The sequence below is a fragment of the Schistocerca americana genome, chromosome 4 (assembly GCF_021461395.2).
Source record: "Schistocerca americana isolate TAMUIC-IGC-003095 chromosome 4, iqSchAmer2.1, whole genome shotgun sequence".
NCBI classification, from domain to species: Eukaryota; Metazoa; Arthropoda; class Insecta; order Orthoptera; family Acrididae; genus Schistocerca; species Schistocerca americana.
This window is the reverse complement of record NC_060122.1, coordinates 655,670,868-655,742,956: the sequence shown is the minus strand read 5'-3', so window position 1 is coordinate 655,742,956 and position 72,089 is coordinate 655,670,868.

Here is a 72,089-nt window from a genome sequence, read left to right as displayed (position 1 = left end):
TCTCTTGGCATAACTTCTGCATTACGGCATCTGAGATATAGGAAGGTGCGCTATCATGAAGTTGACGTACCGTTTCACAAAGCTGGTTTTCGAGAGACATGCTGTTCCACACACATTCTTCATTCTCCGAAGGATATGTACCGGTGTCTGTCCTTCGGCAGCCAAGATGAACAACAACACATTGGTCCTATTTGGACGCATTTGGTAATAACGTCGCCATAGTTCACGTTTCGGCACTTATAGCTCAGACGTAGTAAAGACACGTTGCCTACATGTCGGTAGTTATATACCAACATGGGAATCGCCATAAGTTTCATATACGCTGTAGCAACGTCCTCAAACGAAAGCTTTTTGATCGCCACTTATATTATTTTGCATTGGCACTACGTTATTTTGCATAACCATTGAGGTTAGGTTCAAGGTCCGTTTTCCACCTCGGTTTTTGTCTGAAATGTACGAGGGTAATACCAAAAGTGAAGTCTCCTACTTTTTATAAGTAGAGAACTCTGTGTGGCAGTTGGTCACACTGTTATGAAGAGTGCTTCACGCGCTGTGTGTAAACATGCGCACGCCGCGCTGAGGCGCTCAGTCTTGGCTTGGCAGCCGTTGTGAATGGAGCTTTCGTTAAATGTTACCACTAAGCGCGAATTGCACGCAGTTACTTGGTTTGTGAGCGCAAAGGGCACTGCACCGATTGAAATCCATCGCTATTTGACGGAAGTATATGGTGAGTCGTGCACAGAAATCAAAAATATTCGTAAGTGGTGTAGAGAGTTTGCAGCTGATCGGACCGAAATTCACGACGAACAAAGGAGCGGGAGACCGTCAATTTCTGATGAGACAGTGTTGAAGGTTGAAGGTTGAGCAAGGCATGCGTGAAAATCAACGTATCACCCTGGATGATCTCTGCACGTTGGTTCCTGTGGTTTCCCGAAGCACCGCTCACAGGATTTTAACGGGAACATTGAACTACCAGAAGGCGTGCGCAAGATGGATGCCACGCATCTACAGCGTCTACAAAAATGCATCGACAGAAATGATGATTATGTCGAAAAATAGCTAAATGTTCAAGCTGTAATCTGATGTAAATCATTGTAGAAATAAACAGTTTTATGTACTTATAAAAAAATAGGAGACATTACATTTGGGATTACCCTCGTATGCTCACGGTTTGTCATCCCAAAAATTTTGGAGATGTTTAACACATGTGACAATCTATCCTGGAAGAATGCTTCGTAGTTTATCGTTTATTTTAGGTAAAGATACTGGTAAGTCACTCACGTGGGCAAGTAGTAAGTGGGCAGTTTCAGCGCCTAAGGCATTATTTAATGATGAAACGCACTCCACCTGCTGAAATAAATATAAATATTAAATCAACCAAAAATTACTCACATAATGAACTTCAGAACGTGAAATTCGATATAATTATGTTTAGTTCTCTTCATTCCTTCATATTTTAGTTTGATATTACCATCTTTAAAAAGCTGAATGCCCATGATAGTTATCATTTTATTAAACCTATGTGGGAAAATCATTTTAAATTTACTGTCAAGCGCCCTACGAATTTTCTCTCCATATCTAGTTTTTAAATATTCACATCCTGTAATGTGATACATTTCATTTACTTTTAGTTCACTAATATTTTTTAAACAAAGTAGAACTGCTTGCATTACTAAGAATTCATTTATATAGAATAAAAAATAGTAATATTAAGAATATTCACTCAAAATTCTATAGTGAGGATCATATGCAAATTTTTTATTACCAGACCTGACTATGTAAGCAGTTTTATCTTTCAGAATGGTATCACTAAAAATGACAACTAATTTCATTGCAGTTTTCTGCTTGGGTAATACATTTATCCTTCTAGACATATTTATGACAAAAATAGGATAATTTGAATAAAACTGAAGAGGTTTACAATGACATCTTTATTCAATCGAACACCTCTCTTAAAACGAAAGAAAGCAGATTTGCTTTCAGATAATTACTTGATGGATCTAGATTCCACATTTCTTGAAGAAAAACTTCGTTATTTCATTCTTTATATAGATATTCTGTAACTTAACATTATTGAATAAAGAAGACTCAATTAGCTTATTATTTTTTCGATTATTTTGAAACACAACAAAAATAAAATAAGTCATATCAAACTCTGAATAACGATCATAATTAGTGATATCTAGTTCAATACTTCTTTTTACATCTAATCTGGCTATTTCAACTGTTTGTGACTCAAAGAAAGAAACTGGAATTTTTGATTCTTTAGTCTTTATTCTTCTGGATCTAGTGAATATTCACGTTGATATTTTATGACAGCAACACGAATTTCCATAAATCCCACTACAATTTTACCTTCTTTTGGAAGTGTATCTCTTCTTTATAGCCTCTTAAAAATCCACCAAACAAATCTGGTGGAAAAAGTACTTTATTTTTCTTGCTTTTTATCTTACCATTATGAAGAATATGACCTCACATGGTTAACTTACAAGCTATAGTAGAAGTCAATCACATAAGAACATATCAGGAAATGAATAAATGTTCCATTTGAGACAAAATCATGTTTCCTTTTATTATAGTTTTGACCTTGGAATGCTTTGCCACATAGTTATCAATTAATTTTTTATTGGTTTTCCAGTATATGACGGAAAATCATGAGCATCTGCTCCAATAATACTTAAGCTCATGTACAACTGAGTATATTAGGATGAACTCAACCACCTCCAATATTTATGCTAATCTTTGTGTTTTTGTTGCAGAGATTTAGATTATTTTCAGTCTTGTGATTCACTGAGAATGAGTAGAACTGGTAAGTCTCGATTTTATTCATTATTTAATAAGAATAAAATTTATTAAGACATTTCTGAAATTACTGTTACATAAACGCCATTAAAGTCAATCAAATTATGATTTTCATCAGTTAAAGTAATTTCTAAATCCTGAATAGGTTCAAAACTTGGAATATATGTAGGATAATTTGGTTCATGAATTAGTGGTACACCAAATTCTGCATTAGGCTTGAATAAAGAAATAATATTAGTTTTTCTATGATAATGATCAGTACGCTTTACAAACATCCCATCAGTTACATTAAAATTTATATTAATTAATTCGAATGGAATAATTTTAGGAACATCATTAGCAACAATTTTCTCATTTGTATTAATAATTTGATTATTAAATCCTAGTACACTCAGAATATTATCTTCTTTTATATCCTTACGCACTTTTACATGAGTTTCAATACTAATTCTATTTAGAATTACATCTGCTGTGATGTGAATATGTATTTTTTGAATGAATAAATTTTTCTAAATTTTTAAAATGTGGTAATCAACAGGAATTACTATAGCTTCTCTGTCGCAATATAGTTCATTATTTTTCCTGTAATATTTGGAGTTTTGAAAAGGAGATAGGTTGAATATAACATCGAAAACCCCAAAATGTTTTATCCAGTTTCTACAGAATGTAAAGCATCAGCTAATACTTGTGAATCAGTTCAAGATATGTGTAATAAAAGCAGAGATATAATAACATCCAATGAGACTATCGATATAGCAGATACCTAATTTAATATTGAGATGATAGCGATTCCTAGAGGCAGAGGTGGTAGAGGTAAAATCTAATAACTTTAGCTGAAGACAAAAATAATAAGGGATGTAACACAAGAATTAATAAAAACGATAATGTGTTATGTTCTAGAGCTGTAGTAGTGGCATTAACATACTGTACACATAATATTTTAGGTAGAGAACTAAACTACAAATGAGATTAAGAAAATTATGAAGGAGATAAATACAAATTACAAGAAAAGTTAACTGACATATTTTGTAAACAATTAGGTGAATACAATGTTAAAGAGTTCATTTTAGATGACAACATATTGATGAATTCTTGATAATTCAAATAAATGTTGTATGTGCAGAGAATTTCAATTTAGTTATGTATAGTGGCCTTCAGAAAGAAATAAAGACATATCTCATTAAAAATGAAAACAATTTTGTTGTAATTAACAGTATGAAAGCTTTCTTGGGTTCTTGATACTTCTCTGTTAAATTTAACAAACCACATGACAACAGTATAAACATAACTGCAAAATAGAAAAATAAATCTTTATACTAGACACTAGAAAACAAGATATGCTCTGAAAACTGAAATAGATACTGTTATATGTTCAATGAACTGTAGACAAAGTCTGACCAACAAGCATTACATGCATTCATCAAAAATGCTAGTGCACTGAATATGGCTAGTCTCTAGCTGAAATCTAGATCTGCCAATAAAATTTAAAAAGGAAGACTGATAGCTGAAATCTATTATTTACAAGATAGAGAAGTGTTTCCCAAAAGGCATAGCTCCAGAGAAAAAGAAAATTATGTGCTCAATATGAAGAAATAAATTAATGAGTACCGAAAATCTGGTGTACATATATTTAGAAGAGGTTGTTTGGAATTAAGAAAAAAAATTCTAGAGATAGCTTATATTGACCCATTTCTTTATTTAAGAATTGCAAGTGGTTGTATGGCTATTTACAGATAGAAATATTCACAGGAAAATACAACTACTGAATTGAATAATGAACAAAAATAAAATTATAGTAAAGAATCTGTAGGCTGGTTAAACAGTTTAAACAATAATTATATCTCACATGTTCTTAATGGTGGAGGAGTAAAAATAGCCATTGCAAAAATACATGTATTTGATAAAGAAACGAATACTCTTCATCAGTACCACAACTGGTTTTGGTATGGTTGTAAAAATGTTTTAACAGTGAGATGACTAACAATAAAAGTAAAGAAACAATGGTCAACCTTTATCAAAACACTTTAAAAAGAAGGGCAGAAATACAGAATGTGGGATGTAAGTTAGTGGTGATGTGGAATGTGATTGGCTTAACTCTCCAGAGTATAAGATGCTTAAAAAATTAAAACAGTTAAAGAAGTTGTCAAACCATTGAATTCAAGAAATTCTTTTCGGGAACATCAAACAAATGTAATAAAATTAAGAGCTGAAGCAGGTGGTGTTAGCACATAAATGAAATACAATGACATATGGAGTCTTTAGCCCACTGTGCCAATTCCAAAAATTGGTATGGTTTAATAAAATGTGAAGTAGTGCGCCCCAAAGGATTGTATCAACCTGTCATACCAGTAGGAATAAATGAAAAACTGTTGTTTCCCTTGTGTCAGATGTGCTCAAGGAAAAATTGATAAATGAGAACACAACGATGATGAAAGAAGTTTTATTGGAATGTGGACGAGTGACAAAGTGGAGAAAGCTGTACAAAAAGGATATAAAATTTTTGATGCCTCTGAAGTGTGAGGATTTAGAAATAAAAGCAACATGCTGTTTAAAACTCATGTGGAAAATTGTATGAAAATAAAATTAGAAAGCAGTCCATATGATTTTGCCACTAATTAAGAGTGCATCAAAACAGTTGGCTATTGACTTAGATCCTAATACAATAACTAAAAATCCAGTAAAACGAACCATTGCTAAGATATATCTCAATTTATTATGGGGAAAATATGGGCAAAGGCAAAGCATTAGCCAAACAGAATATGTAACAAATTTTCAATGACTTTATGAGATACTATTGGATGATCGATTAGATAACATAGATGTATACTGTATTGAGAGAATATGAATCAGATGTAGTTCAGTTTTAAGTATTATTATGTGGAAAATAATACAGATACAAAATTTTTTACAGCTGCATTCACTACATCAAATGAAAGGGTTTGATTGTATAATATGTTAAATAAACTAGGAGAATTTGTTATATATTTTGATACAGATAGTATAGTTGGTATTGATAGGGGTGAAAATGTTGTGGAAACCGCTTGTACAATAAGTGAATGGATTAATGCATTAGGAAATAACTGGATTACACATTGGGCTTCAGCTGACCCAGAAAGTTGTCAGTTATGAGGAAAATGATAAAACTACAGATGTGAATGTAAATGGATTCAGGTTAAATTATAAGAATATTCAAAAGCTGAATGGCACATTGATTATAGGATTAATCGGAAGTGAAGTGAAGTAAAGGATACAATTAGAATAGTGTCAGATCACTGGAGATGTTGATACTAAAAATCTAGTCAACAAACAGGCTAAGAAAGATTTCTCATTTCAGTATGATAAAAGAGTAGTTCTAGAAAATTATGATGCAATGCTTTATGCGTATTAAAATTATTAATTATTTAATAAATTTAATAAGATTGAAATAATTTTGATTGATTTAATTTTTGTATTTATTGTTGTTGGTGGGTTGGTTTGGTCATTAAATTATCTCCTAGTGCAGTTAACCTCTTAATCCTGAGGAGGCTGTAGGTTTAAATTTTTAAATATAGTTTTATTGATTGAATTTGTATATTTATTGTCATGAGTGTGTTGGTTTGATCGTTAAGTAATCCCTTAGTGCGCTCGACTTGCCCACTTATTACTTGTACTGTACTAAGAAAGGAAAAAAAGAAAGGATTGTCAGGTAATAAACCTGTGGCTCATTATTCCCAGTTGCTTATAATAGGTTTTGTCAAGTAACCAGAGACTAAATACATGAAATCTGGTAGATGCAGCAGTGATTAAAAAACAATAAAATAAGAAAATAATGTGAGGAACGCAATAGGTACAAAACACAGAGATGAAGTTAAGTTGAGCAGTGAATATTTTATTTGGAACAACAATGCAAAAGGAAATGTGATGGTCTTAGAAGAAATTATTAATTGCTTGTCGGTTTCCACCTTGAGATACAGAACTGAAATCGTAGGTAAGTGTAGTTAAGGTTGCATGAAATCACCAATAATATTGGGCAGATTGCCCAATTAAATTAGTTAGTTCGAAAGGAAGAATAATCACATCTCCTGGCCATACTTTAGCGTAGAAGTACATCAGAGATTCTGCTCTGCAGTCTGATAAAGTCCATCAAGAAGTAAACTAACGATCGCATCATGTTAAAGAGTATACCACTGGAAATGAAAAAGTAATTGTCTAAGTCAGCACGCATTGCTCAGATACTATCTCCAATAAAATTTGAAACAGTGTCGCTCAGAAACTAAATTCATCTCTCGCCGACAACTCAATTTCGAAACTTCCTGGCAGATTAATACTGTGTACCGGACCGACACCCGAACTCGGGACCTTTGCCTTTCCTGCGCTAGTTATCTACCAACTGAGCTACCCAAGATTGACTCACGCCCCCTCCTCACAGCTTTACTTCTGCCAGTACCACGTCTCCTACCTTCCAAACTTTACAGAAGCTCTCCTGCGAACCTTGCAGAACTAGCACTCCTGAAAGAAAGGATATTGCGGAGACATGGATTACCCATAGCCTGGGGGATGTTTTCCAGAATGAGATTTTCACTCTGCAGCGAAGTCTGCGCTGATACGAAACTTTCTTGCAGGTCAAAACTGTGTACTGGGCCGAGACTCGAACTCGGGACCTTTGCCTTTTGTGGGCAAGTGCTCTTCCAACTGAACTACCCAAGCACGACTCACGCCCCCTCCTCACAGCTTTACTTCTGTCAGTATCTCTTCTCTTACCTTCCAAACTTTACAGAAGCTCTCCTGCGAACCTTGCAGAACTAGCACTCCTGAAAGAAAGGATATTGTGGAGATATGGCTTAGCCACAGCACTTGCTCGCAAAAGGCAATAGTCCCGAGTCCTAGTCTCGGTCCGGTACACAGTTTTAATGTGGCAGGAAGTTTCATATCAGCGCACACTCCGCTGGAGAGTGAAAATCTCATCCTGGAAAACATCCCCCAGGCTGTGGCTAAGCCATGTCTCCGCAATATCCTTTCTTTCAAGAGTGCTAGTTCTGCAAGGTTCGCATGACAGCTTCTGTAAAGTTTGGAAGGTAGGACACGAGGTACTGGCTGAAGTAAAGCTGTGAGGGCGGGGCATGAGTCGTGCTTGGGTAGCTCAGTTGGTAGAGCACTTGCCCACAAAAGGTCTGGCACACAGTTTTAGTCTGCAGGAAGTTTAATATCAGTGCACACTCCGCTGCAGAGTGAAAATATCATTCTGAAAGACACAATTTCCTTTCATGAATTATTTTACACACACAGTCATAAAAATGTATTAGAGCAACATATTTTCTTTCACAATGAAAACAGAACTGCATAGAATGCAACTTTAAAACACTGATAACTTTGAAAATATCTCTGTGAAACACTTTTTTCTTTTTCTGATTACCTTTTCTTGTGATTTCTTTCGTTATCGCTTCTAGTCCTAGCCTCTGTCTGTACAGACATAACCACGTAAGTTTATGGGGATGATAAGAATTACCAAAAAGAGATATAGTGCAACGTATCTTTTCATTTTCCTGAACCTAATGCTACAAGTGTACACACATTTTTAACAGCCCATCCCTTGGACGTGTTGGTGAGTTTGCTTCATGATCAGAATTGGCCAGCTTTGACTTGATCTGCTCAGTAGCCAATGCCGCTGTCTCACTGACGTAACTACTAACTGTAGTAATTATGTAGAACCTGCTTGTTTTTATAGCCACAAAGTCTAGCTTACCAGCCTGAACAAAATTTCTGCACCTGAGATATTTAAAGTTCACGGTCATAGAATAATTAAACAAGCCAGCTATAATATTCCATCATTTGTTTCCTCTTAGCATGTGATCTGGGCCATCAGTGCAACATTTAGTTACAAAATGGGTGTATATCCTGCCCATAACTGCCTGAAGACCACATGGAAAAGACCAAGTTTCTGACACTTCAGTAACCAGACTGTCCTAGATACATTCATAACTTATTACGAAATTACATTAAAATGACTGTAGTTGGAAATATATTTTCTTCGTTACAACTAAAGACACTGAAATGACCATCTCCCCACACTGGTCACTTTCCGACTTTACAAAATATTCTAATATATATATATATATATATATATATATATATATATATATATCGTACATCACTAAAAACACGGTATGATTCCGCCATGTACAAATTTCACAACAAGAAAGTACAAGTAAACATTTTGATATAATCCTGTGTGTCTTGAAATAGAACCTAGTATCCTGTTTGCTTATGAGGTGTAGTTGATTTTTATGTAGGCTGCATCAAATGTGAATTAGGGATCATTTAATTGGTGGTCTGTCTTAATAAAGCTGCCTCCTACTTGCGTAGAAACAAACACTTTTAGGTCAGTCATAAAGGTATAGTGTAACACATGCTGACGCCATGGTATGTATGATTGTCGAGTTCATTTAGTTCTAGTCAATTGCCTAGTGTAGAGATTCTCATTACTCTGGATTCAGTAATGTACCAGAATGAAATTTTGTAGTATTTGTTCACTGTATGGTTCGGCACCAGTTTCACACACTGTTAATGAACGTGCATTAGTGGTGTATCAATAGTGTTGTTGAAACCTTCCCGTCTCCTCTATATGTCTCTTTTGTTACGCAACCTTTCTTTTACAATAACCTATGAAACCTTCCCTTCGGATTTCTAGCTCTTGCTTAATAACAACAAATGAAATCTTCCCTTTGAAATTAATTCTCTTTCTCACTCATCGCATACAAATTTAAATGCTGTTTATTGAAAGTTATTTTCTGATTATTTCGACGAAACATAGAATGTGTCGTCGTCGTGGCCCTCATTCGTTACCTGCAATAACCCAAAACTGTTTCTTACTTTTTTTACTCTTACTGGATCACCATCTGACAGCTACATCGAACTGTGACATGAATATACTTACTCTGTTTTACTATTAGCTGCTGGTGGGCTGTCATAAAAAGTGGCTGTATTTATTACCAAAGCTGACGTTATTCTTTAATAGCAAAGCTGACGTTATTCTTTAATTAATTTAACTGAAGTTATGTAATTCATAGTTAAACTTTTTCTTGACAACAATAAAATTTTACGAAGATTTACGTTGATGGTTTTTGAGATGGATTATAATCAGTAATGCAATATTGCTGGCAGGAATTAATTATATTCTGAATGAAATGATTTTACAAACGTTCAAATGGGACTTACTTTTTACAATAATCTCATAACTAGCAATGCGCAAACATACCTTCAGTAGTCTTGAGTTCCTCAAAAAATTAATTCAATAATATTAGTTACTCTTATGATAATAGTTACCTGATATCTCTGTACATTCGTTTATAATCTCTTGTAAATCATAGTTAGTGGCTGGCAGGCACGCCGCTCCTCTCAACCTCTCACTTCAGACCTGCTACCGACTTGCTTCACATCTCGCTTACTACTGATTTCCTACGAACGCTAAAGTGCGGTCTCTCCTGCCAACAATATTTTCTGGTGCAGGCAATCCATGCTACCATTACAAAATGTATAATGCGCGGTCTTTCCCGCTCTTTTCTTAAAATGTATCCATACGCTGTCTCTCCCGCCCTTTTTAAAATTATATCAATGTGCGGTCTCTCTTGCCAACAATACTTTGGTGCAGGCATTCCCTGCTAACACAACTACTTCCAACATGACAAATATTAATTATTTCTACTTAATCCTATTAACAAAATATAAAAATCTTTCATAAATTGTGGTTTGACAATTTACAATAGAAATTTACACGTCTTACACTATTTAAAGTGTTTTTGTGTTCATTGTTTATAAAAATCGGTGTCTGTGTACCAGAAGGTTTCGTACAGCATCGTGCTATGCCACATTCAACTCATAAGAGGAGACATGTGATTCCATATCCTCATTTATTACTTCGGTCCATTAGCCTCAATTTTAGAATATCTGTGTTTAATATTCCATAGCTGCAGAGTCACACTTCGTTGACCAAGGATTTGGAACCACCGTGAGCTCCAGAACTAATTAGGAAAATTCCATGCCTTATCTGTGGCCGGCCCGCTTTTGTGCTCAGTGCTGACCACACTAAGGGGTCCTAGTATACTGGAATGCTACAGCAGACCTGCTGGAAGAGAGGCCAGACACAATGCATGGGAAGCAGTAAAGGCTCCTACACTTGACACTTACTTAAGTGTGTCACCTCTCCTAGGAGAGGTGGCACCGTGATGTACTTTTGGAAAGCCTGGTAGAGCAGCAGTGTTGCCAGTGGAGCATTTGGCGACTTATGGTCGGTACCACATCAGGACTCCAGCAGAGCTGCCAAGAACTACTTGCTGTTCACCTATACATAGTTTTTTAGCCCTTATGAACACTGTAGACAGTTTTGACATCGAATATTTGACCTGTGAGAGTTTGTTGAGATCATCAATTTGGTAAATTTCATCTCAAGGCTACTCAAAGTGTGAACTGAAAAAAAAGTTGGGAATTATGAGGATCGTTAGTGAAGTGCAGTTAGTCACATTCACACTACTTATAATAATGCCTTTCTGGACACTGGCAGACTAAAGAATGTGGAAGTTACAGATCAATTCCTCAAAGTCTGTTCCTGTAATCCCACTACAATCACAAGAACCACACAACACTATCAGGGATATAGGAGTTCTCTTCATAATCTACTTCCAAACTGAAATAGAGCAGCTACCTCTCCTGCTGCAGCAAGTGATGTTAAGGACCTAAGATTAGGTCATGGTAGGATTATTGTGAAAAATGAGATGTAAATAAACGAAATTACTTTTGTACTTCTTCTAGGGAATTATTTATTAATTGCTTTGTGATATTTATTTCTAACATTAAATTTTATTTTAAAAATAAAGTAGTTTTCAAATAAAACAGGAAAATTACTTCTGTACATACACTGCAGTCGCAGCTAATATCGTGAATTTCACTGTAAACAACCAATAATTAGCTACTGATTAGACAGATGGTATACAATAATGTCACGAAAATTTTTTCTTCCATGGAGATGGCTTTCCTTAAAACCGAATATTTTTATGAAGTTCATCTTAGCAAATCTCCACTAACACTGACATATGTAACTGAATAATTTATTGCTGCCATTTCTTGTGTTAGCGAAAATAGATGCTTAATTACGGTGGTACGCATAAAATATCATCCGAAATTGTGCTAAACGCATTCTCTGAAAATTGGTTCGAGCAGTTAGTTCATGAGCCCACGCAAATAGTAAAAGGTTGTGAAAACACACCTGACCTCTTAGCAACAAATAATCCTGAGTTTATAACGAGCATCAAAACCGATTCAGTGATTAGTGAACGCAGAGTTGTAGTAGGGAGATTGAATATTGTAATCCCCAAATCCTCGAAAAATAAGCAAAAAATATACCTGTTCGAAAAAGCAGATAAAAATTCAATTGACGCCTTCCTAAGAGACAATTTCTACTCATTCCAAATTAGTAATATAGGTGTAGACCAGATGTGGCTTGAATTCAAAGAAATAGTATCGGGAGCAATTGAGAGATATATACCAAGTAAATTAACAAATGACGGAGCTGATCCTCGTGGTATACAACGGGTTAGAACACTGTTGCAGAAACAACGAAACAAACATGCCAAATTTAAACAGACGCAAAATTCCCAAGATTGGCGATCATTTACAGAAGCTCGAAATTTAGGGCGGACTTAAATGCGAGATGCCTACAACAGTTTTCACAACGAAACTTTGTCTCGAAAGCTGGCAGAAAATCCAAAGAGATTCTGGTCGAATGAGAAGTATGTTAGCGGCAAGAAACCATCAATGCCTTCCATGCGCGATAGCAATGGAGATACTATCGAAGACAGTGGTGCTAAACCAGAGTTACTAAACACAGCCTTTTGAAATGCCTTCAGAAAAGAAGACGAAGTAAATATTCCAGAATTCGAGTCGAGAACAGCTGCTAACATGAGTGACGTAGAAGTAATTATCTTCGGAGTAATGAAGCAACTTAAATCACTTAATAAAAGCAAGCCTTTTGGTCCTGACTGTATACCAATTAGGTTCCTTTCGGCGTATGCTGATACATTAGCTCCATATTTAACAATCATATACAACCGTTCGCTCGACGAAAGATCCGTTCCCAAAGGCTGGAAAGTTGCACAGGTCACACCAAGATTCAAGAATGGTAGTAGGAGTCATCCACTAAATTACAGGCCCATATCGTTAACGTCGATAGGCAGTAGGATTTTAGAACACATATTGTGTTCGAACATTATGAATTATCTCGAAGAAAACGGTCTATTGACACACAGTCAACATGGGTTTAGAAAACATCGTTCCTGTGAAACACAACTAGCTCTTTATTCACATGAATTGCTAAGTGCTATTGACAATGGATTTCAGATCGATTCCGTATTTCTTGATTTCCGGAAGGCTTTTGACACTGTACCACACAAGCGGCTCGTAGCGAAATTGCGTGCTTTTGGAATATCGTCTCAGTTATGTAACTGGATTTGTAATTTACTGTCAGAGAGGTCACAGTTCGTAGTAATTGACGGAAAGTCATCGAGTGAAACAGAAGTGATTTCTGGCGTTCCCCAAAAGTAGTGTTGAGACCCTTTGCTGTTCCTTATCCATATAAACGATTTGGGAGACAATCTGAGCAGCCGTCTTCGTGCAAAAAGATTTAGGAAAGGTATCTGAATGGTGCTAAAAGTGGCAGTTGAACCTAAATAACGAAAAGTGGTGAGGTCATCCACATGAGTTCTAAAAGGAATTCGTTAAACTTCGGTTACACAATAAATCAGTCTAATCTAAAAGACGTAAATTCAACTAAATACCTAGGTATTACAGTTACGAACATCTTAAATTGGAAGGAACATATAGAAAATGTTGTGGGGAAGGCTAACCAAAGACTGCGTTCTATTGGCAGGACACTTAGAAAATGTAACAGACCTACTAAGGAGACTGCCTTCACTTCGCTTGTCCGTCCTCTTTTAGAATACTTGCTGCGCATTGTGGGATCCTTACCAGATAGGACTGAAGGGTGTGAGGTAACGGGCGAGACGTCGCGCCCTGGATATACTCAAAGTTCGGAGGAAGCAGTGGCCGCACGGGCCGCTTGGCGGGTGCCGACCGCTCGGCAGGCCGAACACGTGGTGGCAAACGCTGGCCGAAGCAGGAGGGCTCCAGCCGCGTGGCTGGGAATTCCACTATGACGAGGACGGTGCCTGGTGTCGATGAAGGAGGTTTCTATGCTGGGAGTGCCAAAGGTGGCGGACTTTGTGAAACCTTAATGGCAGACATTTCACAGTTCATACAGAAATTAATAGTAGCCAGATGAATCGTGATACCTCAAAAAGAAACGTGTACATTACCATTATTAGCACGACGATTCTGATGGTGTGATCAGATTTTCAATATATTCACTAGTTTAAGGTTTAGGGTCTGACTGTAAGTTATGCAAGTAACACACAGCAAAGAATTTCCAAAATATAAGCGCTTTATCCGATTTTGTCGATCGCCGTGTCTTTAGAAAGCTATTAGTGTATACCTAAATTGGTATGAATTACAGGTATGTAACTTGAATAGTACATGAGTTATTGGAGGTCAAAGTGGTCGATTACTATCGATCGCGTCAGGCCATAAATAGTCCACAGTTACATGAAAAAACGGTAGTTGCATGCTAATAATTATATTTGTTCGACTAGTATTTGCTTATATCCGATACACAATATTCATGAAGAAATTGGTTAAATATTTACTGTGTGTTAGAAAGCACAGAGACATTAGGCTCCTAGCCTACCTTTTGCTTCTTTTCTTTTGATATATGTTTGTTTAATTGTTTATGCATTTAATAATGTGTGTTAGAGCGTGTTTATGGTCCAGCCGTAGGAATATTTATTTAATTTCAAGTTATTTAAATGTAAATCCAGTATTTGGTATGTGTTTCAATATGTTTGTGAGTGCACGCCGGCTTGGAGACATGGCAGGAACGCTCTGGCCAATCACAGCGCTCGTTACTAAGAGAGTGCGGCAGTTCTGGTGTACGGCAGAGGACAGGGGAGTGAGTGCTGGGCGCAGACAGCGCGACGGTCGGTGGCGGCAGAGACTTGGGGTTTAGAGCGGTTTGCTCTTGGTCGCGAGATATAGAAATACTTCGGAGTGCGGACTTGTGAACTTGTCAGATTTCCGTGGCTTCTACGGTGAAGACGTAGTGTGCGTTTAGAAGTGAATATCTCGCGAACTGTGTTGTTGTTCAAAACTAATTACGTGCTGTAGGAATCTATTGTTTCCCTGTTATTCAACTTATATTTTATTTCATTCGTGGACCATCGATACCAATAAGTTTTTTGCAGAAATATACGTCATTCTCAAAAGTACTTCTCCTATCGTAACCACCATTTTAAGTCGTTGAAATAGTACCTGCAGATTCACTTATAAATTTCTATATTAATTCGCAGAGTGATAGGAACCTTCGACCATTCGATTCATGTGTGTGAGCGTATTGTATACTGTAGACTCAGCAGTATGTGGCCTGTAATGCGGCAACTACGTATCCCACCCCCTAGACAACGAAACCAGCCAAAACTTTTCATATTGCAACTCTGAGTCGGAGGGTGCGTAGTCGTTTTGAACGCCCGCATGGAGTACATCGAAAAAGTTCAAAGAAAGGCAGCAGCTATTGTATTATCACGAAATATGGGAGAGAGTGTCACAGAAATGATACAGGGTTTGGGCTGGAAATCATTAAAAGAAAGGTGTTTTTCGTTGCGACAGAATCTTCTCACAAAATTCGAATCACCATCTATCTCCTCCGACCTACATAGGGAGGAACGATCACCACGGTAAAATAAGGGAAATCAGAGCTCGTACGGGAAGATATAGGTGTTCATTCGTGCCGCGCGCTATGCGAGATTGGAATAATACAGAATTGTGAAGGTGGTTCGGTGAACCCTCTGCCAGGCACTTGAATGTGATTTGTAGAGATGTAGAAGTAGAAGGATTTCATGATTCACATAGTCAAAAGCCTTTGAGAGAACACAAAGTATCCCGATGGGTAACGTTCACTTATTCAATGCATTTAATATTTCATCAATGAAAGCATGTATAGCATTTTCTGTTGAAAAGCCTTTCTGAAAACCAAACTGACATTTAGAAAAAAGTGAGACTACTTTTGAATACATCAGTTTCTCAAGAATTTTGGATAAAGCTGTCAGAAGTAAGATTGGGCAGTAGTTGTTGGCATCAGACTTATCCCCTTTTCTATGCAATGGTTTAACAATACTGTATTTTAGTTTATCTGGAAAAATGCCTGTTTCAGTGAGCTACTACATACGTGCTGAGAATCCTGTTTATTTGTTGGGAACAAGTTTTTAGTACTCCGGTGGAAATGCCATCACTTCCATGTGAGTTTAACTTTGAGTTACTTTATTATTTCCCTAACTTCAGTAGGACAGGTGGGTTGACTTTCAGTTTTATCAAATGGTGTAGGTATTGACTCTTCCATATACTGCCTTACATTTTCTAATGAATAACTGGATTCTATTTTCTCTACAACACTTAAAAATGGTTATAAAAATGTCTTCTTCTTATGAAATTCTTGTTAACAAATTTTTAATTGAGTTTGATAGAAATACAGAAATACTAACGCGAATTCTTTACAGACGAATGGAAAAACTGGTAGAAGCGGACCTCGGAGAAGATCAGTTTGGATTCCGTAGAAATGTTGGAACACGTGAGGCAATACTAACCTTACGACTTATCTTAGAAGAAAGATTAAGAAAAGGCAAACCCACGTTTCTAGCATTTGTAGACTTAGAGAAAGCTTTTGACAACGTTAACTGGAATACTCTCTTTCAAATTCTGAAGGTGGCAGGGGTAAAATACAGGGAACGAAAGGCTATTTGCAATTTGTACAGAAACCAGATGGCAGTTATAAGAGTCGAGGGGCATGAAAGGGAAGCAGTGGTTGGGAAAGGAGTGAGACAGGGTTGTAGCCTCTCCCCGATGTTATTCAATCTGTATATTGAGCAAGCAGTAAAGGAAACAAAAGAAAAATTCGGAGTAGGTATTAAAATTCATGGAGAAGAAATAAAAACTTTGAGGTTCGCCGATGACATTGTAATTCTGTCAGAGACAGCAAAGGACTTGGAAGAGCAGTTGAACGGAATGGACAGTGTCTTGAAAGGAGGATATAAGATGAACATCAACAAAAGCAAAACGAGGATAATGGAATGTAGTCAAATTAAATCGGGTGATGCTGAGGGGATTAGATTAGGAAATGAGACACTTAAAATAGTAAAGGAGTTTTTCTATTTAGGGAGTAAAATAACTGATGATGGTCGAAGTAGAGAGGATATAAAATGTAGACTGGCAATGGCAAGGAAAGCGTTTCTGAAGAAGAGAAATTTGTTAACATCGAGTATAGAGTTAAGTGTCAGGAAGACGTTTCTGAAAGTATTTGTATGTAGTGTAGCCATGTATGGATGTGAAACATGGACGATAACCAGTTTGGACAAGAAGAGAATAGAAGCTTTCGAAATGTGGTGCTACAGAAGAATGCTGAAGATAAGGTGGGTAGATCACGTAACTAATGAGGAGGTATTGAATAGGATTGGGGAGAAGAGAAGTTTGTGGCACAACTTGACTAGAAGAAGGGATCGGTTGGTAGGACATGTTTTGAGGCATCAAGGGATCACAAATTTAGCATTGGAGGGCAGCGTGGAGGGTAAAAATCGTAGAGGGAGACCAAGAGATCACTACACTAAGCAGATTCAGAAGGATGTAGGTTGCAGTAGGTACTGGGAGATGAAGAGGCTTGCACAGGATAGAGTAGCATGGAGAGCTGCATCAAACCAGTCTCAGGACTGAAGACCACAACAACAACAGAAATACAGTCTTCCTGTGCTCTCGGTTGCGTTGTTTCCCTTTTAACAAAATTGCCAATTGTTTTAATTTTATTGTCAGATCTGCTAATCTCAGACATAATGCACATATTTCTCGACTTTTTAATAACTATTCTTATTACAGTGCAGTAGTTTTTATGATGTTTTACTGTTACAGAATCATTACTCCTCCTAGCTATAAGATGCATTTCCCTTTTCTGTTTACAAGATTTTTTATCCCTTTGGTAAGCCATGGCTTTTTACATGGTTTCTTTCAATTATATTTCGCTATTTTCTTAGGGAAATATACTCACAAAGTTATCATAAAATACGTTAAATTTTAAACTAGCATCAGGTTACCGGTACACCTCATCCCAGTGTAACTGTTGCAAGCTTTCTCTAAAATTTTCTACTGTTAAATTGTTAACTGAACACGCTATTTTGGACGACTGTTTTGCATTATTGTGTGGAACTATGTTATATACTGCAACTAACTGTACATCAAGATGAGACAGACCACTCTTAAGAGGAAATGTTTTGATCTGATTAAATTTATCTGGGTCTATAAAAACATTGTCTATCAGTGCGCTGCTTTCTTTACTATCCGAGTACGGAAATTAATAACTGATGTGAAATTGAAAGAACCAAGCAACAATTCAAGATCAAGCTTTCTATCAGACTCTTTCAGAAAACGTACATTGAAATTCCCATGAACAATAATTTACCTCCCTCTGTCTGACAGACAGCACAACAAAGAATCCAAGTTTTGGAAAAGTAATTGAAAATTTCCTAATGGGGACCTATACACAGCTACAATTATAAAATAACCATTATTCAGTTTAAGCTCACAAACATATGCTTCTGTGTGTTGCTCTACACACAATTTCCAAGTTTCCAAATTTTTCACAATATGACAGATTTTAACGTATATGGCAACTTCTTCTCTGTCCATAGTGTCTCTGCTTACATGTGGTGAAAGCTTATATCCACCTACATTTACCATTTCCATAGCTGTGGCTATACAATGTTCAGACAGGCATAGTACATCTATTCCACCCTCAATTTCTACATCTTCTAAACATACAAGAAGCTCATCTACTTAATTTTTTAATCCCCTGATATTCTGATGCAATATACTAACATTATTTTTCACTGTACTGTTATGAGAATCTTGTGATATTTTAAGATCTCTTGTACCCTCCTGTCTGAGCTTCTCACTAAGCTTCATTTCAGTCCATGTTGGATGACTGGACACCTATCGTAGCCTAAAAAAGAAGTAATCCCATGAGTTTCCGTGCCCCCCTCCCCCCCCCCCCCCCCACCCATTAAAGATTTTGCAATCATCCCAGCCAGTTTACCCTTTCCTTCCCTATCGAGATGCAGGCCGTGTCTTGTGAAGTCCCACCTACCAATACTGTCAACAGGAACCAAACCTATGCCTGATAAAGTAGCCACCCAAAGCAGCTGATCTAGCTCCATATTGATCCTCCTGACAGAGCCGCTCAATGGGGGCCGATCGTACGGCATATAAGCAGGAACCAAGCCAACATTTGGATGGTTCGTTGCAGATGCTATTTTTACCAGGTCACACTCAATATTGTTGCCCTGATCCACATCAAAATTGTTTCCCGCTCCACCCACAACCACAACATGACCCTGCTTTGTAAAACCCTTGCACAATGATCCTACATCATCTATAAGTGGATAAGACATGCACTGTGCTTGAAAATACTTGTGACCTGGTACCTGTCACCTAATTTTTCTTGAAAGATGTGGCCCACACCTCTTCCATGGCTACTATCTAACAACAGAACTTTCCTCCTAATTGCTCCTATTTTTGAAACATTTGCTTTCTTAGTGAACGTCTGTTGAGAGCTGACTACACTGACATCTACTTGAGCCTCTTCCTTAGTTGACTGAGGAAGTAAGGCAAATCTATTGTTTGTGTCAATGATGAAACTGTCAGATACTGTTCTCTTTCTGCGGCCCCTGTTCCTTGCTACCACTTCCAACCTGTATTCACCCTTCTCCCCCCACCCCCCTTAACCTCATCAGTTCCTCCGTAGCACTATAGAGTTCAGCCTTAAGGGCTGTAACCTTCCCTTCCTGTTCCGCTATTTTCCTATCCCTTGAACATACTCTGCAATACCATGGAAGAGTCCCATTTACTTCCCCGATTCCCATGCCAATACATTCACCCTAATGCAACCATCTGCCACAACAGCTGAACAGAACACCAGAACTGACTTTTCTGTGGCAGCTCAAACACTTCTCGCTCATGGTTGTTTACAATATTTTTACAAAATTTATCTAGGCAATAACAGTAATATTCTATTAATTACATATCACAAAGGTCACTAAAGTTATATGGAACACTAATATAGGTGTATACAACTAATATAGTAACGTAATGTACTAACATTAAAAATCAAAACTTGTATACCCGAAAAATTGGGCCTAAGATCGTTTATGCGCGATACGTGCCTTACGCGTTTGAAAGGAAATAAAAGATAGAAGTTGAAACCTTTAATTCCCCGAGTACATACGACACTGTAAAATATATGTGGAACGAAAACAAACTAAATTCTTCACTTAATACTTAAAGAAATGTATTCAATTTGTATGCAAACCTACGTCTGAAGTACGCGGATACCGGCCTTTAGGGTATGTTCTTGTTTGTTTCAAGAAATACTTTGAAACGACTGAAACCTTCGATAGATTATATGAAACAGACTCTTTCTTACGGCGTAACATTAACTTCATTGACAGTTATTACAGATTTAATTACTTATAGACACAAGCTCAATATCCAAGCGTATGTGACCTTGCGCCAGGGCAGCCAAAGTTGAGCTATCGGGCATTACCTAATTTCAATCGCTTTGTTCCAGTAAGTGGTCAGATCCTTACTACAATTAAGGGCCAAAGAAACTGGTACATCTGCCTAATATCGTGTAGGGCCCCCGAGAGCTCCCAGAAGTACCGCAACACGACGTGGCGTGGACTCGACTAATGCCTGAATGAGTGCTGGAGGGAACTGACACCATGACTCCTGCAGGGCTGTCTATAAATCCGTAAGAGTACGAGATGGGGGGAGATCTCTTCTGAACAGAACGTTGTAAGGCATCTCAGATATGCTCGATAATGTTCATACCTGGGGAGTTTGGTGGCCTGTGGAAGTGTTTAAACTCAGAATAGTGTTCCTGTGGCCATTCGGTAGTAATTCTGGTCGTGCGGGATGTCACATTGTCCTGCTGGAATTGCCCAAGTACGTCGGAATGCACAATGGACATGAATGGATGCAGGTGATCAGACAAGATGCTTACGTACTTGTCACCTGCCAGAGTCGTTTCTAGACGTATCAGCGCTCCCGTATCACTCCAGCTGCACACGCCCCACATTATTACAGAGCCTCCACCAACTTGAACACTCCCCTGCTGACATGCAGGGTCAATGGATTTACGAGGTTGTCTTCATACCCGTTGACGTCCATCCGCTCGATACAATTTGAAACGAGACTCGTCAGACCAGCCAACAGATTTCCAATCATCAACGTTCCAATGTCGGTGTTGAAGGGCGCAGGCGAGGCGTAAAGCTTTGTGTCGTGCAGTCATCAAGGGTACACGAGTGGGCTTTCGGCTCCGAGAGCCCATATCGATGATGTTTCGTTGAGTGGTTCGCACGCTGACACTTGTTGATGGCCCAGCATTGAAATCCGCAGCAAATTGCGGAATGTCCGCACTTCTGTCACGTTGAACGGATCTGTTTAGTCATAGTTGGTCCCGTTCTTGCAGGATATCCAGCGATGTCGGACATTTGAAGTTTCACCGGATTCCTGATATTCACGGTACACTCGTGAAATGGTCGAGGATAAAATCCCAACCTCATAGTTACCTCGGAGATGCTGTGTTCCATCGCTCATACCCCTATCATAACACCACGTTCAAACTCACTAACCGGCCATTGTAGTTCAGTAACCGATCTAACAACTGCGCCAAACACTTGTTGTCTCATATAGGCATTGTCGACCGCGGCGCCGTATTCTGCCTGTTTGCATATCTCTGTATTTGAATACGCATGGCTATACCAGTTTCCTTGGCGCTTCAGTTAGATACCCCTGAAAATTGGAAGTAGTGAACCATGAGTGAGCATATATTAACTGCTGCGTAGCGTAAAGGAAATTTTTGTTCCACATAGTTATCCTCCTGTCTGCTACTGAAAATAAACAGTATTTATAGCAAAATTGAATCTGTCGGTATATAATTTAGGTTTTATTCGAAGAGTCTGATTTGTGGCGTGAAACAGAGGTGTGTTGTAAACACAGAAACGAAAGACATTACAGATTTATCGTGTAGCTACAGCCAAAGCAGTTTCCTAGAAAAAAGTACAATTAAAAAAAGAAGACATTTGACATTAAGATATCAAACATCGATTCAGTATTTCGTCGGGCTTATATAAAACATGTCTCTGTTATTGCTAAACAACTTTCGCACTTGTCAATAATAACAGCAAACTCTTGCTTTGTTAACGATGAAGAACGTTCTGTTGAGTACAAAATAACAGTAACTATATAGGTTTTTTGTGTTTGGGCATGTGAACTATACTTGCATCAGAAGCAAATGCTTTTACTGCAAAATAGCGAAGAAGTTACGTGGTCAACTAATTTTTTTGCTTGTGAAATGCAATTTCTATTTTGCAAGGATAAAAAATACACTCAGCACTAAAGCTTGCCGATGTGTAGTTCCAATTATGTGCAAAAAAAAAAGAGAGAAGTCATCGGCTTCTAGTCTCTCTCACACATTCATTTACGTTTCTTTCACTACCAGTACTGCCGGTATTCCTACCATTTACTGTAGTAGGTCATTTATGTACTCTACCAGAACTACCGTACCGTATGGTAGAGTGCACCTCTAGGTCTATCTGAAAAGAGTCCCACAGAAGCGAGTAATAAAAGTCGGTTGAACGATGATTTTTTGAGGTACATCCTTATGGGGTAGAACATTCTTGAGAATTAGTACATTAGTTCAAATTTGCTCTGAGCACTATGGGACTTAAGTTCTGAGGTCATCAGTCCCCTAGAACGTAGAACTACTTAAATCTAACAAACCTAAGGACATCACACACATCCATACCCAAGGCAGGATTCGAACCTGCGACCGTAGCGGTCGCGCGGTTCTAGACTGTAGCGCCTAGAACCGCTTGGCCACCTTGGCCGGCTAAGTACATTAGTCTATGGCAATTTATCTTCAGGTCGGAGGAGGGAGACGGGCAACTGTATAATTACCACGCGGAAAATAAAATGTTCGTCAAATAGACCGAAAATGCAAGTTTGGAGTTAGCTGAGTTCTAGTTTAGGGATCTACAGAAACGTAATGACGTAATTTGGCATAAAACAGTTGGTACTGTCTTCTAAATAGTCGACAACAACGGGCGCGAAGATGCTGGGAAGCAGTTGGCGTCTTTACAGCGATTGAAGCAGAGTGTGAGAAGAAGCAAGTAGGGAAGAGCGAAACAAAACGTCGCTGTTGCTGCGATCCTTTTGTATCCTGCCGGGCGTTACCGCCCTAGTCCGCCTCTCCGCGACGCAGACGTAAGCACCACAGCTCGGCTCTGCGCTCGAATGACGTGTGGGACGCAGGTGGAACGCGGCGTCGCGGGCTTATTGCCTGACATACGAGCGCGCGGAGGGGCCGGCCCCAAAAATACGACGCGCGACGCCATCCGGGTCGTGCAGTCAGCCGAATTACTCGGCGCGGACTGATGAGATTACCGTGACGTCACGGCTCAGCTGTCTCTCTACTCACGGACGCGAACTACAGGCGATCTGTGCAGCGGCAGGGAGCTGCTTGGAGAGGAGAGAGGCAGCAATAGGCAATGTTCGCATTCCGTGCTTCCCTCTATTTGGATCAGGAAAACAAAGTGACTGAAAGCTGCTAGTCTACACCGCATTTACCAAGACAACAACAAATCAGAAAACATCATTGTTCATGTCGTCTGTTTTGCCAGTCTAGGTGCCGGTAACGAGAGTTTCGTTGCAGATGGTACTTGGAGCCAATAACCTGATTATTGTTATTCGCCTTGGTTGTTTCCTTGTTCCTTCGTTCTTGATTTTTCGATTTCATTGTTTCCTGTGGGTTCTTCCCCATATCGTGTATTACCCGTCTTACCCTGTGGGTAGAAATATAGATCCTTTATCATTTAGCTACAAAATAGCAGGTCAGCAACTGGAAGCAGTTAATACCATAAATTATCTGGGAGTACGCATTAGGAGTGATTTCAAATGGAATGATCATATAATGTTGATCGTCGGTAAAGCAGATGCCAGACTGAGATTCATTGGAAGAATCCTAAGGAAATGCAATCTGAAAACAAAGGAAGTAGGTTACAGTACGCTTGTTCGCCCACTGCTTGAATACTGCTCAGCAGTGTGGGATCCGTACCAGATAGGGTTGATAGAAGATATAGAGAAGATCCAACGGAGAGCAGCGCGCTTCGTTACAGGATCATTTAGTAATCGCGAAAGCGTGACGGAGATGATAGATAAACTCCAGTGGAAGACTCTACAGGAGAGACGCTCAGTAGCTCGGTACGGGCTTTTGTCAAAGTTTCGAGAACATACCTTCACCGAAGAGTCAAGCAATATATTGCTCCCTCCTACGTATATCTCGCGAAGAGACCATGAGGATAAAATCAGAGAGATTAGAGCCCACACAGAGGCATACCGACAATCCTTCTTTCCACGAACAATACGAGACTGGAATAGAAGGGAGAACCGATAGAGGTACTCAAGGTACCCTCCGCCACACACTGTCAGGTGGCTTGCGGAGTATGGATGTAGATGTAGATGTTACTCCTATTTTCCTCGGAATTCTGAAAATCTTGCATCAATTTGCACTGAGATCGAAGTCTTTCGCGACGGCGCTGATATGTAAAACATTATCGGTTTTTTTGCCACGTCTGTTCGGGATAAAATGCCAAGCTTTAGACGATAACCTCCATCGTCATCGTCAGAAGCATCTAACTTCCTTCGCTGCTGCTGCTGTTGAGGTGGCATTATAAAGCCCGTGGACGGCTTGTGATTGGTGGGCTTGTGACTGGTCGGCGATTACGTACTGCTGTCGCAGACGGTATCAATTTCTGCGCTGGTGGCGCCACCGCTTCGGAGTAACGTAAACCCTGCATGGAATGTCTCTGCTGCTTCTATGCTTCGAGAGCTCGTTTCCATGCACCGCCCAGATCGTATCGGCTATAACGGTTAAAGTTCTTCCCGCTCATTCTTATTTCAACAGCCTCCTCAATAACAGAATCCCAGTATTTGGGAGCATACGACAAAATTTTTGTTTCATCAGACAGTATTTTGTGTTTGTTCGTGAGGCCTTGCCTCGCAGTTGCCTATTTCTCTAGTTGTCTAATTTTAATATGCCGCTGGTGTTCTGTACAGCGTCGGAAACGGTAGAAATAGTCTGACCTATATATTTGCTTCCACAGTCACGCGGGGTACTATGAATTCCAGGGCCCCTAAGGCCGAGACTATCCTTAACAGGATGCCTCATCTTCTTAATTGTCTTCCTATTTTGTTGCATATAGTGCCACAAAAAGGAAGAACCGCAATCGGTGTTTCATCCTGTGGGTATTGGTTTTATTGGAGAACGCTTCCTTTATATCGGGTGCACCATAACCATTATTTCGGAACACGTACTTCAGGTGATTAATTTCGGGCTTAAAGTGGTCCTCTTCTGAAATAGTTTTTGCTCTGTATACCAATGTGTTCAAAACGGCTCTCTTCTGAGCTGGATGATGGAATCTCTGTGCATTAAGGTATAAATCGGTATGCGTCGGCTTACGGTACCCACAATGGCCGAGACCTGCCGTTGTACTAAAACGTCTGACAATGGCAACCTTCCTTCCTTCTCCAACTCGAGAATGAACATGATGTTCAGATGTATGCTGTTCATGTGTTCCTCGAATTGTTCGAGAGCTTCTGCGCCGTATGGCCAGTCCATAAACGTATCGTCAACATAACGATAAGATAAGGATGGACGGAGGGGAGCCGAATTTAAAATTCTCCAAAAAAACGTTAGCCAATAATGTGCCGGTCCCCCGCACGAATGTGCCCAGCGGATTAGTGTCGAGGTCCGGTGTGCCGGCCAGCCTGTGGATGGTTTTTAAGGCGGTTTTCCGTCTACCTAGGAGAATGCGGGCTGGTTCCCCTTATTCCGCCACAAATACGCTACGTCGGAGATTGCAACACACTGTCTCCACGTACAGGTACACCATAATTAATCTACCATGCAAACATTTGAACAATTGGCGTTACACTCGTCTAGTGTGAGACTTTCTCGGGGGAGGGGGGGGAGGGGGGGGGGGTAGGTGGGGGTTCTCCACTGTGGGCTGCACCGCACATTAATCCTGGGTTCGGTGTCGGGTGGCGATGGGGTGAGTGGACTGCTGTAGCCCGTTGTGGGATTGTGAACCACTGAGGGCTACGGCAGGTACGAAGTCTCTCCGTCGTTTCTAGGTCCCCAGTTCCATAAAATACAATACAATAGTCAGTGATGGAGACAACGGAGAGCTCATTACCATATCGTCCGTCATTTCATAAAATTTATTTCCATACAAGAAGCAGGTGGTCGTCATCACAAGCTGGAACAACTTTATAGTGTCACGAGGAAAACAATCCACGTTGGTATATAGAGCAAAAACTGTTTCTGACGAGGACCACCTGAATTCCGAAACGAACCATCTGAAGAAGGTGTTCCGAAAGAATGGCTATGGTTCACGGGATATAATGGCAGCGTTCTCCAGGAAAAGCAAACGTGAAAATGCGCACACTCACAGGATAAAACACCGATTGCGGTTCTTCCTATGCCGCAAAATAGGAAGACAATTAAGGAGATGATGCATCCTGTTAAGGACAGTCTCGGCCTTGGTCCCTGGAATTCATAGTATCCCCTGTGACTGTGGAAGCAAATATTTAGGTCAGACTATTTCTACCGTTTCCGACGCTGTACAGAACACCAGCGGCATATTAAAATTAGATAACTAGAGAAATAGGCAATTGCGGAGCCAAGCCTCACGAACAAACATAAAATATTGTTTGATGAAACAAAAATTTTGACCCATGCCTCCACACACTGGGATTCTGTTATTAAGGAGGCTGTTGAAATAAGAATGAGAGAGAAAAACTTTAACTGTGATAGCGGAAACTATCTGAGCAGTGCATGGAAACGAACGCTCGATGAGAAGCAGAAGAGACATTCCTTGCAGGGTTTACGTTCCCATGGAAGTGGTGGCGCCACCAGCGCAGATACTGACACTGTCTGGGACAGCAGTACGTAGTCGCCGACCAATCAGAAGCCGACCAATCTGAAGCCATCCACAGGCTTAATAAGGCCACCACAGCATCAATGAAAACCCCCTGGTTTCCTCCTTCCTCGCCACCCCCCACCCGTTGCCGCGCCTCCATCGCTGTTTCCCTCCCTCTCTTCACCTCCATCTCCTTCATCAGGGCAATTTCCAGCACCTCCTGCTCCTGGATGTTGAACTTCGCCGTGACATGGCTCTCCAATTCCTCTCCCCTCCTTCTCCCAGAGCGTGATTTTCCTCCTTCCCCCCCCCCCCCCCCAGAGTCCTTGCACACCCTCCTCAACTGTTTCCCTCCCAAGTCCTTCTCTCCCCAGCCCTCTTTGTCGCCCCCCTCCCATCTCCCCCCTGTACTCCCCCTCGCTTCTTCCCTTCTCCCTCATCTCCATTCCCCTGGCAGTTCCTGTGTTTTGCTCGTCGTCATCAGTGTGCTACGTCAGTGTTGTGTTTGGTGTTGTTCTCCTGTGCGTCAAGAGCTGTGATTTTAAATGTGCGCTGGACTTGTACATAGCGTTACTGTCAGTGATCGTTATGTGCTATGCCGTCCATCGATACTTTTATGCTGCAGTCATATTTCACCTTGTGTTGTTTTAACTGTCACAGTGGGAGGTTTTTTGTGCACAATACTTTTTTAAGGTTTTTGTCTCCATTTTACAGTCGCCCCTTGTTGTCTGTTCTCTTCCAATACGTTCCTCCTTTTTTTATATTTTTGTCCGCCATATTTTCTCCTTTGTAATTTTAAATGTCTTCTGTTGTATCATTGTTGTCTTTTGGGTGAAGAGCAGCGCATATGCTGCTGCCAGCCTGGCCCGGATGGGGAACTGAAATTCAATAAAGAAGAGAAAAAGAAAAAAGCTGTGAAGACAGTCAGTTGCTCCAGACGATGACGACGGAGGCTGTCGTCGAAAGCTTGAGATTTTATCCCGAATTGACGCGGCAAGGAAACCGAGATTGTTTTACATACCACTTTGCATTGTCAAACGTGTTTTATAGGTCAACAGACACTATGAGCATGTCTTGATGTTTCTTCATTCTTGCTTCCATTAACAAGCGCGATGGGAGACTCCCTCTTCAGTGTCTATACCTTGGCTGCAGTCAAACTAATCGTAACCTAACGAATCCTCAGTCTTCTTTTCCAGTCTTCTGCACATTATTCTAGTCAGCACGTTGGATGCACGAGCTGTTAAATGGAGTGAATGATATTTCTCGCATCTATCTGCCATTGACATTTTCGGAATTGTGTAAATGATATTCTTCCGAAAGTCTGATGTTACGTCGCCAGTGTCAAAGATTCGACACACCAGCTTGAATAGTCGTTTCGTTGGCACTTTGCCCAATTATTTTAAAAATTCTTGTGCTATATTATCTCTGTCTCTTCTGCCTCAATTGATTACAAGTCTTTCAAAGGTCTTTTAAATTCTGTCTCTAATACAAGATTCCCTGTCTCTTCCATTTTCATCCAGTTTCTTCGTCTATTATGACATCCGGAAATTCCCTCGCGTCATAGACAGAAACCTTCAGTGTAGTCTTTCTACGTACACACTCTCTTATCTGCATTTAGCTGTGGAATTCCTATTGCACTCTTAATATTACCACCCTCGCTTTCTGCTTCACCGAAGGTTGCTTTTACTTTTACGTACGTTCAGTTGGACCTGCTGATGATCATTTGCACTCGAAGTTCTTCACCTTTTTCGTGCAACCATTTCGTCTTTTCTGTCCTGCACTTCCTACTCATTTCATTCCTAAGATATTTGCATTTCTGTACTCCTGTCTTTCCCCTAACATTTTTGAAATTCCTTCTTTCATCGATCGGTTGAAGTATTTCGTCTGTTACTCAAAGCTCTTTCGCTCCTATCTTTCTTATACCTATATTGTCTGTCCAGTATATGTGATTGCCATTTTTAGAGACGTCCAATTCTCTTCTACTGAACTACTTACACTGATATTCCGTATCGTGGTACACACGTCCTTAACGAACTTCAAACGTGTCTCATCATTCCTCAGCATCCCACTTCCTTCCACTCTTAAACCTCAGTTTTGTACCTGTTATTACACTATTAAAGCCCTTTTCTGATTTCATCATCTTCAAAGAACTGCAACACTTGTAGCTAGATCCACAGCACTATGTAGGTTCACAGAAAGTCTTTGTAGAACTTTGCTGACGTGATTGATCCGTAACACAATCCCATGCCAGACCACTGTGCAAGAAAAAAATTTAAATTCTGATTCCTCTCTCAGCTTTGTACCCGTAGCCGCCCTGTCTGTCAAATGCTTTATGTCTTCTCTACCTCAATGACTAGTAGACAACGGAGTTGTGCCAAAGAAACTGCCATCGTGAAGCAAGGTATGAAACACGTAGAAGAAATTAATATGAGCACGCAAAATTGTGAGATTTACTCAGTATTTTTTATTGGTTATGACATTCTATTCAGTTCATACCAAATCGGGTTATTTCCTCTGAAACTCCCTGTATTTGTCGCTGAGAAGTGGACACCACGAAAGGGAGGACAGCCATCCTCGCAGTCGTAGCGGAACATTCATGGGGAGAGGCTCTGGAGGCGGCCATCAGAGAGTGTTGCACGATACAAAGAAGGCGTGTCCCCGCGCTGGAACGACGCCAGCGGGAGGTGTTGACTGCAGATGAGGAGCGCGCGCCGACCGGCCGAAACGACGCGCGCTGGCTGCGCGCGCCATATCCATACTGATGAAGGCAGTTTGCGAAATTGAATCCTCCAAGACACGGCGGATATGAGGGCTCTCGCGGCGTATCCCTCCTCGCCAACACGACTGCCGCAATTGCGGCCGATCCTGTCGGATAAGCTGTCGGCGCTGACCCTTATTGCACTTCGGGCGGCGCCTAACCGTCTGTCCTACGGCCGTTTCGAAACTCGCAGAGCTCCGAGGTGGAAGACTGCTCTGTAGAGAGAGTTGGCTGCGAGCTCTACACCTTGAAACTTTTCTGATTTATAAATTCCTGAATCTTACTACCAAATCGAATTTATTTGTAGTTTTTTATTTATGTTAGAGACTGAAAAGACACAAAGTGTTATTTAGACTCGTTACTAGTTTCGGCTAACAATCTAATCCTGTTCAGATCTAAGATGTAAAACAGAATTTTTGCATATTAGCAACATACAACAGCTTACTGGACTGCACCTAATATTGTACGAGGGTAATCTCAAAAGTAAGGTCTCCTATTTTTCTATAAGTACATAGACCTATTTATTTCTACAACGGTTTACAACAGTTTACATCTTGAACATTTAGCTATCTTTCGGCATAATCACCATTTCTGTCGATGCATTTTTGTAGACACTGTGGCAGTTTTTGTATGCCCATGTCATACCAGGTCGTCGCCATGCTGTTCAGAAAGTTATGAACTGGCGTGATTGTTGCTTGGTCTCAGGTGTAAAGTCGTATGTCCAGGTTTCGTGACTCGTGACAATTGAGTCCAGAAAATTGTCCTGTTCGGATGCAAGGCGGTGAAGAAATGCGCGGGAAGCATCAACTCGTTGTTGCATGTGGTACTCAGTCAGCATGCGTGGCACCCATCTTGTGCACACCTTCCGGTAGTTCAATGTTTCCGTTAAAATTCTGTGAGCGGTACTTCGGAAAACCTCAGGATCCAACGTGCAGAGATCATCCAGGGTGATCCGCCGATCTCCACGCATGCCTTGCTCAAGTTTTCACACTGTCTCCTCAGAAATTGGCGATCTCCCACTCATTGGTTCGTCGTGAATTACGGTCCGACCAGCTGCAAACTCTCTACACCACTTACGAACATTTTTGACATCCATCCACGACTCACCATACACTTCCGTCAATTGGCTATGGATTTTAATCTGCGCAGTGCCTTTTGCATTCAGAAACAGAATAACTGCGAGCAATTCGCACTTGGCAGTAACATCCAACGGGAGGTCCGTTCTCAACGGCTGCCAATGCAAGACTGAGCCACTCAGCGCGGTGCCGGTCGCAGTGGCCAACCGGTTCTAGGCGCAACAGTCTGGAACCGCGCGACCGCTATGATCGCAGGTTCGAGTTCTGTCTCGGGCATGGATGTGTGTGATGTCGTTACGTTAGTCAGGCTGAAGTAGTTCTAAGTTCTAGAGGACTGATGACCACAGAAGTTAAGTCCCATGGTGCTCAGAGCCATTTGAACCATTTGAACCTCAGTGTGGCGTGCGCATGTTTACGCACAGCGCGTGAAGCACTCTTCATAACAGTGTGACCAACTGCCACACAAACAGACTTCTGTACTTATAAAAAAATAGGAGACCTTACTTTTGGGATTACCCTCATAGCACGCCTCAAAAGTGTATACACCAATTAATTACAGAATACATACCAAAAAACCTCCGTGATTAGTATTGGTCCCATTTTGGCTTCACACATAGTTAAAATAAGAACATCCGCATATAATTAAAAATAGAATTTCACTGTTCGTGGCCGAACGATCATGCAAATACTGGTTGTGTCGATTACTAAGTTGCAGCGAGGGAGTGCCTTTGGTAAGATTATATCCTCTACATTTAGTCACTTTAGTGGATAGTTCCTCATTGTTTTATTTTCACTGCTTCTTAGCCGTATTAATGTATATTTTCAGTTTTATGACCATCGTTCAGTTAAACTGATCACTAACGATGAAAAGCTATTTTTAATTGTGTCAGGTATGGATGTTGTCACTTTAAGATAGATTTTAACAGTATGTGAAGCTGTAATGGCACTAACACTAATCAAGAACGTTTCGTAGTTTGTATTCAGTAATTAAATCGTATGCATTATTTTGAACCCTGCTGCAATATTAGGTCCAGTTCTGTAAACTGTTGTATGTTGCTAACATGGGGAAATCTTGTTTTATGACTTAGATCAGAGGCCGGCCATTGTGGCCGAGCGGTTCTAGGCGCTTCAGTCTGTAACCGCGCGACCGCTACGGTCGCAGGTTCGAATCCTGCCTCGGGCATGGATGTGTGTGGTGTCCTTAGGTTAGTTAGGTTTAAGTAGTTCTACGTTCTAGGGGACTGATGACCTCAGATGTTAAGTCCCATAGTGCTCAGAGCCATTTGAACTTAGATCAGAAGATGGCTAGATTGTTAACTGAAACTAGAAATTAAGCCAAATAAAGAAGATTTAATGTGCGGTCTTGATTTCATGGGTTTTCACTCGATAACACAAATAGAAAATTACAAGAGGTCGCGTATCTCCTCGTTGACAATGCCAATAAGCATGATTTGTTATTTTTGTTTATTTTCTGTATTGGTTGCTTTTTTACAAAATGGTTCAAATGGCTCTGAGCACTATGGGACTCAACATCTGAGGTCATGAGTCCCCTAGAACTTAGAACTACTTAAACCTAACTAACCTAAGGACATCACACACATCCATGCCCGAGGCAGGATTCGAAACTGCGACCCTAGCGGTCGCCCTGTTCCAGACTGAAGCGCCTAGAACCGCTCGGCCCCCACGGCTGGAGCTTTTTACAAATGACCTGTACCTTAGAAGCTGGTACAGGCCGTCCTTCACAATTATTATTAGTATCATTAAATTCCAGAGTTCACTAATGTAATTGTTTCTTTTTCATTTATAAATAGTTAATGTCGTTTTAATGATCCTAGAACTACACTGTAAAGGAGATTTAAATCAGTTGCAGGGAATCAGGAGACATCCATGAGGCACCTCAAATGGGGTTTTCAAACCAACGTCATTTGGGGTGATGTTTTGAGGTAAACTGGATCCAGTATGAGAAATGGGATCTCTAGGCACATGAACGTTGTGCAGACGTTGAAGATTGAATGTATTACGATGAAAACAGTTTTTTCTTACTTTCAACTTTAAAAATTGGGCAAGTGTAATTAAATCGTATATATTATTTGAACCCTGCTGCAATATTAGGTGCAGTTCTGTAAGCTGTTGTATGTTGCCAACATGGGGAAACCTTGTTTTATGACTTATATCTGAAGATGGCTAGATTGTTAGCCGAAACTTGCATCATCTGAAAGAAGCGAAATTCCTTTGCAGTCCGCCTGCTTAGCTGCGTGGTAACGTACTTGCCTCCCGAGCAGCGGGCCCCAGTTCGATTCCCGGCTGGGTTGGAGATTTTCTCCGCTCATAGACTGGGTGTTGTGTTGTCCTCACCACCATTTCATCCTCATCATTGGCTACAAGCCGCACAATGTGGCGCCAACTGAAATAAGGGTTGCACTTGGTGGCCGAACCCGACTGTGACCTCCTGGCCAACAATGCCATACAATCATTTCATTTTGTTGTACATACGTTTGTAGATACATTCGGCGGCATATATGGATTCTGTCTGCAAAATGTTTTGCGAATCGAGTTTGTAGCAATGAACTACTAAGTTTTCCATTCACCTAAATGTTTATGGCGTCGTACCTCGTGAACTATGTGTCGTAAAATGATATAATTTTAATCTTACATTCAGTGGTAGATGTGCATACTGTGCAGTGTGTCGCGAATAAAATTGCTAGTAGGGAAGTAATAAATTATGACGGCGCAACTCATGCGGTACTTTCACTATAAGAACAGCGGAAAATTTCAAAGCGATAAACATTTCTTCTTTCATCATTTTTTTTGTGGTTGTTAGAGAAGCGATTAAGTTAAGGTTTGAAATTGTGTGTCAAGTTTGTACAAAATGCTGTGTGCCCTCATTCTTAAATACTGGACACTGTTTCACCTGTGGTTGAAATCGATCCACTGGTTTATGAGGAGATGTGAACACATGCACACGCACGCACGCACACACGCACACGCACTCCCACACACACACACACACACACACACACACACACACACACACACACACATTTTTATAATACACATGGACACATGGATTACATTTGTTTTCAAAGCAAAAAAACACCTTTTCTATTTAGCGACCTGTATTTTGTTGTATGGCCCATAGTATCCGATACTTTCGTTAAAATCTCGAATTTTAATTCTTAGAAAATTTTTTGTTGGACCCACCAGGTTAGCCGAAAACTCTAATGTGCTGATTCCTGGACTCAGGTAGGCGCGCCAGCCCTGTATCTAATCCACCTGGCAGATTAACGACATGGGCCAGTGTGCCAACCAGCCTGGATGTCGTTTTTCGGCAGTTTTCCACATCCCACTCACATCCCACCTCAGTTACATGACTCGCAGACATTTGAAACACTTTCACACTATTTCATTATTTGCCCTGTATCAATACAATGTTCAGCCACAGATGACTTGTCTGGCAGTGATAAGTATGTGTATCTTCGATGCTCCAGACATCTCTCACGAACGGTGCGAGTTGTTTGACTTATGTATGACTTCTCACAATTTCCTCAAGGAATCTGATGCACACCCAATGATGCAGTAAATCGTTCTTTATAGAGCCTTGATCTCTACCCTTCCCTCCACTTGTAACCTGGCCTTGTGTCCCCCCCCCCTCTCCTGGGCCCCCCTTTCCATCTCCTCTACCTCCTCGTTCCCCCTTGAATCCCTGCACCCCCTCCTCAACCGCTTCCCTGCCACATCCTTACCTCCTCGGCCCTCTTTGGAGCTTGGCCCACCCATCTCCTCCTCTCCTCACCTCCCACTCTTCTTCCTTTCTGCCCACTCTGCTCCCCCCCCCCTTCTTCCCTACTTCCTCATCTCTATGAACCTGTGCAGATCCTCTCAGTATGCTCGTAGTAACCAGTGTGCTATGTCAGTGTTGTGTTTGTTGCTGTTCTCACGTGCATCTAGAGCTGTGATTTTAATTATGTGCTGGTCTTGTACATACTCTTCAATACTCTTATGCTCTGGTCATACTTTGCTTTGTGTTCTTCAATTGTCCCAGTATGTGGTTTTTTGTGTGCATTACTTTTTTTCTGTTTTTATCTCCATTTTACAATCGCTCCCTTTTTGTCCTCTTACATACTGTTCCCAATCTTTATATCTATGTACGTCATATTTTCTCCATTCTGTTATTTTAAATGACTTCTTTGTATAATTACTGTCTTTGGGCTGAAGAACAGTGTATACGCTGCTGCCAGCCCACCCCAGATGGGGCATTGAAACACAATAAAGGGAAAAGAAAAATAAATCTTGTTTTCAACCTTGTGACTCACTCTGAGGACAGCCGGACGATACATACCCGAAATATCAATGGAGGAAGTTTCATTTGCATGGCTGCATGACCGATATTTAATGGACTATGAAGCGGAAATTTACATGACACCTGTGGAAAATAAAGGCAGATCGAGCGTTATTTTAAGGAATTATCCATTAGTTTCCTTGTAAATCTGAGGACATGTGACACATCTCCAATGATTACGCAACGCAATGCAGATTGAAACACCACAGTATTTCATGTAAGAAGTTATCATATGACAGAGGGGTGGGGTGGGAAGTGGGGGGTGGGGGGCGTGAACGTGGCAGGAGGGAGCGACTTTAAAGGTATTTCTCTAAGCCAACGACTGTGTGCCTTTGCTCCGAATACCTCAACAAACGAGTACACAATTCACGATTAAAAGCGGTAAGGAGGAGGATACTAAGTCTGGGCAGCAACGAAATAAGCGATGCCTGAATAATTGTGCTAATAAATTCGTAGTGGCGTACAGAAGAGCGCGTTTCTTTCCTTATTTACCTCCCAAAATCTCTTCATGCCTTAACCGTGTTTCTTTCTTTGTAGTTTTTCTCAACCGTGTAGCATATTGATGACTATTACTAACAGATTTTTGATTTTAATTATGATTACGGATTTTGTTCACCTTTGAAACATATCTTTATATATGGTAATTTCTTTGAGCTCTTCATTAGATTGTGTTAGCAAATTTTTCGTTCTTCATCGGTAAAAAATTCAGAATTTTATTCGTGAGTCACATGTTATTCGTTCTATATAAGTGATGATAAAACAGAAATCGCAATTTCCTGTTCCTACCTGTGGTCGTCGTTCTGTGTCGATTATATTTCCTTTAATTTATTCTACATTACAATTCCATTTTCGCATTTTTAGTTCTAGAATTTTCCATTGATCTTTTTTCTTCCCTGTTTCCCGAAGTTTATGTGTTTTAGATTTGCCAGCAGTTATCGTAGTGTCAGACGCGCAAGATCCTTCTTTTACAGCCACTTCGTTTGTCGTAGTTTTATCTTTTGTGATACCATACTTATTTTGTATTATATCTGCTCCACGTGAGTTTGCGTTCCTTCTTGCATTTCCTTTTCTTAGTTTTCATATGTAGCCATAAAACTTCAACAATTTCACTTAAGTATTGCAATTTGCCCAGCTGTAAGATATTCTTAAATCTATCTATTAAAGATTGATAGTTTAATACTGATTGATTCCGTTCATGTACTGTATCTGTTGTACGGAATGATTAATTCCAATAGAATTTAGCATAAAATGACATTCCGGAGGTAATGTTCATATCTTTATTTAATTCTGGAATGCAGGGGCTGCCCTGTGAAATAAGAAAACTGAGCAACTCGATCAACAATGACCATGAATTTGTTGTGATGGGACATCCGCCCAGACCAAACGTAGCGAACAATAACGAACAAAATGAGAGAAAAAGGGTAGCGGCTTTGATTAGTAATCATAACGTCCTCCGTGCCGTGTTCAAAACCCGCAAGCGCTTAAATTTTGAATGAAAAATCAGCAGCAGCGGCAGCCGGAGGCTTCCTGCATAAGAATTGTCCTTCCACAGCTCGCATCCTGTACCAAATCATCCACTTCCCACATCTACATCTCTTCCTAGAGCACGTTCAGATCCAATACATTAATCAGACAGCCGGCCGCGGTGGTCTAGCGGTTCTAGGCGCGCAGTCCGGAACCGCGCGACTGCTACGGTCGCAGGATCGAATCCTGCCTCGGGCATGGATGTGTGTGATGTCCTTAGGTTAGTTAGGTTTAAGTAGTTCTACGTTCTAGGGGACTGATGGCCACAGATGTTAAGTCCCATAGTGCTCAGAGCCATTAATCAGACGTTCTGTCCCAGCATTCGGTTTTCTATCCACTAATAACCAATCCAGATGACCTGCTGCGCTTCTACATCCACATTCCACCCTCCATGAACTTTCATGCCTTCTATCCTCTCCTTAAGCAACTTTAACTCCCCAACTATGTAACCTGTCCCGAGATACAGCCCTGTTTCCAGACCTAATCACAACGCTCCGCCTCACACCATCCTCCCATTTTCCCTTTCCCCCTCATCCAACTTGCTGACTTCTAGACTCTATCTGCTGTTCTACAGGGCCTCATAGTCGTACTTATCATCGCTCCTTCATCATGACAAAATTTGAATGTGTCACCTCGCATCACCATTACACGACAGCATCATTCACATTTATTACTCTTTTGCACTGAAGAGCCAAAGAAAGTGGTGTAGGCACGTGTATTCAAGTAGAGAGGTATGTAAACAGGCAGAATACGGCGACGCAGTCGGCAACGCCTATATACGACAACAAGTGTATGAAGCAGTTGTTAGATCGCTTACTGCTGTTACAACGGCAGGTTATCAAGATTTAAGTGAGTTTGAACGTTGTGTTGGAGTCGGTGCACGAGCGATGGGACACAGCATCTCCGAGGTAACGATGAACTGGGGATTTTCCCGTACGACTATTTCACGAGTGTACCGTGAATATCAGAAATCGGGCAAAACATCAAATCTTCGACATCGCTGCTGCCGAAAAACGATCCTGCAAGAACGGGACCAACGACGACAGGAGAGAATCTTACAGCGTGACAGAAGTAAAGCCAGTCCGCCAATTTCTGCAGATAACAATGCTGGGCCATCAACAAGTGTTAGCGTGAGAACCATTCAACGAAACGTCTTCGATATGGGCCCTCGGAGCCGAAGACCCTCTCGTGTACCCTTAATGACTGCACACTCAATGTTTTACGCCTCTCCTGGGCCCTTCAACACCGACATTAGATAGTTGATGACTGGAAACATGTTGCCTGGTCGGACGAGTGCCGTTTCAAATTACGTCGAGCGGATGGATGTGTACGGGTATGAGGACAACCTCATTAATCCATAAACTCTGTATGTCAGCAGGGGACTGTTCTAGCTGGTGGAGGTTCTGTAATGGTGTGGAGCGTGTCCAGTTGAAGTGATTGGGACCCCCCATGATACTTCTAGAGATGTCGTAGGTCACAAGTTCTTAAGCATCCTGTCTGATCACCAGCATCCATTCATGTCCATTGAGCATTCCAACTGACTTGGGCAGTTCCAGCAGCTCAATGCGACACTCCACACGGCCAGAATTGCTACAGAGTGTCTCCAGGACCACTCTTATGAGTTAAAACTCTTCCACTGGCCACCGAACTCCACAGACATGACTATTATTGAAGACATCAGGGGCACCTTGCAACGTGCTGTTCAGAAGAGATCTCCACCCACTCGTACTTTTACGGAGGCCGCGCGGGCTAGCTACGCGGACTTACGCATCTTGTCACGGCCTGCGTGACGGCTTCTCCCGTCGGAGGTTCGAGTCCTCCCTCGGGCATGGGTGTGTGTGTTGTCCTTAGCGTAAGTTAGTTTAAATTAGATTAAGCAGTGTGTAAGTTTAGGGACCGATGACCTCAGCAGTTTGGTTCCATAAGAGCTTCCACAAATTTCCATTTTATACTCTTATGGATTTATGGACAGCCCTACAGGAGTCATGTTGTCAGTTCCCTGCAGCACTACTTCAGACATTATTCGAGTCCATGTCACGTACTGTTGTGGCACTTCTGCGTGCTCGCGGGGGCCCGACCCGATATTAGGCAGGTGTACCAGTTTCTTTGGCTCTTCAGTGTATTTTGACTGTAATATAAAATCACCACACGAGTTTAAAAGCCATCAATATTTTCCCTCTATGTGTGTTTCACAAAATTCTCGTTCATCTTAACTTGTTTTTACGTAGAAACCGTCAATGTCGTCCACCTATGTATATTTTACAAAATTATCCGTTGTTGTCTCCCCTTATATTTTTTAACAACCTTTAAATACGGTTTTGCTGAAGAGCGGGTTTTATCCACCGGAAGCCCGCCCCAGTTGTGGGGAATTGCAGTAACATTAAAGTAAAAGGAAACATCGCAGTGTTTTCAGTTTTAGAACGATATCTGTAATTACTTTTATTTTTTGAACATACGTTAAATTTTGGATAGCTTGAAACCCCCAGAAGACGAATAGATTTTTAATACGATTAAAACATTTTAAAAAATCTTCATTCGGTATATAAAACTGAGAATACATTAAAGAACTGTACTTTTAAATGAATTTATTTTGCGTAATTATCTGTACAATATACGTGCATCAACAACCTTCAGGATAGTTTTGCATCGTGTATACAAATTGAAGCATTCATGTGAATTATGACTCGTGTTATTTTTACGTGTTATAATTTTTCGCAGTGCACAGGAATCAGAGGTATATCAAGCTTTTGTGGTAACTTCTGTCGTTTGCATTTGATCTCTTAATGTTGTAGCTAGTAAATCTATTTTCTTTTACTTCTATTCTAGAATCTGAAGTTTTACTACTACATAGCCAGAACCGATAGTTCTACTTAGGAAACTTTTCAATCACGACAATTAAATAAAAGTTATGATTATTTCTAATGCTTGAAAATATTTTGTTGCTTGGATATGGTTGATTTTTTATTTTTTAATCTCTAGTTAGCTATTTAACTGTAAAATTCAAGCGACGACCGAAAATAGAGGTATACGCTTAAAATAAAAAATGTTTAAAAATAAACTGAGGGAATCTAAATAAAATGTTCGCCTTAAAAGAATTTCGTATTAAGTAATACACGCGATCTCAACTAATTATATTAGACCACACCGATTCTTTCTTTTGTAGGTATGTACTATACATTGAAACACAGTATGCAGCATGCTACCGCCTTTTGCAGCAACTTTGTTATTGTTTTTCGTATCGTGTTTGCAAGAATCAAATTCTTGACATATTTTTCGATATCGTTCGTATTTCTATTCACTTTGTCATACGATTGCGCATCCAAGTAGATGGTCATACTTAACAAGATGTTTTGCATTTCTGTTTCAAAGGGGAAAGGAACAGGAATGTTGATTCTATAGTCAAACTCGCCTTCCTGTACAGCAGTGATATCTCTCAAGCTCTGAATGATATTCAAAACATCTTCTTCGTCTTTCATAATCGGAGCTCTACGTACATCATCGTCGCTTGCATGAAATGCTTCCAGTGATACTGTGGGGCAGTGTAATAATATAGAAATTTTTCTGATTGCTGAACCGTTTCACATAAAAATTAGTTTACAGCACGTCTATTTGCAAACAAACGCACGAAACGTTGTTGTGACTAAATCCACTGATTTCGGCACACAGTTCAACAGCTTCGACTCACGCATTACGGAATCCGAAAAGTTACTTCAGTCTTGACAACGGCGGTGCCCAAAGATAGTATTGCTACAGTAACAGTAACAAAAATTATTTGCCGGCCGTTGTAGCCGAGCGGTTCTTGGCGCTTCAGTCTGGAACCGCGCGACCGCTACGGTCGCAGGTTCGAATCCTGCCTCGGGCACGGACGTGTGTGATGTCCTTAGGTTAGTTAGGTTTAAGTAGTTCTAAGTTCTAGGAGACTGATGACGTCAGATGTTAAGTCCCATAGTGCTCAGAGCCATTTGAACCATTTTGAAAAATTATTTACATTGCTTGGCGTAACGAAAAAAGAATAAAGGATTTTGGCGACGTCGCGACTGCAGAAAAGAGATATATTTCTTTGTCCACCAAGATAAATATTTTCGTGTTAAGCGATTTGCGTTTCACGTTAAAAGAGAAAAATAAGTTTGAAGTTAAATGCTATTTTGTTGGTACCATAGCAACATTTCGTGTTTCCAGATTTTTCATGTTAAGCATTGTCACGTATTGCGTTTTTCGTCGTAATTGTGGTAAAGTGCGTAATGTATTTGCTTTATTCCGAACTGTTAAGCCATCCTAAGCAGAACGTATGTTTGCTGGGAACTCTCCGGCTAGCGGAGGAATGTGTTGCCTGGAACCTTTTTCTACATTACGAGCCAGCGCTAGGAGCAGTATAGGTCTGCTTGGCAGGACACACACACACACACACACACACACACACACACACACACACACACACACACATGCGAGTTTGGAATGTCCGCTGTCCGAGAGATTACGGGGCAGGAATGTTTAATATCAGGTTTGCTGCCGCGCTTTAAATCCAATGGAACAGCTTGAAATTATTGCTCATTAAGTTATTCCTTAGCGCGGGGCCAGGCGGCTCTCTCACAAAACAATTAAAAAATGAAAGATATAGATGAACGAAATTAACTGTTCTGCAAATTTACGTAACCAGCAGCTGTTTTACTTCATTAAAAGGGCAAACGGAGCGAAATATCGACCTCAGTACGCCAGAAGGGCCAGAGCCCGGACTTTACTCGGGGATGACTTAAATATTTGCCAGAGGACAGGCACTAATTAGCACATTGTTCTCAGGCCGTCCTTCCGTATCCCCGTATGGCTTCAGAGACAACGCCTCGCGGTCCAGTCTAACCGTTCAGCGGAGCCAGATGTTGACGAGATTGAATGATTTATGGCAAAGTGTAGATTCGTTATTAATAGCAAGGGGAGGGACATTCCAGCTTCTTTTTGCTACGCAAAACATTTCACCGAAGCTATGGGGTGCATCTCATTCTTCCGGAAAACATCTTGTATTGATTGTGGTAGAGGGATGTATTGACATAACACACAATCTTAGACGACTGATGGTCAAGAGCACTCGTAATTTGTTCGTCTTAAGTCAACACTCTGAAGTAAACTGTAAAACCATAGAGTGAACTCTTCAGTTTTGCCTGTATTGTCAACAAACTATTCTGTCACATTGTGTTAGCAAAATTTGTCCACCTGGAGAAGATTAAAATAGAAACTAGGTTCAAATAACAATAACAAAAAAATTACGCTTTTAGGTGGTTTTAAGATGTCTTTTCTGAGCTATTTCAAAAATATAGGACGCAGCCAGCAAAAAGTGTTTCTATTTCGTGTTTCTGAAGAAATCTCAACTACAGCGAGTTTATTCTCTTTGTGTCTTGTAATAATACGTTTTGAAAAACTTGAACATTCACTACGAAGTGTAGCGGACAGCATTATTTTGGATCGGAGTCTCTCCAATTTTCGATTTTATTTTCCATTTTTTCAACAGTATATCTACTTCTTAGGTAATCAGGGCGGCACGCTGTGGAAATTTCTGTTCTGTGCAGCCATATCCGAGGAGGTCAACTGAGTGTGTTAAGACAGGAAGGAAGTATAGACATTAACTGTGAGTGGCAGTGATTTAAATCAATGAGGAAAGTTGAAAATTGTAGCTGGACTCTGATTCGATCCGGGTCTCCTGCTTACGAGTCAGATGCTCAGACCACTAAGCCATCCAGAGACAGTGGTCAGCGCAAGTACACGGACTACTCTAGCACGCCTCCCGTTAGACCCAAATACTCAACTTTTCCATACACTACTAAAGTAGTGCCCCTTACACATAATTCTCATCACTCGCGGTATTTCGCCGATTTCCGTAAGAGTTCGAGCCTGGTGTGTATCCGCACTGAAGAGATCAAATGTTCGAATAGCTCTGAGCGCTATGGGACTTAACATCTGAGGCCATCAGTCCCCTAGAACCTAGATCTACTTAAACTTAACTAACCTAAGGACATCACACACATCCAAGCCCGAGGCAGGATTCGAACCTGAGACCGTAGCAGTCGCGCGGTTCCAGACTGAAACGCCTAGAACAGCTCGACCACATCGGTCGGCACTGAAGAGATCATTGGCCGTCTTCCCCTGAGTTATATGCATGTGATGTCTGTTCTTTTAGATATTTCCTAGGCATTCAGGCGTTCTAGGGTAATCTGAGCACGTGCACTGCCACTGTGTCTGGATGGCTTAGTGGTCAGCTTATCTCCTTAGTAAGCCGGAGACGCGGGTTCGGATCCCGGTCCGGCACAAAATTTTCAACTTCCCCGTTGATTTAAATCAATGCCCTCTCATAGCCAATGTCTGCAATTCCTTTGTGTTTTAATTCATAGTGGCTAATGGGTCGAAATGATGTCTGTTCTTTCGGACATGTCCTTTGACATGTCCATTTTTATATTTAATTTCACTTTTTTGTAAACTTCCGCAAGCCTTGATTGCTAACAGATGCTGAAGCATATTTGCATTAATCGTGGGATATACAGTCCCCAGCAAATTTCAGACTTGTAACCGTATGTGACGAAGAAACGGAGCAAGTATTTTACTTTACAATCATTTATCACTCAAGGAATTCACTCTTCACTGTACATGCAGAAGCTGATCTCCGAAGATTACAAAATGAAGACTTCTCATTCTCGACCTTCTAGGATTGAAAAAGAAATTATTATTTTTATGTAGTCGTTTTTCGGTGTTCTTCAAGTGAGTTCATTTCGGCCCTAAAACGTAATGTCTCTAGGTCTACAAAATACACATCTGCGGCAGCCACAATTTCATTGAACTCAACATGTTTTCCAGCTACAATCCCTTCTGGTATCTGCTTAAGCAGAAAACAGGAGTATGCCAAATATGTTGAATAGGGTGGTTTTCCCGTGTGCATTATTTGACGTAGGATTATTTTTTCCTTCCGTTTAGAATCCATTTCTGTTCTAGTGTATTTCATCCATATACTAGCACACGAAGCCTTTTATTCGCAAGTTGTTGTTTTACTCTTAGTAGTGTAGAGAGTAGGGACAATTCATTTACATCCGCAAAGATGTTGGCCTCTCTCAGAATGGCAGAAACACATGGCGTCCTCAAATATTTGTCGAATATTTGCAAATCTTCGGGCTTCCCCCCTCCCCCCAGGTTTTACGCTGCAACCACTTCTTCTAGTACCAAAGATATCTCTGACATCGTATCGCCTGTGCTGTTAAACTGTCCCTTCTTCCAGTTACTGTTTTCGACATATTACTTTTCTCCCTCATTCTGTGGAATCCTCCTCATTTCTTATCGGGCTCAAACCTATGCCGAATTCCAGGTGCTTGCTGACACCCGCTAAATCAGCATTTAAGCCATGCCAGCGGCTCTGCAGTTACAACCCGAGTCCTCGAGCTATAACCGGCGTTTCGAGGCACTTCAGAGGCGCTTGGGAGACCACATATGTGACCTTCGCTGCAAGAAAACCTGCCTTGTCATGCATAATAACTGGTCGTCTGACGAGCTTGGTGTGTTGCGACAGGTATACTTTGAATCAGCGTCCACTATGTTGCATTCCGTCGCGATGTCGCCATGCTGACTGAACCGCCAAACGCAACCCAGCAGCACCTGGCTGAGCCCTCGAGCCACAGGACCCAAGTTAGACCCTGGTCCTCCGCTGACTATTTCTGGGGCCACACGATGGCTTGTTGCAGAGGCAGTTACGAGAACAGAGCTGCCGTCACCTGACGCAGTGACGAGGGAGTATTATGCGTCACTACGAAGGCAGTTGCTGAGCCGTACGGACGACACTGCTGACACCAGCGAAACATCGCCAACCAGCGCCAGCTTGTGTTCACCGACCGCCTCCTGTGGGTGTTGTATCTCTGCTTGTCCAATCAGAGGTCAATAAAATCTTTGTCATCTCTTGCTGTCTTCATCTTCTGCAGTTACTCTTCTCATCCACCAGACCACCACTGGTCCATGCGCAGTATATCTCTTTACACCTTATTAGGACACTAAATTTCCAGTATTCTTCGTAATATCATATCCTAGTTGCGGTCCGCCGTTTATCCTTTTTTACAATATATCCACAGTCTGTGACTAAACGTAGGTCAACGTCTGGGGTGTGTTCTAGACCATTTTTGATTTCCACAAGAAACAATAGATTTAATGTTTCCAAATCCAATCTTCTGTCCGGCAGTGTTGTTCTTTATCAATTATTCTGTTAGTCAGAACTTATCCTTCGTACAATCAGTGCCTCAATACTAGAATTACATCTTGGGGCACAACTACTCCGGGTTCGAATCTAAGTCCGGCTCACATTTTCACTGTTTCTCACTGATTCCATCTAAAGTCCGCATGCAGCTGATGTCATAAGTTCCTTCCGTTTCCTTTCCTTTCTCTTCTCTCCACAATTTACATGACATGTATCACAGCTGCGGAGTCCGCGTCATGTCTGTTCTTTCGGACATATCGAAAGAACAGAAACCACACTTTCCTATAACTGATCAGTCTCTATCGGCAATGAATCCACGGCCTTTAGTGCGGATGCACATGTAAGTTCGACCTGGATAGTGAATCTACACTACTGGCCATTAAAATTCCTACACCAAGAAGAAATGCAGATGACAAATGGGTATTCATTGGACAAATATATTATACTAGAATTGGCATGTGATTACATTTTCACGCAATTTGAGTGCATAGATACTGAGAAATCATTACCCTGAACAACCACTTCTAGCCGTGATAACGGCCTTGATACGTCTGGGCATTGAGTCAAACAGAGCTTGGATGGCGTGTACAGGTACAGCTGGCCACGCAGCTTCAACACGATACCACAGTTCATCAAGAGTAGTGACTAGCGTACTGTGACGAGCCAGTTGCTCGGCCACCATCGACCAGACGTTTTCAGTTGGTGAGAGATCTGGAGAACGTGCTGGCCAGGGCAGCAGTGGAACATTTCCTGTATCCAGAAAGGCCTGTACAGTGCAACATACAGTGGTGCATTATCCTGCTGAAATGTAGGGTTTCGCAGGGATCGAATGAAGGGTAGAGTCACGGGTCGTAACACATCTGAAATGAAACCTCCACTGTTCAAAGTGCCGTTAATGCGAACAAGAGGTGACGGAGACGTGTAACCAATGGCACCCCGTACCATCCCGCCGGGTGATACGCCAGTACAGTGATGACAAATACAGCCTTCCAATGTCCGTTCACCGCGATGTCGCCAAACACGGATGTGATCATCATGATGATGTAAACAGAACCTGGATTCATCCGAAAAAATGACGTTTGCCATTCGTGCAACAGGTTCGTCGTTGAGTACGCCATCGCAGGGGCTCCTCTCTGTCATGCAGCGTCAAGGGTAACCGCAGCCACGGTCTCCGAGCTGATAGTCCATGCTGCTGCAAACGTCGTCGAACTGTTCGTGCAGATGGTTGTTGTCTTGCGGACGTCCCAATCTGTTGACTCAGGGATCGAGACGTGGCTGCACGATCCGTTACAGCCATGCGGATAAGATGCCTGTCATCTCGACTGCTAGTGATACGAGGCCGTTGGGATCCAGCACGGCGTTCCGTATTACCCTCCTGAACCCACCGACTCCATATTCTGCTAACAGTCACTGGATCTCGAACAACGCGAGCAGCACTGTCGCGATACCATAAACCACAATCGCGATAGGTTACAATCCGACCCTTATCAAAGTCGGAAACGTGATGGTACGCATTTCTCGTCCTTCTCCTTGCACGAGGCATCACAACAACGTTTCACCAGGCAACGTCGGTCAACTGCTGTTCGTGTTTGAGAAGTCGGTTGGAAACTTTCCTCAAATCAGCACGTTGTAAGTGTCGCCACCGGCGCCACCCTTGTGTGAATGCTCTAAAAAGCTAATCATTTGCATCTCACAGCATCTCCTCCCTGTGGGTTAAATATCGCGTCTGTAGCACGTCATCTTCGTGGTGTAGCAGTTTGAATAGCCAGTAGTGTAGAATTAGCGAGCATGGAAGAGACGGACGGGGGCTGCAGATAGATGGCACTTGGTGGAAATGTGGGTCGGCCGGGGGGCGTGGCGAGATTGTCTGCACGCATTTTGCGATAATACTGTGTTCAGAAGGCGCAGCAGTTAACGCATCTGCTTAGTAAACATGACATCCCGGGTTCGAGTCCCGGTTCAACGTACATTTTCACTTGTCTCCGCTGTTTCCACGTTAAGCCTTGATCCAGTTGATATCATTAGTTCCTTCCCTTTCCTTTCCTTTCTCCCCCGTCCACCTTCAATTTACGTAATACTTACTTGACTGTGAGACGTGAGAATGAATAAATGCAAGGGATGTGTACTGTCGGGTCTACGTGAGGTGCAGTTTTTACTAGCGCGGCGCCAAGTGCATGACGAATGTGGGCAAATACGAGAGGTTCGAATAACATCGAGATCCTGCCCCATAAATGGTCATTGTGAATCAGTGTGTGCCTGCAATATTACATGGTGCAGTGGGAGGACTGTAGACGATAACGACGACAACGGCTTAACATCTGCAACAATCTGTAAAGCTGTTTCACTTTCGTTCACCTTAGGAACTTTGCGACAGTGGCAGTCGTAGCGAATTTTATTTCACTAGTAAGTGTTATAAGTGAAAACTGTAGGCACCTGATCCTCTCATTATCATTGCCACCTTCTTGGTCATTGTCACCTACACAGGGTCCCATTCCTTTACAGTTACTGAATACCCGCGTATCGTTGTTTAAATATTAAAAAGAAAAGTATTTAAAGATTGTCTGTGCCAGTTTTGGTTTATAAAAGACAGATGATAAAAGTTTATAATGAAGCCTCAATAATTGAACAGTGTTGCTAAATATTATTTAGAGTCAAAGTCATTCTTGTTAGATGAGTGAAAACAAAGTAATGTAACGAAACATAAAACGAAAGTAATTCTGGCAACTTCAAATCCAAGAAAATAATAAGTTATATTCACGTATTTCACATCTGCTTCTATTGTAATAATGCTATTCTGTACTGGCGTGGTTGGTATTTCGGCGTTGTCAGTTTGTTGAAAGCCAACAGTTGGTTATGTGATGCAGTGAATGTTCGTAGCAGTTACATTCTACTCAATGCACGTAGCTTTCCACATCCAGGAAACTAGTGCACGTAGGTGAATATTAATCTGAAATTACAATGATTACTGTTGAAACAAAAGAAGTATCTTCAGTAAATAATTGACTTTTCAACAACGAGTTCATAATATCTCTTACAAATTAACGTATCTGAGTATTAACCATTGCTTTCTTTGTTCATTGTTATTTCATAACGTATTGCGTTGTCAGAAACGTATGTCAAACTTCTGGTGCCAGAATGAAGCCAAACGGTTACGTATTCGTTGCTGTCTTCATTATCGATCAGATATTGGGCAGACAGTGCAAAATAGGGCTGGCAATTGTTTTATTTAATTATTGTATTATTTGCGTACTTTCGCTGTGGGCTCTTTGAGCCATGTGGTAACCCTTTTCGTTTCATATTTCTCGTGATCGATGTCTCTGTTGTAAGTAATAAACAAAATCCATGTGAGTAGAAAATGCTGGAGTAGAATAGGTTGTTCTTTAGGACGATTTGTTGCACACTTCTCTCCACTAACCGATCAAATTGTGTCTTCAGAGACGATAGGCTTATTGAAAATCAAATTAATTAGGTGTACATGATCGATCATATTGTCGCATTAAGAGGGTGTGGGTGGTGTGGAGCCTACACCAACCATGTAGAGTTTTTCGGAACTAGAGAGCTGGGGACTGAGAACTAAGATTCTGGGTAATTCATTTCTGGGCCACTGTCTGGTGCAGATCGGCGTATGTTAGCGGTTTAGGCGAATTCAAAGACGTCGTCACACGGGACAAGCTGGTTAAAGTGATTCTGCGCTGTCAGTGCTCTCAAGCGGCAGTTGTCGGTTTTATTTGGCTCGCAAACCACACAGTTTGTTTACAGAAACGAACACCCGTAAAATTCCTACATCATCCCCAGTAAGGCGTGTTTTGCCTCCATTGTACATACGCTAGTCGTGTCGTTCTGGCTGAAGCATACATAAATAAAAACTTCAATATCCATGAACATATAGTAAGACAGAAAGAAGAGATACATGTACAGTCAATAGAACATCAGCTTTTATAAGTTCACAAAATCGAACAAACTCACTCCTCACAGTGAGCGCACTTGTATTTACTTAACTTCAAATATTGCAGAAATTATTTCCATTAACGAATTGAGAAATACCCACAGACTTTTAGAAAAGATGGAGGTGAAGAAAAAAAATTGTGTTTTTAGTGGTACGCGAACCTGCTACCTACTGTTCTGTACGTGCCACACATATTAACTACGTTACACTGGAGTTGTGATGTGGCTGAATTTGTAATTTATGTTACGTTCTTCTGAAGGCTTTAATCACTCATATGTTATTAACTTACATTTAATTACAACAAATGCTATTGATAGCGATACTTTTTTGATGTATGATCAATGTTCTATTGCCTTAAAAACCTGTACTTTCATGACATGCAGTTATAACACCACAATAGCTAAAAATTAAAATCTCTAACCGTCAATACGACGTTCCCCGTCATTTTATTACAGAAAATCGCACGAATAACGTTGCGTTCTCGAGAGATTCAATGTGCTGATGCTTAAAAATAAACATTGCAATGCTACACTAATCTTGTAGTTTGATTTGAAAGACTACTGGCGACTGCAGATTTACAACCCAGCAGTAGCCACTTTAACTTGTAGGCCTTCTACGTGTTTATCTGGCTACGCGTTTGCTAAATTAAATGTGACCTCTGACAGTGGTCGCTACTGTTAGCCTGCCTGCACTTTTATCGGAATCTGAAAGAAAAACTGAATGCTGAGAAAATTTAATTAAAAGGTGGCAGTGAATTATTGATCATTATTGTACTCAATTAGTGATGGGTGATTAACTTATACTAACACGGGTTTAATTTTTTATGAAATGGCAAGAGTTTATTAATCATCAAATGGGACAAACAACACAAGTTAAATGAGATGACAAATAAATCGTGAACCATTGGCAACAGAAAAAGAAGCAACAAATAATTAACGTTCCACTGGGTGGCTTTCGGTTGGTAAAGAGTAAGGTTTATCTGTGTAATTGGCTCAAAACATAGATAACGCAATCTAAAATTATCTGACGCTGAATACTCTTTGATGAGTTTATTCTACACAGAAGTTACACTACTTTGGTGTAGCTCAAGACAAGTGGCGAGGCTGTGATTCTGTTTGCTTTGACAAGTCGGAGCAGTGGTCCTACTCCCCTTCCCCGTCTTAGATGACGTTCGTGACACAAGAGTCGGCAGAGTAGCGACTTTCGGCGGTTGTGATTCGTTATTGTGGGCACGAAAGATGTCAAGCTGCAGGCAAGAGATCTAGCAGACGGACTGCAGTCACTCCCTTAGAGAGCCCCGAAATCTCGGCGTACTCCAACAAGTGACAGCCCCCTTTACCAGTCATACCACGGACCAATTTGACTCACTTGTACGGCAGTACACATCAAACGACGTTTTCCTCGGCGCAGCAAGTTGACCGAGATTATTGACGTTGGCACAGCTAAGACTTCACCACAGGCTCCCCAGTCAAGACCACAGCCTCTGCAAAGTCATGCTCAGGAAGAGTGTCCAAAGTGCAGACCATTCATAACAAGAGTCAAGACAAGGATGTCCTCTCCATACTGGAGTCTGAATCAGATGTGCTTTTCTCCACCCATCACCTTTCCATCAGAACTTGGTAAACTCGAAAAGAGACACCCACAACTGTCTCCACAAGGTTTCCTGCCATCACAAGACTCCATGAGCACCATGCCTCCCCTCTAGCTCGTCTGCTCAACCTCTGTACCAACTGCTAGAGAACCAGCCAATTCCTGACTCATAAATTTCTGTGCAGGATAGAAAAGATGTTATGCTCCAGAATTGTGTTTTCCACAGAAACTTTAGGCAACATGTTTTGAGAATTTTCGTTTAGTCCTAAAGTGAACAACACACTTATGGCAGAGATCATTATCTTGACAGGCTAAATGTTGTAGCATGTCCGACTAGGTGCGTCAGGTAAACCGGGAGACGTGCATCTATGTCCTAATATAGAAAATTTGAGAGCCGCCATAAATGGTATGTCCTGTCCTAAAATTCTTCTGAATTGCTGATGCTTCCCAAGAAACTCAGAAGGCAGAGAGACGACACCACCTAAGGGCTGTGCCTGTAGCGTCTCGTCCAAGGCAAACATGGAAAGTCGCAGATTTTTATGGACGCCAGCCATCTCCATATACACTCCTGGAAATGGAAAAAAGAACACATTGACACCGGTGTGTCAGACCCACCATACTTGCTCCGGACACTGCGAGAGGGCTGTACAAGCAATGATCACACGCACGGCACAGCGGACACACCAGGAACCGCGGTGTTGGCCGTCGAATGGCGCTAGCTGCGCAGCATTTGTGCACCGCCGCCGTCAGTGTCAGCCAGTTTGCGTGGCATACGGAGCTCCATCGCAGTCTTTAACACTGGTAGCATGCCGCGACAGCGTGGACGTGAACCGTATGTGCAGTTGACGGACTTTGAGCGAGGGCATATAGTGGGCATGCGGGAGGCCGGGTGGACGTACCGCCGAATTGCTCAAAACGTGGGGCGTGAGGTCTCCACAGTACATCGATGTTGTCGCCAGTGGTCGGCGGAAGGTGCACGTGCCCGTCGACCTGGGACCGGACTGCAGCGACGCACGGATGCAAGCCAAGACCGTAGGATCCTACGCAGTGCCGTAGGGGACCGCACCGCCACTTCCCAGCAAATTAGGGACACTGTTGCTCCTAGGGTATCGGCGAGGACCATTCGCAACCGTCTCCATGAAGCTGGGCTACGGTCCCGCACACCGTTAGGCCGTCTTCCGCTCACGCCCCAACATCGTGCAGCCCGCCTCCAGTGGTGTCGCGACAGGCGTGAATGGAGGGACGAATGGAGACGTGTCGTCTTCAGCGATGAGAGTCGCTTCTGCCTTGGTGCCAATGATGGTCGTATGCGTGTTTGGCGCCGTGCGGGTGAGCGCCACAATCAGGACTGCATACGACCGAGGCACACAGGGCCAACACCCGGCATCATGGTGTGGGGAGCGATCTCCTACACTGGCCGTACGCCACTGGTGATCGTCGAGGGGACACTGAATAGTGCACGGTACATCCAAACCGTCATCGAACCCATCGTTCTACCATTCCTAGACCGGCAAGGGAACTTGCTGTTCCAACAGGACAATGCACGTCCGCATGTATCCCGTGCCACCCAACGTGCTCTAGAAGGTGTAAGTGAACTACCCTGGCCAGCAAGATCTCCGGATCTGTCCCCCATTGAGCATGTTTGGGACTTGATGAAGCGTCGTCTCGCGCGGTCTGCACGTCCAGCACGAACGCTGGTCCAACTGAGGCGCCAGGTGGAAATGGCATGGCAAGCCGTTCCACAGGACTACATCCAGCATCTCTACGATCGTCTCCATGGGAGAATAGCAGCCTGCATTGCTGCGAAAGGTGGATATACACTGTACTAGTGCCGACATTGTGCATGCTCTGTTGCCTGTGTCTGTGTGCCTGTGGTTCTGTCAGTGTGATCATGTGATGTATCTGACCCCAGGAATGTGTCAATAAAGTTTCCCCTTCCTGGGACAATGAATTCACGGTGTTCTTATTTCAATTTCCAGGAGTGTACAATGGGATACAATGGGCGTTAACGACATGGTCAAATGCCTTGGCCAGGTGACCTACTTTCTCTCTTGTGCCCCTGGCCCTACCGTGGCCAAGTAGATCCAGGTAGGCTGTTTTTTCCTCCTGTTCTGCCGAAAGCATTGTCTACACTCCGTTGCAAGATATTGTTGGGATCAGTAAGTGCTTTGAGATGTTCCTCTCCCTAGCATCTGTACATAGCTTTGAAGCCCCAAATGCCCACTGCAAGATTTACTGTTAAATAGCCAAAGCACCCGCTTTTTTTAACTGCAGAAAATGCTATTAAAATGAGAGCAACCATTAAGGTCCCACGTGCGTTAACACTGCGCATGCTCCCATCAACAACTAAATGGTTCAAATGGCTCTGAGCACTATGGGACTTAAATTCTTAGGTCATCAATCCCCTAGAACTTAGAACTACTTAAACCTAACTAACCCAAGGACATCACACACATCCATGTCCGAGGCAGGATTCGAACCTGCGACCGTAGCGGTCGCGCGGTTCCAGACTGTAGCGCCTAGAACCTCGCGGCCAACCCGGCAGGCCCTCAACAACTGCTCGTGTTGATAACTTCCTGTTGTCCCACAGAAAATGATGTCGAGGGAGTAAGAAAGACATTAAAGAATAGCCTTGGATACGAAAATAGTGAAAGAGATTTGCCTTATCTCAGCGTGTATTAATAGGGGCTTGAAATGCGAACTTGCTTTGTGTTTCACGTGACGAAATGGGTCCTCAACATGAAATGGCAGGAACTGACATCATAGAACTTGTAGAGTGCAATGTAAACGTTAGCTAACTTGTCCCATGTGACAACGGCTGAAGGGTCGCAATTGCATTAGTGAAATCCATAGTCTGTGCATCTCGTTACTTGCTTAATTTGCCATGCATCCTGTGATACTTGATTTGGTTATGATTTATGGCTTCTTGTAAGATTAACGTTGATTTCGCGAGCTGCCCATACAAGCTAATATTGTTTCGGTTAATCCATATAGCCTTTTTGGTACTGCGTGACTGTCTTAGCGTGATTATGTAATTTGATTTGAGTTGTGCAGAACTGTTCTCTTCGTTAATTTTATTATCTTCTTCTTCTTCTACGGATTATCTACAGCTGGCGCCGCTTCTCTGCACCCAGTCCCAATCGTCTTTTGTCTTGACTTTCCTCATGATACGTGTTTCTTGACTGCATTGCCTCCTCAACATCATTTTGCCAGTTTCGTAGTTGGCGATCCTTTTTCTTCCGCCAGCCGGAGTGGCCGAGCGGTTCTAGGCGCTTCAGTCCGGAACCGCGCTGTTGCTACGGTCGCAGGTTCGAATCCTGCCTCGGGCATGGATGTGTGTGATGTCCTTAGGTTAGTTAGGTTTAAGTAGTTCTAAGTTCTAGGGGACTGATGACATCAGTAGTTAAGTCCCATAGTGCTCAGAGCCATTTGAACCCATTTTTTTTTCTTCCGCTGGATGGTACACAACGTAGAATATTATTTGGTTCAAAATGGGTTCAAATGGTTCTGAGCACTATGGGACTTAACTTCTGAGGTCATCAGTCCCCTAGAACTTAGAACTACTTAAACCTAACTAACCTAAGGACATCACACAGATCCATGCCTGAGGCAGGATTCGAACCTGCGACCGTTGCGGTCTCTCGGTTCCAGACTGTAGCGCCTAGAACCGCTCGGCCGCCCCAGCCGGCTATTATTTGGTAACCTATCTGTATTCATCCTGTAACGTTCCCTGGCAGCACACACACTATTAATAAAATGAAATAACATTTAATTGTACTATGTACGCCTATGAAGCAATTCGTGTGTACTGTAATTGTTCAACAAAAAATATTATTTAATTTTGTATAAAGGACATTCGTTATTATTGAAATATTTTCTGTAATAATATTCGCGATGTATTTATGATTGTAATATTTCAATACTCATAATGTAATTGCGAAATATGTTAATATCTGCGATAAAAAAAATTTAAAATACAGCCACAGAGGAAAATAATGTTGTGAGATTTCAAAGAGAAATTAACAAGCAGCAATAGTATAAATAGGGAGACATAATGTGCGTTCTTTGTCGTCTTCCTCGAGAGCTGAGAGAGAGAGGAACCTGTGACGTAGCATTTTATGAATGAGTAGACTTCTTTTGTCTATATCTGTCTTTAGCCGCCATTAGAGGAGAAATTACAAAGTAATATAAGTTTAATTATTGTTGTCGTCTAAGTACATTATAATTTATCAAAATTGTGTATTACTAATGTAAATTAGGTTGCCCATGTCATATATAATATTGTTTTAAGGAATTTTCAGCATTTTTAGCGATTATCGTTGGTGTTGCTGGGCTGTGCCGCGACGGAACGATTTGCAGCGGCGGCACATTTAAAAAATTGTTCCGCTAAAAAAATTAACCAAACCCGTAAATCGGGAGCAGATAAAATTAGCAGTGAATTACGAAATATTTTGCTTTTACAGCGATCCTGAGGCTGACGGAATTTATTACTGGTTTTACATTTGTGCATTCATAGGCGGATAATTAACATTGAACTTGTTATTCTGTTGGTTCTTTCAATTTCTGAAGTAAATAACTTAAACGTATAGAGAAGTGTGTTTTGTCAATGATAATTAAACGTTCAGGTCGGCTTGGCAATATTTAACCATTTTCTGCTAACAGAGACAGTCTTGTGTTCCATAGCTAACGCCGGGAAAGAATTCAGTAAGTATTTAGAAAACCACTTCATTTAGAAAATGTGTGCCAAGGCCGAAATAAATTAAAAAAAAATTAATTTATACAATTTTCAGCTAAATGTTCTTAATCAGTTAGTATGAATTTATCAGCATGAGAGGGTTGCTAAGGTTCACGTAATTTTAAATGTGCTTAATTCTGTCTAAATGATTTTTTTTTTATTACCACACGTAAATAAGGGGTTCTACAACAAAGTTTGTACTGAAAGAGCGAAAAACAAAAATATTTAAAGCAACATTTCTTCTCTCCATTTTCAAATCGATTTTCATTCATTTTCAATTTTTACATAATAAATATATAAATATTATTTTTTTTATTTCGTAAAATCCTATTCACGTCGACATACCACATCAGCTGTTTATGCTGGATGTCGTCACAGATTTCCCTGATAATTGTCATCCTTTGTCGGAATACGTTATTTCTTATCCTGTCCATTCTAGTTCAGGCTGAACTTCGTCTTAGTAATCCACTTCAATGGCAAGCAGTGTATGCAGACCCCGCTTTTTTTTCTTTTCTTTTTCTTTTACTAACAGCTAAGGCTTCTGCCCTGTACGAAACTACAATCTGCACTGTTCGTGTTATCATTTTATTCCACTGAACAGAGTACACTACCCTTTTTACAGTTCACCTTTATTAATCCTACTAGTGATTTCATCACTTCTTGCGCACTGTTTACTAAATAATACCCCATTATAATTAGTGTTTTCCACACCTTACTCTTGCTGTGTTATTTAAATGTAATTTCATAATGTGTTTGGCAATCTTCGATCGAACACTTGTAACGCCGGAAATGCATATCCTCGTATTTCCATCTATTGTACTATAATTTTGTTTCCTTATTTTGTTACCCGAATATATGACGTTTCTGTGTCTTTGTATATTGTAATTGTTTTACTAATTGTATATGTATGCATTTATGTCGATGTATATTTGGTTTGTTGTGTAAAGATTATTTGTATTTTTACGCTGGGTCTGGCCTAGGGAAACTATGCTATCGAAAAATTACATCGATAGGTCGTGTGGAGAACCAAAGTGTTTAGGATCTTTGGTACTGTTAACTCTGCCGCGTGGAGCGCGGGCAGAGCAGAGAGGGTCTGGCGGGGGTGGTGCAGTGGAGCAGGTGTGTTGTGTGACGCTCCCACGAGTTGCCGCGCTTTCGGGTTTGGGCAGCATGTAATTGCGCTCGACTTGCTATAATAGTTTCTGACACGGTGTCGCGGACGGGAAGCATTAGCTGGCGCACATCAAGAGCCCGTTTCGCCTGGTGACCGTGTCGAGAAGAAGGCTCGCCAACATCCAGCTTCTGCAACAGCGACGGCCGACAATGAGTGACTGTCGCCACCTCCTCGATCAACGGCTTCAAACCTTCAATCAGCCAACAAGGAAGACTGGAAGCACGTTAAGTTGTAGAACTGTATGGCAGGCCTCAGCTTTTCAAACTTTTAAAATTGTTGCATCACAAAATTACAGCGACTTAGCATGAACCTTTGTTGCTCGTTGTCCCAATTGCATTGCCAAGCTGGGTCCCTTCCTTTTCCGTAATGAGCCCGAGTGTCGTTGAAATTCAAACGCCAGCATCATTCGATTTCACTGCTTTAATTTCAGAGTTCAGTTAAGGTATTCATAGGTGGCTACAATATTTAGATTGCACAAGCACAAATTAAATTAAGAGTGCGAGTTTTGTTACCGTATTTTGGTTACCTGTGACTGCAGCTCAGCTTGGTACGTACTAAATTTTACTATTGTTAATTGTTCGGAATCATTTAATTCAAGTTCAAAGTTAAATCTCTTATTTCTAAGTAGCGTAGATTCAAGTAGCTTTTGAAATGATTGTTGAGGTAGTCCAAGACTAACCGTATTTTACTGAATTTCGATGTGCTTCAGAAAGAAAGCTCACTATTAACTTCAGTCACTAAATTAGCTTTCGATTTTCCAGTTTTATTAATTTTTTTGCTAAATTAAGTCAGAGTGTAGCGAAATTTCTTGCTTCTGACAAACTGAACACGTGTCAATCTTCAGTTGCCACGCTTCTAGTGCTAATTATATGTGTAATAACCTTTCTTTTTTCAGTTACTATGGTAATTGTCCTTAGGACTGGCGACCGTAATTTCCCCCAAATCTGAAATATCTATTTACCACTAGTTAACTGTTAACGCAACGGCCGCACATGTACTTTCTTTATTAACTTTACCCCTTTTCAAAATTAATTTCCACCAGTTTCATTGGCATTTTTCCTTTCATTTAGATATAACCCTTTCCTCCCTCATTACCGACAGATTAACTTCGGTGACGATTGCTTTTCCCAAATTTCCATTAGGTACACGCGGTTTAATTTTTCACTGTCATTAAGATCGATAAGTGAGGGGGAGGCTACACGTGGTGACTGTGACAGGACAATCTTCGGATTTGAGGTTGTTCTGGACACGAATTTAGCGTTGTGCAAATCTCGTAACAAAGTACTGGTTACGAAATGGTCGATACGTCAGCGAGAATATTAGTGTGAGGTATCCTAATTAGATTTGAGATTTGGCATTTATATTGAAAATTATTAAAATGAGTGAAGGCAACAATTTCCAAAATTTGGTAGACTTGGATACGGAACAATTTGTCGAACAGTGGGAAACGCGCACCGCGGTACCCATTGTTGAGGGGCAGGCGGCTAGCATGGAAGATGCGACCGCCGAAACGCAACGAAGAGCAGAAATGGAATTTCAAACTTTAGAAAATGTTTCGGAATCGGAAATGAAAATCAATTCTGAATCCCTTGATGACGAATACGGGGGGACAATTAAAGAGGAAGCCGCTACGGAAGTAAAACCGGTAGTTTCCGGGAATTTAACTGATTTATTGAATGTTTTGATTAACGAAATCAAGAGTCAATCGGCAGAAATTAAAGCTCTGTCTGCCAAGCAAGAAGCTCAGGCTGCCAAGCAAGAAGCTTAGTCTGAAAAAATTGAACGAAAGCTAGACAATCAGGACAAAGCTATTAATGTTTTCAACAACAATGTTGAAGTTGTTAACACAAAAGTTGTTAAATCAAAGAAGATGTTGTGATTAATACTGAAATCGGTAATCTTAAACAGGAAATGATAGGCGTTCGGGCGGAAATTGCGAGCATAAATACTCGTTTTTATTCCGAAATTAGCAGAATCGAGAAAATTGTAGGAGAAGCAGTTGCTCTGATCATCAAGAATAAGGTGACGGAACAAATTCAATTAGTGAAATAAGAGGATCGAAAGAAGGTGGAAACTTTAAAGGCTTTAGTATCCGAAGTAGATACCAAAGTGACGAAGCAGGCTAATACCTGCGAAGAGAAAAAAAGGGAAGTAGAAACGCTTGCGACAACCACTTGCCAAGTAATTACGAGAGGGTCGGAATTAGAAAAGAAACTTGACGAAAAACAGAGCTATGTGCCAATCTGCGCACATAGTTCGGAATTGTTGACGAAAGAGGAGCGGTTCGACCCCTTGAAAAAAGGCGGTATACACGCGACGGATTTCATTAAAAATTGTGAAAGAGTTTTACCCAGATCATGGACTAATGAGAGAAAAATTAATGCGGTTATTGATGTGTTGCTGCCAAGCGTTGGGGCTTAAACCTCAACGTTACGAACCTGACTTTTGACGAGTTTAAGAATTTGTTTCTGGCTGAATACTGGTCAGAGCAAACACAGCAAAGTGTTTGGCGCCAATTTGTCGTATCGAGGCCTTTCGATGCGATTTCGCGCGGCTCGATGAAGGAGTTTTGTGAGGGCTGGATCCGCAAGTTGGAATATTTGCGTGATCGCCGCACGGAATCCGAAATAGTCTACGAACTCTACAAGAAGCTTCCAGATGATACAAAACGCTACGTAGGAAGTAATTACAGGACAATCAATGATTTCCTGGAAAGAGTTGAGGACGAGGACAATTGGCGCAATAATCGCGATAGTGGTAGAGGCCGTGGTAACAACAACGGGTACCACGGCAACCACAACAATGATAAATATGGGAATAATGCATTCCGCAACCAGGGCAGCAATAACAATAATGGTTCGGACCGTAATAACAATCGGTACAATGCAAATAATAACAGGAATGACGGAAACCAATATCATACTAACGTGATACGGGCTTTACAGAATAGTAATAACGCCAGAGGGTGTGACCAGCCGCCTCAGCAGTATCTGGGGAGCGTATCTGCTGGGGCGAGACAGGGAAACCATTAGCCGCGCCGGTGAGGGGCCGACCGGGCGTGGAGAAATTTTGGCGGCCCAATAACAGGAGAAAACCCAGATGTCGTCGTTATGAAAATTCCGTGTGGAATAATCAACGGCGGGAGAGTGTGCCAGTGTTAGGAGAAAAGAGTGCGCCCACGAGTAGTGGATCAGCTGTATACACGGCAGTAGAAAGTACATTCACTGTCAGTGAGAACAATTTAAGTAGTGTTCCGGAAATCGATTATAAAGTGGCAGCTGTAATACCCACAGAGGAACTGGAGATTGAGTTTAAGAATGATTCGCAAGTGTTGAGAGAAGATCAGATGTCGGATAAAACGTCCGTCATCGAGCGAGGGGATGCAGAGAGGGATGAGGTCTGGTTAAGGCAGTTCGGTCGCTTATACGACGAACTAAGAGATTATAGGGCCCTGTATGGGAGAAGTGTTTATGGGGAGCGCGCGCAGGATTTTCCGCGTCTCGTCCCGCAGGAAGATAGTGTTTGTGAAATGATAGAAAGTTCTGGCCCTATCCGGCAGACTTTACCAGAAACAGTTGATGTTAATGGGGAGCACGAGCAAGATTCGTCGTATTTTGTCACGCAGGAGTTAGATGTTGAAGTAGTAACCGAAAGTTCTGGCCCTAACCGGCAGACCTTACCGAAAGTTGTAGTGGTAGAAGTAGCCGACCCATCCGACGCAAACCTCCAGTTTAAACATTGCGAGAGTATTAAGGAGAAAGATTACGAAAATTTTAGTGATAGCCGGACACGATTGGTAGAAAAGCACGTAGATTACAGCGTGTATGAGGTTAGAGCTGACATTATATGGTCAGACGGTAGCAGTGTGGGTTGCGCAGATCCAGAGGAAGTAATTGCAGATACTACTGGGCACATTCCTCCAGGTAGATTGGCAGATGAGATCAATCTGACCGAAGTGGAAGTAACGAAGGTGGCAATTAGTGAATTCATAGCAAAGCAACACTCACTAGTTGACGAGTTACAGGAAAATGTTTCGGTATTGGAGGCGAAGCTACAGACTAAGCCTCAGGACAAACGTGTTGAAATTAAAACTGTATGTGAACAGAGGCTGAAAAAGCCGCCAGATAAGCAGGGTTTAGGTTCAAAGCCGGATGGTTTTTTCTGGAATGACCTGGATATAGACGAGGATTTACTGTGGGAAAATAAAGAAACAGTCGAGGACAAGTGTAGACAGATAGTAGTGTCTGTTAATACGCACGACCTACAACTAAACGTGTTGATTGACACCGGTGCAGAATTGAGTGCTGTATCTGGAAAAATATTTGAGTTACTGAAAGACAGACCCGGCATCGTAGTTATGCCAGTAACAGGAGTGAAAATTATCGGTGCTACTGGGAAGGCCAGTAAACCGGTCACAAAACAGATTTTTGTCAACGTCGAGATATGTGGGGCACGATTTGAACAAGAGTTTTTCGTCGTGCCAGACTTAACTACGGAAGTAATTATCGGGTTAGATTGGCTATTAAAGTACCGTGCAGTGATTAATTGCGAAAGCAAAACTTTGACATGTACGTCACAAGATAAAACAATAGTAGTTAGTTTTGACGAGGCAGGAGACGGTGTGGCCGGCCGCAGTGGCCGTGCGGTTAAAGGCGCTGCAGTCTGGGACCGCAAGACCGCTACGGTCGCAGGTTCGAATCCTGCCTCGGGCATGGATGTTTGTGATGTCCTTAGGTTAGTTAGGTTTAAGTAGTTCTAAGTTCTAGGGGACTAATGACCTCAGCAGTTGAGTCCCATAGTGTTCAGAGCAATTTGAACCAGGAGACGGTGTGCATAGGCAATACCAGCCTATACACATTGTTAACTGGCCGGATGACATTGACGTAGGAATCAATTTGAACTGCCGTAACGTGAGGAATCTCGGCATTGACAAAAGTGTAGAAAGTGAATTGGAAGAGGTAATCAAATTCCCTCCACGGATTGACATTAGTATCGGTGTGAAAAAAGGTCGTTTTCGAGAAGTAATGAAGCTAAAAGCCGATGCTCGCATACGTCGTCATGACGCTAAAGCGCGTTTTGCAAAGTTTGCAATCGGAGACATAGTACTTGTAAAAGCTCATGAGAAATCGAGCGAGATAGACAATGAAATCTCTAAACTTAAGTTTGTTTGTAATGGACCATATAAAGTCATTGGTATACCTCACACAAATGCTTATTGCTTATTGCTTAGAATATCCAAGCTCTGGAAAACTATTAGGTATACGGAACATTGTAGACCTGAAATCGTACCAACCTAGGATTGATTAATACCACAGAATGGGTAATTTGTACAGTATGTAAATATAGAGTGTAAGATTTAAACGATTTGCTAGATTGCCATGCTTTTGCTTGACCAAGAGGACATTAAAGAAGTTGTAATTAATAAGTGTAATTAATAAGTAATTAATTTTTACTAAATGATTTAAGAGAGAGTCATTATACTCGTAAGTCAATTGAAAAATCCAAGCTGCTAGTTTAAGTTTTCAGCTGAGTCACAGTAGATGAAGCAATGTAAATATGATTTTGTAACAAGCTGTAAGAGTTCATGAATATGTGTTTTACTAGTCATTGCCGATGTACTTAGACGATGTTTTAAGTTTCAGGCTTGTACATGTGTGATGATGGACAGTGTTGAGTTATCCACGGTGATAGTGTTAATGGACTCCTTGAGATTACTCGGGAGTGAGTTTTTCCGACAGAATTCAGTGAAACGGACGTTCTGAAAATGCCGTTACACAGGCGAGTGAGATCAAGCGTGCCGCACAGGCGGGAGCGACAATACTGGCGAGGCGGAGCCGCTGTCGGCTCTTGTGCCGCTTTCGGCATTCTTTGCACTTGCGAGTACGGAAGGCGGAATTGTTTTTCTTCCCGGACAGCTGAAAGAATTCTGCTGTCAATATTTACGGTTTTTTCGATCTGCTGAATATTATTTTCTTGTTTAGCGTTAATTGGACTCTCATGATGAGAATATTAACTATGAAAAGGTTACATAAAAATGTGTATAATATGTATTTAATCATTAATTTGCGTATATTGATCTACCTGTTTTTATGACCATGTACTCTGATTAATTTTGTAAATAGTATTCCATTTCTTGATACTGTTAGGAACTTTGACGATTTTAGAATAGCTAAACCATTTTCTATGTTTTCTATGAATTTTAGTATGTTGTCAACCTGTTTTCTTTTGTGTAAGATGACAGAGAGGAATAAGATTAGGAGTGTCTCCACTCAATTATTATGGTCTAAAACTGGTTTATGGTTAATCAGCCTAATGCTAAAATTTCTTGATGTTTTGAGTATATGCATTTCCGCTGTTTTTTTTTTTTATTTTCTGAGTCTGTTTAGGTTACACGAACATCCTCAGACAATGTGGGGCACGTGTGACGCCGGAAATGCATATCCTCGTATTTCCATCTATTGTACTATAATTTTTTTCCCTTATTTTGTTAGCTGAATATATGACGTTTCTGTGTCTTTGTAGACTGTAATTGTTTTACTATTTGTATATATATATGTATTTATGTCGATGTATGATTGGTTTGTTGTGTAAAGATTATTTGTATTTTTACGCTGGGTCTGGCCTAGGGAAACTATGCTATCGAAAAATTACATCGATAGGTCGTGTGGAGAACCAAAGTGTTTAGGATCTTTGGTACTGTTAACTCTGCCGCGTGGAGCGCGGGCAGAGCAGAGAGGGTCTGGCGGGGGTGGTGCAGTGGAGCAGGTGTGTTGTGTGACGCTCCCACGAGTTGCCGCGCTTTCGGGTTTGGGCAGCATGTAATTGCGCTCGACTTGCTATAATAGTTTCTGACACGGTGTCGCGGACGGGAAGCATTAGCTGGCGCACATCAAGAGCCCGTTTCGCCTGGTGACCGTGTCGAGAAGAAGGCTCGCCAACATCCAGCTTCTGCAACAGCGACGGCCGACAATGAGTGACTGTCGCCACCTCCTCGATCAACGGCTTCAAACCTTCAATCAGCCAACAAGGAAGACTGGAAGCACGTTAAGTTGTAGAACTGTATGGCAGGCCTCAGCTTTTCAAACTTTTAAAATTGTTGCATCACAAAATTACAGCGACTTAGCATGAACCTTTGTTGCTCGTTGTCCCAATTGCATTACCAAGCAGGGTCCCTTCCTTTTCCGAAATGAGCCTGAGTGTCGTTGAAATTCAAATTTCATTCGATTTCACTGCTTTAATTTCAAAGTTCAGTTAAGGTATTCATAGGTGGCTACAATATTTAGATTGCACAAGCACAAATTAAATTAAGAGTGCGAGTTTTGTTACCGTATTTTAGTTACCTGTGACTGCAGCACAGCTTGGTACGTATTAAATTTTACTATTGTTAATTGTTCGGAATCATTTAATTCAAGTTCAAAGTTAAATCTCTTATTTCTAAATAGCGTAGATTCAAGTAGCTTTTGAAATGATTGTTGAGGTAGTCCAAGACTAACCGTATTTTACTGAATTTCGATGTGCTTCAGAAAGAAAGCTCACTATTAACTTCAGTCACTAAATTAGCTTTCGATTTTCCGGTTTTATTAATTTTTTTGCTAAATTAAGTCAGAGTGTAGCGAAATTTATTACTTCTGACAAACTTTCAGTTTTCACACTACACGTGTCAACTTTCAGTTGCCACGCCTCTAGTGCTAATTATACGTGTAATAACCTTTCTTTTTTCAGTTACTATAGTAATTGTCTTTAGGACTGGCGACCGTAATTTCCCCCAAATCTCAAATATCTAATTACCGCTAGTTAATTGTTAACGTAACGGCCGCACATTTACTTTCTTTATTAACTTTACCCCTTTTCAAAATTAATTTCCACCAGTTTCATTGGCATTTTTCCTTTCATTTAGATGTAACCCTTTCCTCCCTCTTTACCGACAGATTAACTTCGGTGACGATTGCTTTTCCCAAATTTCCATTAGGTACACGCGGTTTAATTTTTCCTGTCATTAAGGTCGGTAAGTGAGTGGGAGGTTACACACTGTCCTTTCAGCTTTTCCCACAGTTTGTGGGTGGGTACATAGTTGTATGCTTTCTCTTTGTTAATCAGTGCAACGTGCGTCTCCAGTCCAACTTGTGTGCCTTTTTCACGTACTAGTTTTATTGTGAAGATGTTGTTCATTACCGCTCTTTCAGCTCGCAATGAACTTGTTTCTTTCTTTACCAGATCTTTCAGTGCCTTCGAGTACAGCCTTCCCATTAAAGGGGTCACTGTCACTCCCCTATAATTAAATGGATCATTACGTGGTTCTTTCTTATGCACTGGTCTTATGTGATGTGTTTTCCATTCCCATGGAACATAATTTCCATTTAACACTCTTCCAAAAACCCTCCTTAGCACATCTAAAAACTTCGGTGGCCCAGACTTTACCAGCTGTGGATATATTAATCCATATCCTGGTGCCTGCTTTATATTACAGCTTCTCACAGCCTACTGAAGAACATTCATATCTAAACGCCCTAATTCCTTCTGTTGGAGCATCACTTCACATTTATGTGAAGATTCAGACCGATTTTCCTGGAATAAATCCTGATAATACGTTGTCCATAGACCATGACTAATATTATAATGATAAAACTTTATATTGATTGACAATTGCATTGACTTGTTTGTTCTCGATGCCTCAGTGCTACGAGTCCCACCAGTCATCGTCTCTACGTTCTCACATCTATCTTCCTGTGCTTTGCTTTTCTTTTTTAACAGTTCTCTTTTTACTTCTCAGATTGTGTCCTATGTATATACAGGGTGTTTCAAAAATGACCGGTATATTTGAAACGGCAATAAAAACTAAACGAGCAGCGATAGAAATACACCGTTTGTTGCAATATGCTTGGGACAACAGTACATTTTCAGGCAGACAAACTTTCGAAATTACAGTAGTTACAATTTTCAACAACAGATGGCGCTGCGATCTGGGAAACTCTATAGTACGATATTTTCCACATATCCACCATGCGTAGCAATAATATGGCGTAGTCTCTGAATGAAATTACCCGAAACCTTTGACAACGTGTCTGGCGGAATGGCTTCACATGCAGATGAGATGTACTGCTTCAGCTGTTCAATTGTTTCTGGATTCTGGCGGTACACCTGGTCTTTCAAGTGTCCCCACAGAAAGAAGTCACAGGGGTTCATGTCTGGCGAATAGGGAGGCCAATCCACGCCGCCTCCTGTATGTTTCGGATAGCCCAAAGCAATCACACGATCATCGAAATATTCATTCAGGAAATTAAAGACGTCGGCCGTGCGATGTGGCCGGGCACCATCTTGCATAAACCAGGAGGTTTCGCAGTGTCGTCTAAGGCAGTTTGTACCGCCACAAATTCACGAAGAATGTCCAGATAGCGTGATGCAGTAATCGTTTCGGATCTGAAAAATGGGCCAATGATTCCTTTGGAAGAAATGGCGGCCCAGACCTATACTTTTTGAGGATGCAGGGACGATGGGATTGCAACATGGGGCTTTTTGGTTCCCCATATGCGCCAGTTCTGTTTATTGACGAAGCCGTTCAGGTAAAAATAAGCTTCGTCAGTAAACCAAATGCTGCCCACATGCATATCGCCATCATCAATCCTGTGCACTATATCGTTAGCGAATGTCTCTCGTGCAGCAATGGTAGCGGCGCTGAGGGGTTGCCGCGTTTGAATTTTGTATGGATAGAGGTGTAAACTCTGGCGCATGAGACGATACGTGGACGTTGGCGTCATTTGGACTGCAGCTGCAACACGGCGAACGGAAACCCGAGGCCGCTGTTGGATTACCTGCTGCACTAGCTGCGCGTTGCCCTCTGTGGTTGCCGTACACGGTCGCCCTACCTTTCCAGCACGCTCATCCGTCACGTTCCCAGTCCGTTGAAATTTTTCAAACAGCTCCTTTATTGTATCGCTTTTCGGTCCTTTGGTTACATTAAACCTCCGTTGAAAACTTCGTCTTGTTGCAACAACACTGTGTTCTAGGCGGTGGAATTCCAACACCAGAAAAATCCTCTGTTCTAAGGAATAAACCATGTTGTCTACAGCACACTTGCACGTAGTGAACAGCTCACGCTTACAGCAGAAAGACGACGTACAGAATGGCGCACCCACAGACTGTGTTGTCTTCTATATCTTTCACATCACTTGCAGCGCCATCTGTTGTTGAAAATTGTAACTACTGTAATTTCGAAAGTTTGTCCGCCTGAAAATGTACTGTTGTCCCAAGCATATTGCTACAAACGGTGTATTTCTATCGCTGCTCGTTTAGTTTTTATTGCCGTTTCAAATATACCGGTCATTTTTGAAACACCCTGTACCTTTATTCTGTCATTCACATTCAGGAATGTCAAATGAGATTCTTTTTTCCTTTCAACCATGTCTGCTGTTTCTACATCCCTCCGAACTGGTTTCACCTTCTTCTCACATTTGCCAAGTGGTTCATTTGCGCCCTCATACATAGTCTTCTTTATACGTTCATACTGCTCTTCTACTATTCTCTCTGCGGTCTCCAACTTGTTTACCAGTCGATGTTGGTAACAGTGCTTAGTACTAATTTCCTTTATACTTTATGATCTCAATCTGGTCAGCATATTGCGCCCTCTTCTGTTCGTCACTAGTCATGAAAGCATAAGGTACATAATTCTTACATTCCATCAGATGATAGTCATTTCCATAATTTATCCCTCTTTCAATTCTCACATCCAGAATTTTTAAGCTGGACTTTTGCCTCAAGATTAGGCAATCAGTAACTGATTTCAGCCCTCTTGTATGGTTATACCACGTAAATTTATGTATATCCTTGTGAGCAAAGATTTTATTTTTCTACTCATAATTCGTACTGCTCCAGAAAATCCACCAATGTTTTCACATTCTGATTCATAGCATCCTCCCTACACATCCCAGTAGCCTTACTATTCATTTCTTTTCCTAGTCTACTATTAAAAGCCGGCCAGAGTGGCCGAGCGGTTCTAGCCGCTACAGTCTGGAACCGCGCGACTGCTGCGGCCGCAGGTTCGAATCCTGCCTCGGGCATGGATGTGTGTGATGTCCTTAGGTTAGTTAGGTTTAACTAGTTCTAAGTTCTAGAGGACTGATGACCTCAGAAGTTAAGTCCCATAGTGCTCAGAGCCAGTTTTTTCTACTATTAACATCTCCTGCCGGTATCAATTCACGGCCACTTGGAACGGCTTCCATGGTCTCTATCAGCATCTGTTACAAATATTCTGATACCCTCAACGGCGAGTCTTCAGTAGCGGCATACACTCCCATAGTGTGGTATCTAATAGAATCTGTTGAAAATCGTCGTTCACCTCCAACAGCGAGTCTTCAGAAAAGGCATATACTCCGTTGTCATTGAGTTTATAATTCTAGCTCTTATGCTGAGCTTTGTTAAACTTTCATTAGCAGCAAGGTTACTAAATAATAAGGTTGGGCAGTAAGCGCTCTGCTCTGCCATTGGCTGGCCTAGTGACGTCAGCGTGGAAGAAAGCGCTCACAAGCAGACGACACGGCATGCGCGTTTACGTCAAGGTTTTGGGGGAAGATTTTGTTTACACCAGAATTGAGATGTCTAAACTGCTTTTCTACTGCTAAAATATTACACTTAAAACTGATGAGTTATATTCTTTCGCAGCTTATGCATTACACATCGGTAAAATATCAGATCACAACCACACTGACACACACTTGAAATTCGAAACCTCGGTTCAAATAAATCAGAAACTGTTCATTTAATCGCATTGAAATGAATTTATTTAAGAGCATAATTACTTTAAATTAGCATTATATAAAGAAAAAAAACAAGTTTACTCTCCATTTCTCCTCTGCAGTGAAGCCGCGGAGCAGTGTTCCAAATACACAGAAGCATTCGTAACATGTCTTGTAACACCATGACAATTTAGGGAGAAGTTTACAAACAGAATATCACACGCAACGACACTCTACATCCAATTGGTCTGTCAAAAATGTACGTACCTATATACACAACTCTTATTTGCAAAACAAATGGCTTCAAATGGCTCTGAGCACTATGGGACTCAACTGCTGAGGTCATTAGTACCCTAGAACTTAGAACTAGTGAAACCTAACTAACCTAAGGACATCACAAACATCCATACCCGAGGCAGGATTCGAACCTGCGACCGTAGCGGTCTTGCGGTTCCAGACTGCAGCGCCTTTAACCGCACGGCCACTTCGGCCGGCATTTGCAAAACAGTTACACTACGTAGTGAATTGATTACTTTGATGACATATGCCATTTTCTCCCTTTTTTTTCTCTGAGCTGCCTCAGATATTCTTGCTCTGTCTTTTGAAGAAAGCCAGCGTAGACGAATAAATGTGCGAGTTCTAGCATATATTTTAATTATTTCTTTGTGCATATTGGGGAACCACTCAACAAGTACTGCACACAGCTTACTAATTATGCCTCTTTCTGTAGACAAACTTTCACTGCCATGGAGCTGAGCAAAAGTAAGCTCGAATTGACTTATTGTCTCAAGCCAAGTTTCTGATGGCACAAGTAAGCTTCCCTTAGGAATCGTACACAGCTGGCTGACTCGTTTTTCCCCTGGGACCGACATTAGCTCTTCAGTGAGTGTGGCTAATGTTCTGTCGTACTGCCTGCACCGATGGGCTATATATCCGGCCATGTACTGAAATCCCTCCACGCTACAGTCCGAACCCACGGATGCTGAGGAAGTCTCATAACTTTCTGCAGTCAGTTCTATCACCTCAATTTCTTTCAGCCCCTCAATCATCGACAGTGCTTCAGACATATCAGGAAGAACGCTGCTGAACACTGCTGCAGTAACAAATGTTCCTTCTTCATCAGGTTCAACAAAAGAAGCAATAGACGTCTATCGGAGTTGGATGGTCATAAAAATGTCCCAGGCCCCTTACAAGAGAAAAGAAGTTTTCGAGACAGTCCTGACTGAGCCTGACAGTAAGTATGTATTTGACATCGCATTCTCTTAAGTCACTGAATAGACCTAACATCGACCGAATACACTTCATGAATCCTTTCTGAAAAGGTAACAAATGCCTTGATGATCCAATGTGCATCCTCTGATAGCAGTTGTAGAACTTGCGCAGACATTGTTCTTGTGCTTCAAAATGAATTCCGAATCCACATGCCAGAGGTTTCTTACTTTCGGAGGTCCTTGAACTGAGGACATCTAAAGTATCGTTGACCAGCTGTATGAAGTCACTAGCGTGTCCTTCTTCTGGCGTTAAATACCGAACGGCCTGTGAAGTTGCGTGAGATAGCAATTCGGCTGCTAAACGCACTCTCTGTCGGTCTCTTCCCTCAACAGTGATGTGTTGCTGGGTTAACTTTGGGCACATTTTCATTTCCCCACTGTCTAAAGCCAAAAGTCTCTCAAATACGGATTTCGTCACTGCCTTAATTTCTACAACACTACCTGCATCCAGCAAATGATTTCGTAACAGCTTAAGCAAATGTGGGACATCAGCGAACACCCACACACGTTTCCGTGTGTCGCTAGGATGAGGGAAACAACTGTTTAAGTGCGTCACGTCAAGCTCATTCCAAACGCAAGCGGTTTTTGTTCCCATGTCTGCTACACAAGCTACAACCATTAGCGAATTACTGTCTAAGAAGACAATAATTTTGTTCAAGAGGGCAGCTGTCATTAGAACATCAAAATAAAAATAAACAGGTTATTTTCAACTTGCAAACAGTCCACGCACCATAACAACTAAAACATTACTGTGAGGTCCTAACACCCTGTCCTCTTGTTGATCATAGCAAATCCTAATGTCGATGTTCATTTCGTCGAAGGACAAAACGCAAATACGTTGCCTGTCAGTGAATGTTTTAGCCTGCATTTTCATCATAATCAAAACAGCTTTCAAAATGCTAGAACTGCAACTAAAAGAGCGGTTTATCCAGGCCCTCAACGTCGACACAGCTGGTAGAGGATACCCGATTTTTTTCCTCAGAAAATTATAACATTTCCGAGATATAGCACGGAGAGTAATTGATTTACAAATGTCTTCATTACTCCATCTAACCCTTTTTGAGTCACTTAGTAAACTTTTTATTTGATTGGGTGAAAATATTTTTCCCAGCACACGAGTGATTCGTCGGTTCCCTTTGTGTTCCGGTTGTAGGGAAAACAGTGCGTAACAGCACAGCCTGGCATTGTAGAAATTAATTTTCTCACTCACTTGTAGATTCTCCAATAAGAATTTCACAGGACTAACCATAAACTATAGAGCTGGCGAACACAATGTTGATCCTGCTGTCCACTATCGCTAAGTATTTCAGTACCGAATCAAATATCAATTACAGCCAAAGCTTTAACACTCCCGAATTCCGAATGTTTCCGCTGTTGACTGAGTACCTCAGAGGAAAGAGCTCAATCAAAATACTCCTTCGAACACAACACAACAAAAACAGTCACACATAATTCGAATGGCATTATAACTATAAACTATAGAGCTGGCGAACACAATGTTGATCCCGCTGTCCACTATCGCTAAGTATTTCGAGCACAACACAACAAAAACAGTCACACATAATTCGAATGGCATTATGCACACAACTGAGAAAACACGTAGCTTCCTGCGCATCGCTTTCTGCGCCTCCCTGATTAGCAGATTATTACTATAACGACCCTACGTAATGTAATATGATTACAATATTCCGGCTACGAGCACCAGCGATGATGCGTCACTGGAAAAAAAGAGGAGCATCTATGTTTTCTTGTAGTTGTTGGAAATAAGTATTGCCGATTGGACATTGTGTTTTTTGTTAGAGATATATTTGTATGTAGAAGTAATTTGAAGTGCAGAGTAAAAATTGAACTTATTGACGAAAAGAAGGTAACCTTTATTCGACGTTGGATCCTCGGACCTTCATAAAAAACTATTAGTGCGTTTAGCAATACAGTGCATAGTGATTTCTTCGCGAATTAATAATACTGGGTGAATCTGCTACTATCACGGTCCGAACGACGCGCAATATTTCGCCGTCATCTGATATGTTCAAGACGTTTCCTAAGCGACCAGTTTCTTAGTCAAAAGATAGCATACTGCCACTGTTGTTCAAACTTATCATTCTGAAAGTGTTTCCAGAAATGAAAATCTTACGGCGACTGAGAATATTGTAGCTGATAAGGGAGGCGGCGTCTTTATCGTGAGTTGTAGCAGTTTTCTCCGACTTTGGCTGGCGTTCTCTGAGAACCGGAGAAGCAGAAACATTCGATCGCGAACTCATCCAGTACACATAACCCGTTCTCTCCTTACAGCAGCCACAAAGAAAACACATTCACCGATAGTCAAATTTTTTCACAGAGTGTTTGTATTCGACAGGTAAAAGTTTCAATATGTATGCATCTAAGAAAAAATTCGAGAGTTTTTTAATGCACTACTTGTCTTATCTTTGTCAAAGACAAAAAGTCAAAGAGAAGGTTAATTAATTAATAATTTTTTACGACGTAGAAGAGTTCATTTTACCACGAGGTTACATATTTTGACTACCATTTGTTCAGAATGATGGATACTTCTTCTCTCGCCCTACTGCTCTTGTCCATTCCACTAAATTAATGTCTGAACTCCAGTGGATATTCACAACTAGTAACTTTCTTTTTTATCTCGGAAAGCACAGCTACATCAATGTTATGCTGTCTTATGTCCATGTTGTTGTTTATTACGGATGTCATATATTTCAGATACCAAAACACAGTCCATTTTCATTTCAGTTGCCGAACTCCGTTAAAACCATTCTAGAA